The following is a 72,089-nucleotide window of genomic DNA, read 5'->3' as shown; positions in this document are numbered from 1 at the left end:
AGCTTAACCGCTTGATTATAGTAGTTTGATTGTTTGGCTATTGAACAAGCAATACAAATACCTTGGTTTAAATATATCAAGAAATATTTTGATTTCAAAGAAAATCTGAGATCTTTCTCATGTCAGGAAATGGTAATCTTTGTGTAAATGATATGCCCAAATTTTTTTTGCGGAAATGCACAGAAACAAAAATTAATGTGGATGTGAAGAAGCCCTTGGTGCACTCTTATGTGCCATTCTCTATTATAGATTCCTCCTCACGAGAATTATAGGGGATTTTGTACATATCCTGGTCTCCGCAGAAAGGTATGGGGAAAAAAACTTACCTCTTTGTCCCTGAAACAACTATTCTACACAATGTACTCTGCACTTTATTTTATTTGATACATTTTACAATGAACCGAGAATGTGGTTTTTATTACTATTAGTGTCTTTACAAAATTAAAAATTGCACAAATTGTATTATTTACGGGAATTGTCTACACTTGTTGTTTGAATGTTTGTGGCTATGCTTTTCCAACAATATATCGTAATAAGAGATGGTATGGAATTATTTTCATAAACACAAGGAGATGATGGACCAAGCGCTAAAACTTTTCAAACAATTACCCCCAGTCAGAGATCTGGGTTGAATCCATCATCGTTCTTTAGCTAACTTCACCACCCCAGTTCAGAGACAGCTATCTGTAAATCAGTCTTGACCCTGTGCCTCATGGAAACAGTCCAGCCTGAACTACAAAGCCATGCCTTCCCTGGACCGGAAACAAGCATCTAAGGACCTGTTTTGGGCTAACAGCCCTCATCAGCCAGGCTAGCTTGAATCCAGTGGCAAAGTGAGCAAGGGACCTACTTCTGGGCATAGCCTGCCAACTTAGTGCGAACAAAGCAAACACAAGGAGATGATGGACGGCGTACTTAAACTTTTCAGACACTCACCCCCAGTCACAGGTCTGGGTTGAAGCCATCATCGTTCTGTAGATCACTTTGCCACCCCAGTTCAGACACAGCTATGTGCAAACCTGTCTTGACTGTGTGCCTCATGGGAACAGTCCATCCCAAACTGCCAAGCCATGTCTTCCCTGGACCGGAAATAAGCATCCTGGGACCGGTTTTGGGCTAACAGCCCTCATCAGCCAGGCTAGCTTGAATCCATTGGCTAAATCAGCAAGGGACCCACATCTAGGCATACCTTTCCAACTCAGGGCGAACAAAGCAAACACAAGGGGATGATGGACAGAGCACCTAAACTTTTTAGACACTCAGCTCTAGTCACAGATCTGGGTTAAATCAATCATCGTTTTTTAGCTCACTTCACCATTCCAGTTCAGACACAGCTACATGCAAATCAGACTTGACCCTGTGCCTCCTGGGAACAGTTCAGCCCAACTGCCAAGCCATGTCTTCCCTGGACCGTAAATAAGCATCCTGGGTCCGGATTCGGGCGTACAGCCCTCATCAGCCAGGCTAGTTTGAATCCAGTGGCAAATTGAGCAAGGGAACCACGTTGTGGCATACACTGCCAAATGAGGACGAACAAAGCAAACACAAGGAGATGATGGACGTAGTGCTTAAACTTTTCAGACACTCACCCCATCACAGATCTGAGTTGAATCCATCATCGTTCTTAGCTTACTTCGCCATTTCAGTTCAGACACAGCTATATGCATATCAGTCTTGATCCTGTGCCTCCTGGGAACAGGCCAGCCTAACTGCTAAGCCATGTCTTCCCTGGACCGGAAACAAGCATCCTGGGACCAGTTTTGGGATACCAGCCCTTAACAGCCAGGCTAGCTTGAATCCAGTAGCAAAGTGAGCAAGGGACGCACATCTGGGCATACCCTGCCAACTTAGGCCAAATAAAATAAACACAAGGAGATACTCAACGGAGTGCTTAAACTTTTCAGACACTCACCCCCAGTCACAGAACTGGGTTGAATCCAGCATAGTTCTTTAGCTCACTCGCCACCCCAGTTCATTGATAGCTATGTGTAAATCAGTCTTGACCCTGTGCCTCATGGAAACAGTTCAGACTGAACTGTCAAGCCATGTCTTCCCTGGACCAGGAACAAGCATCCAGTGAACGGTTTTGAGCTAACATCCATCATCAGCCAGGCTAGCTTGAATCAAGTGCCAAAGTGAGCAAGGGACTCACATCTGAGCACAGCCTGCCAACTTAGGGAGAAGAAAGCAAATACAAGGAGATGATAGATGGAGAGCTCAGATTTTTCAGGCACTCACCCCGAGTCAGAGAACTGGGTTGAATCCATCATCGTTCATTAGCTCACTTCGCCACCCCAGCTCAGACAAAGCTATTTGCAAACCTGTCTTGACTGTGTACCTCATGGGAACAGTCCATCCCAAACTGCCAAGCCATGTCTTCCCTTGTCCGGAAATAAGCATCCTGGGACTGGATTCGGGCTAACAGCCCTGATCAGCCAGGCTAGATAGAATCTATTGTCTAATTCAGCAAGGGACCCACATCTAGGCATAACCTGCCAACTCAGGGCGAACAAAGCAAAAACAAGGAGATGATGGACAGAGCGCTTAAACTTTTTAGACACTCAGCCCTAGTCACAGATCTGGGTTGAATCAAACATCGTTCTTTAGCTCACTTCACCATCCCAGGTCAGACACAGCTATATGCAAATCAGTCTTGACCCTGTGCCTCCTGAGAACAGTTCAGCCCAACTGCCAAGCCATGTCTTCCCTGGACCGAAACAAGCATCCTGTGAACGGTTTTGGGCTAACAGCCCTCATCAGCAAGGCTAGCATGTCCAGCAAGTACACACGTCTGGGCATAACCTGCCAACTTAGGGTGAAAAAGCAAACACAAGGAGATGATGGACAGAGCGCTTAAACTTATCAGACACTCACCCCTAGTCACAGAATTGGGTTGAGTCCATCATTGATCTTTAGCTCACTTCGCCACTCCATTTCAGAACCAGCTATATGCAAATTAGTCTTGACCCTGTCTCTCAAGGGAACAGTCCAGCCTGAAATCCCAAGACATGTCTTCCCTCGGCCATAAATAAGCATTCTGGGCTCATCAACAAGGCTAGCTTGAATCCAGTGGCAAAGTGATCAAGGGAGTAATGCCTGGGCATACCCTGCTAACTTAGGGCAAACAAAGCATACACAAGAAGATGATGGAATGAGCGTTGACATTTTTTATAGACTAACCCCGAGTCAGAGATCTGGGTTTAATCCATCATCGTTCTTTAGCTCACATAGTCACCCCAATACAGACACAGCTATTTGAAAATCAGTCCTGACCCAGTGCCTCATGGGAACAGTCCAGCCCTAACTGCCAAGCCATGTCTTCCCTGGACTGGAAACAAGTATCCTGGGACCGGTTATGGGCTAACATCCCTTATCAGCCAGGTTAGCTTGAATCCAGTGGCAAAGGAAGCGAGGGATTCATATCTGGGCATACCCTGCCAACTTAGGCCAAATAAAATAAACACAAGGAGATGATCAACAGAGAGTTTAAACTTTTCAGACAGTCACCCACAGTCACAGTACTGAGTTGAATCCATCATAGTTCTTTAGCTCACTCGCCATCCAAGTTCAGAGACAGCTATGTGTAAATCGGTTTTGACCCTGTGCCTCATGGAAAGAGTCCAGCCTGAACTGTCAAGCCATGTCTTCCCTGGACTGGAAACAAGCATCCAAGAACCGGTTTTGAGCTAACAACCTTCATCAGCCAGGATAGCTTGAATCAAGTGACAAAGTGAGCAAGGGACTCACATCTGAGCACAGGCTGCCAACTTAGGGAGAAGAACGCAAATACAAGGAGATGATAAATGGAGAGCTCAGATTTTTCAGACACTCACCCCCAGTCAGAGAACTGGGTTGAATCCATCATCGTTCTTTAGCTCACTTCGCCACCCCAGTTCAAACAAAGCTATTTGCAAACCGGTCTTGACTGTGTACCTCATGGAAACAGTTCTTCCCAAACTGCCAAGCCATGTCTACCCTTGACCGGAAATAAGCATCCTGAGAAAGGATTCGGGCTAACAGCCCTGATCAGCCAAACCAGATTGAATCCATTGGCTAAGTGAGCAAGGGGCCCACGTCTAGGCATAAACATCCAACTTATGGCAAACAAAGCAAACGCAAGGAGATGATGGACAGAGCGCTTAAACTTTTCGGACACTCAGCCCTAGTCACAGATCACAATGTAATCAATTGTCATTCTTTAGCTCTCTTACCACCCCAGTTCAGACACAGCTATATGCAAATAAGTCTTTACCCTGTGCCTCCTGGGAACAGATCAGCCCAACAGCCAAACCAAGTTTTCCCTGGACGGCAAACAAGAATCCTGGGACCGGTTTTGGGCTAAAAGCCTTCATCAGCCAGGTTAGCTTGAATCCAGTGGCAAAGTGAGCAAGGGACCTACATCTAGGCATACCCTGCCAACTTAGAGCGAACAAAGCAAACACAAGGAGATGATGGATGGAGCACTTAATCTTTTCAGACATTCAACCCCACTCACAGATCTGTATTGAATCATCATCGTTCTTTAGCTTACTTTTCTACACCAGTTCAGAGACAGGTATATGCAAATCAGTCATGACCCTTGCCTCCTGGGAACAGTCCAGCCCGAACTGCCATGCTATGTTTTCTTGGACCAGAAACAGGCATCCTGAGACCTGTTTGGGCTAACAGCCCTCATCAGCAAGGCTAGATTGAATCCAGTGGCAAAGTGAGCAAGGGACCCATGTCTGGGCATAACCTGCCAACTTACGGCGAACAAAGCAAAAACAAGAAGATGATAGATGGAGCGCTTAAACTTTTCAGACATTCAACCCCAGACACAGAACTGAATTGAATCCATCATCGTTCTTTAGCTCACTTCGCCACTCCAGTTCAGAGACAGCTATATGCAAATCAGTTTTTACCCTGTGCCTCATGGTAAGAGTCCAGCCTGAACTGTCAAGCCATGCCTTCCCTGGACCGGAAACAAGCATCCAAGGACTGGTTTTGAGCTAACAACTTTCATCAGCCAGGCTAGCTTGAATCAAGTGGCAAAGTGAGCAAGGGACTCACATCTGAGCACAAGCTGCCAACTTAGGGAGAAGAAAGTAAATACAAGGAGATGATGAATGGAGAGCTCAGATTTTTCAGACAGTCACCCCCAGTCAGAGAACTGGGTTGAATCCATCATCGTTCTTTAGCTCACTTCGCCACCCCAGTTCAAACAAAGCTATTTGCGAACTGGTCTTGAGTGTGTACCTCATGGAAACAGTCCTTCCCATACTGCCAAGCCATGTCTTCCCTTGACCGGAAATAAGCATCCTGGGAAAGGATTCGGGCTAACAGTCCTGATCAGCCAGGCCAGATTGAATCCATTGGCTAAGTGAGCAAGGGGCCCATGTCTAGGCATAAACATCCAACTTATGGCAAACAAAGCAAACACAAGGAGATGATGGACAGAGCGCTTAAACTTTTCGGACACTCAGCCCTAGTCACAGATCACAATTTAATCAATTGTCTTTCTTTAGCTCTCTTACCACCCCAGTTCAGACACAGCTATATGCAAATAAGTCTTTACCCTGTGCCTCCTGGGAACAGTTCAGCCCAACAGCCAAACCAAGTTTTCCCTGGACGGCAAACAAGCATCCTGGGACCGGTTTTGGGCTAAAAGCCCTCATCAGCCAGGTTAGCTTGAAACCAGTGGCAAAGTGAGCAAGGGACCCACATCTAGGCATACCCTGCCAACTTAGAGCGAACAAAGCAAACACAAGGAGTTGATGGATGGAGCACTTAATCTTTTCAGGCATTCAACCCCACTCACAGATCTGTATTGAATCATCATCGTTCTTTAGCTTACTTTTCTACACCAGTTCAGAGACAGGTATATGCAAATCAGTCATGACACTTGCCTCCTGGGAACAGCCCAGCCCGAACTGCCATGCTATGTTTTCTTGGACCAGAAACAGGCATCCTGAGACCTGTTTGGGCTAACAGCCCTCATCAGCAAGGCTAAATTGAATCCTGTGGCAAAGTGAGCAAGGGACCCACGTCTGGGCATAACCTGCCAACTTACGGCGAAAAAAGCAAACACAAGAAGATGATAGATGGAGCGCTTAAACTTTTCAGACATTCAACCCCAGACACAGAACTGAATTGAATCCATCATCGTTCTTTAGCTCACTTCACCACTCCAGTTCAGAGACAGCTATATGCAAATCAGTTTTGACCCTGTGCCTCATGGAAAGAGTCCAGCCTGAACTGTCAACCCATGCCTTCCCTGGACCGGAAACAAGCATCCAAGGACCGGTTTTGAGCTAACAACCTTCATCAGCCAGGCTAGCTTGAATCAAGTGGCAAAGTGAGCAAGGGACTCACATCTGAGCACAGGCTGCCAACTTAGGGAGAAAAAAGTAAATACAAGGAGATGATGAATGGAGAGCTCAGATTTTTCAGACACTCACCCCCAGTCCGAGAACTGGGTTGAATCCATCATCGTTCTTTAGCTCACTTCGCCACCCCAGTTCAAACAAAGCTATTTGCAAACCGGTCTTGACTGTGTACCTCATGGAAACAGTCCTTCCCAAACTGCCAGCCCATGTCTTCCCTTGACCAGAAATAAGCATCCTGAGAAAGGATTCGGGCTAACAGCCCTGATCAGCCAGGCCAGATTGAATCCATTGGCTAAGTGACCAAGGGGCCCACGTCTAGGCATAAACATCCAACTTATGGCAAACAAAGCAAACACAAGGAGATGATGGACAGAGCGCTTAAACTTTTCAGACACTCTGCCCTAGTCACAGATCACAATTTAATCAATTATCTTTCTTTAGCTCTCTTACCACCCCAGTCCAGACACAGCTATATGCAAATAAGGCTTTACCCTGTGCCTCCTGGGAACAGTTCGGCCCAACAGCCAAACCAAGTTTTCCCTGGACGGCAAACAAGCATCCTAGGACCGGTTTTGGGCTAAAAGCCCTCATCAGCCAGGTTAGCTTGAATCCAGTGGCAAAGTGAGCAAGGGACCCACATCTAGGCATACCCTGCCAACTTAGAGCGAACAAAGCAAACACAAGGAGATGATGGATGGAGCACTTAATCTTTTCAGACATTCAACCCCAGTCACAGATCTGTATTGAATCATCATCGTTCTTTAGCTTACTTTGCTACACCAGTTCAGAGACAGGTATATGCAAATCAGTTATGACCCTTGCCTCCTGGGAACAGTCCTGCCCAAACTGCCATGCTATGTTTTCTTGGACCAGAAACAGGCATCCTGAGACCTGTTTGGGCTAACAGCCCTCATCAGCAAGGCTAGATTGAATCCAGTGGCAAAGTGAGCAAGGGACCCACGTCTGGGCATAACCTGCCAACTTACGGCGAACAAAGCAAACACAAGAAGATGATAGATGGAGCGCTTAAACTTTTCAGACATTCAACCCCAGACACAGAACTGAATTGAATCCATCATCGTTCTTTAGCTCACTTCGCCACTCCAGTTCAGAGACAGCTATATGCAAATCAGTCTTGACCCTGTGCCTCAAGGGAACAGTCCAGCCCGAACTGCCAGCCATGGCTTCCCTGGACCATAAGTAAGCATCCTGGGACCAGATTCGGGCTAACAGCCCTCATCAGCCAGGCTAGCTTGAATCCATTGGCTAATTCAGCAAGGGACCCACATCTAGGCATACCCTGCCAACTCAGGACGAACAAAGCAAACTCAAGGAGATGATAGACAGAGCGCTTAAACTTTTTAGACACTCATCCCTAGTCACAGATCGGGTTGAATCAATCATCGTTCTGTAGCTCACCTCACTATCCCAGTTCCGACACAGCTATATGCAAATCAGTCTTGACCCTGTGCCTCCTGGGAACAGTTCAGCTCAACTGCCAAGTCATGTTTTCCCTGGACCGCAAACAAGCATCCTGGGACCAGTTTTGGGCTAACAGCTCTCATCAGCCAGGCTAGCTTTAATTCAGGCAAAGTGACAAAGGGACCCACGCCTGGGTTTCACCTGCCAACTTAGGGAAAACAAAGCAAACACAAGGAGATCATGGACGGAGCGCTTCAACCCAGTCACAGATCTTTGATGAATCCATCATTGTTCATTAGTTTACTTTCCCACCCCAGTTCAGAGACAGGTATATGCAAATCTGTCAAGACTATGTGCCTCCTGGGAACAGTCCAGCCCAAACTGCCAAGCTATGTTTCTCTTGGACTGGAAACAGGCATCCTGGGACCGGTTTTGGGCTAACAGCCCTCATCAGCAAGGCTAGCATGTCCAGTGAGAAAGTCAGCAAGTACCCACGTCTGGGCATAACCTGCCAACTTAGGGTGAACAAAGCAAACACAAGGAGATGATAGACAGAGCACTTAAACCTATCAGACACTCACCCCCAGTCACAGAATAGGGTTGAGTCCATCATTGTTCTTTAGTTTACTTCGCCACTCCATTTCAGAACCAGCTATATGCAAATTAGTCTTGACCCTGTCCCTCAAGGGAACAGTCCAGAGTGAAATGCCAAGACATGTCTTCCCTGGGCCAGAAACAAACATTCTGGGCTCATAATTAAGGTTAGCTTGAATCCAGTGGCAAAGTGAGCAAGGGAGTCACGTCTGGGCATACCCTGCCAACTTAGGGCGAACAAACAAAACACCAGGAGATGATGAACTGAGTGTTGACATTTTTCATAGACTAACCCTGAGTCAGAGATCTGGGTTTAATCCATCATCGTTCTTTAGCTCACATAGTCACCCCAATATAGACACAGCTATATGAAAATCAGTGCTAACCCTGTGCTTGATTGGAACAGTCCAGCTCAAACTGCTAAGCCATGTATTCCCTGGACCAGAAACAAGCATCCCGGGACCGGTTTCGGGCTAAGATCCCTAATCAGCGAGGCTAGCTTGAATCCAGTGGCAAAGTGAGCAAATTAACCACGTTGTGGCATACCCTGCCAAATGAGGGCGAACAAAGCAAACACAAGGAGATGATGGATGTAGCGCTTAAACTTTTCAGACACTCACCTCCAGTCACAGATCTGGGTTCAATCCATCATCATTCTTTAGCTTACTTCGCCACCCCAGTTCAGACACAGCTATATGCAAATCTGTCTTGACCCTGTGCTTCAAGGGAACAGTCCAGTCTTAACTGAAAAGCCATTTCTTCCCTGGACTGGAAAGAAGCATCCTGGGACCGATTTTGGGCTGCCAGCCATCATCAGCCAGGCTAGGTAAAATCCAGTGGCAAAGTGAGCAAGGGACCCGCATCAGGGCATACCCTGCCTACATACGGCAAACAAAGCAAACACCAATGGTACACAGTCAAAATATTGAGTTTTAAATTTCGACCTACCAAAATATCGTGTTTGAAATTTCAAAGGTGCAGAATATCGATGTCAAGAATATCGTTGGACAGAATATCGACCCTAAGGTAAGTAATATCGAAATTCTTTATATCGATGTATGTAATATTGAAGTTAGTAATACCGATAGCATATATATCGATTTAACTAATTTCGATGACACTAATATCGATATTTGTATTATTTTTTGTGTTTTTTATTATGCATGTGTTATATGTTTTAGTTAAGTATTTAAAATAATTTATATTATATGTGTATTAATTTTATATATTAATACATTTATTTATAAGTAAATTTTATGTTTTAGTACCGGAGCGGGTTGTGGGTTTATAGGGGAATAGGGTGGGAAGTAATTTAATTGTAAATAATAAAATATTTTTTTAGGTATCATTTATTTTGTAATAAATTATTAATTGGCAATTAATTATTTATTTGATAAATTAATTATATAATTGGTAATTAATGTTAATTTTATTTAAATGTTATGTTTTAGTACCGGAGCGGGTTGTGGGTTTATAGGGGAATAGGGTGGGAAGTAATTTAATTGTAATTAATAAAAGAAAATATGTATAATTTATTTTGTAATTGATTGTTAATTGGCAAATAATTATTTTAATTGATAAATTAAATATTTAATAGGTAATTAATGTTAATTTTAATTAAATGTTATGTTTTAGTACCTGAGCGTGTTGTGGGTTTATAGGGGTATTGGGTGGAAAGTAATTTTATAGTAAATATTAAATTATTTTTACATTTTTAGTTATGGATAATGAATGTATTAAATAATTTTTAATTGGTAATTAAATATTTTAATAGATAATTATTTTTCAAATTGTCAATTAATATTTGTACTTTGTAAAAAAAAAATTAATAACTAGAATTTTTTTTCATTAATTGTTAAACTTTTTTAAAAAAAATAATAATTTTTCTATTGTATTTCAATTTTTAATATTGATTTAAATGTAAATAATATGTTATTGTTATGATAAATAATGTATTCTTTAATATTTATTATTTGGTGAGTAATATTTAATAATTATTATTTATTGGTGTCTGTTGTTAATTCATTGTCAAATATTTATTCAAATGTAATTGGTTTTATTAATTATTAATTGTTTTTTATTGATGTTGATGTATTTGAAAAATTAATTATACATTATTTCAAATATAAACATTATTTAGAAGTATGTTAAAATAAAAATCTATGTTATTAAACGCTTTCCCTATTGTTGCACCTTTTGGAGTTGGAATAGTAATTTTCCCTCCTACGCTATCCAAAGCTTTCCCTACTGTTGCACCCTTTGGAGTTGGAAGAGTAATTTTTTCCCCTACGCTATCCAAAGCTCTCCCTACTGTTGCACTCTCTGGAGTGGGAATAGTAATTTTACCCCGTACACTATCCAACGCATTGCCTACTGTTGCACTCATTGGAGTTGGAATAGTAATTTTTCCCCCTACGCTATCCATAGCTTTCCCTACTGTTGCACTCTCCGGAGTGGGAATAGTAATTTTACCCCCTACACTATCCAACGCATTCCCTACTGTTGCACTCATTGGAGTAGGAATAGTAATTTTTACCCACCCGCCATCCAACGCTTTCCCTACTGTTGCACTCTCTGGAGTGGGAATAGTAATTTTACCCCCTACACTATCCAACACTTTTCCTACAGTTGCACCCACTGGAGTGGGAATAGTAAGTTTTACCAGTATGCTATCCAACGCTTTCCCTACTGTTGCACTCACTGGAGTGGGAATAGTAATTTTTACCCACCCTCTATCCAACGCTTTCCCTACTGTTGCACTCTCTGGAGTAGGAATAGTAATTTTACTCCCTACACTATCCAACGCTTTCCCTACTGTTGCATCCTTGGAGTTGAAATAGTAATTTTTATCCTTACGCTAGCTTACTTCGCCACCCCAGTTAAGACACAGCTATATGCAAATCAGTCCTGACCCTGTGCCTCATGGCAACAGTCCAGCCCTAACTATCAAGCCATAACTTCCCTGGACCGGAAACAAGTATCCTGGGACCAGTTATGGGCTGAAATCCCTTATCAGCCAGGCTAGCTTGAATCCAGTGGCAAAGTGAGCAAGGGATTCATGTCTGGGCATACCCTGCCAACTTAGGCCGAATAGAATAAACACAAGGAGACACTCACCCACAGTCACAGATCTGGGTTAAATCCATATAAGTTTTTTAGCTCACTCGCTACCCCAGTTCAGAGCCAGCAATGTGTAAATTAGTCTTGACCCTGTGCCTCATGGAAACAGTCCAGCCCGTACTGTCAAGCCATATCTTCCCTGGACGGCAAACAAGAAGCCCGGGACCGGTTTTGGGCTCTCAGCCCTCATCAGCCAGGCTACCTTGAATCCAGTGACAACCTGAGCAAGGGTCCCCCAGACACAGATCTGGGTTGAAACCATCATCATTCTTTAGCTCACTTTCCCACTCAAGTTCAGAACAGCTATATGCAAGTCAGTCTTGACCCTGTGCCTCATGGGAAACGTCCAGCCCTAACTCCAAAGCTATGCCTTCCCTGTACAATTGAAACAAGCGTCCTGGGACATGGTTTGAGCTAACAGCCCTTACCAGACAGGTTACCTTGAATCCAATTGCAAAGGAAGCAAGGGATTCATGTCTGGGCATACCCTGCCAACTTAGGCAGAATACAATAAACACAAGGAGATGATCAACAGAGTGTTTAAAGTTTTCAGACAGTCCCCCACAGTCACAGAACTAGGTTGAATCTATCATAGTTCTTTAGCTCACTCGCCACCGAAGTTCAGAAACAGATATGTGTAAATCAGTTTTGACCCCATGCGTCATGGAAATGGTCCAGCCAGAACTGTCAAGCCATGTCTTCCCTGGACCAGAAACAAGCATCCAAGGACCGGTTTTGGGCTAACATCCCTCATCAGCCAGGCTAGCTTGAATCCATTGGCTAAGTGAGCAAGGGACCCACGTCAGGGCATAACCAGCCAACTTAGGGCAAAAAAACAAACACAAGGAGATGATGGACAGGGTGCTTAAACTTTCCGGACACTCAGCCCTAGTCACAGATCTCAATTGAATCAATCATCGTTCTTTAGCTCACTCACCACCCCAGTTCAGAAACAGCAATATGCAAATCAGTCTTTACCATGAGCCTCCTGGGAATAGTTCAGCCCAACAGCCAAGCCAAGTTTTTCCTGGACGGCAAACAATCATCCTGGGACCGGTTTTTGGCTAAAAGCCCTCATCATCCAGGTTAGCTTGAATCTAGTTTCAAAGTGAGCAAGGGACCCACATCTAGGCATACCCTGCCAACTTAGGGCGAACAAAGCAAACACCGACAACACTGCAGGAACTTTACTGCCCCATAGCCAAGCATTCCTACAAAGACGTCCTGACAATATACAAAAAGGCTATCATTGCCCGAAAAAGTGCATTTTTCTCGGCTCAAATCGAGAATGCCAGGAACTCTGCTAGAGAATTGTTTTCAGTGGTCACCACTCTGTCCACCCCCTCTACGGGACCTGGGGTTGAACCCTCTTAGTCTCTTTGTAATGCTCTGTCCAGCTGTTTCACTATTAAGGTCGAAGATATATACTCATCCTTTGCAGGGAATGTAGGGACAAGATCCAGAGTCTGCAGTGGTGAAGAATCAGCCACTGACCATGATCCCTTCTCTTCCTTTGCTCCCATTACGCAAGATCAAATCAGCAGACTTATCTCTACTACCAAGTCTGGCTCCCCCTTAGACCCCTGTCCTCCCTCAGTGATGGCTAACCTCAGCGAGGTGATCTCTCGTCCACTTATGGAAATTTGTAACACTGCATTCTTAACTGGTCGCTATCCAGATCCCTGGAAGAAGGCCGTGATCAAACCTCTTCTGAAGAAACCCTCCCTGGACCCCACAGCTCTGGCCAGCTATAGACCAATAGCGTGTCGCTCCTTTCCTGCCAAAATATGCGAATCTCTGATGAACAAACAACTCTCAGAGTTCGTCGATACTTACCAACTTCTTGACGAAACGCAGTTTGGCTTTAGGAAAGGGCATGGAACCTAGACCGCTTTAATAAAGGCCTCAGATGAGATCAGAGCTACTATGGACCAGGGAGGTGTGGCTGTCCTGATCCTTCTGGACTTGTCCGCAGCCTTTGACACGGTCGACCATGCTATTCTGGTCGACCGTGTCACAGCCCTGGGGATAAACGGTACGGCTAGAGATCTTATTTCATCTTTTCTGGCCAACCGTACCCAGACAGTGAAGTTGGGTAACTTCTATTCTCCTGTCTCTGCACTCCCCTGTGGAGTTCCCCAAGGTTCCTCGCTAAGTACAACGCTATTTAATATCTATGTAGCAGACTTAGCGAGGGTAATAAAGGCCCATGGGTTGCGACTTACATCCTACGCAGACGACACCCAACTGGTTCTGGCGATCCACAAGGACGGACCAGCGGTGACAGCTAATTTTCAAAGGGCCATGCTTGCTGTCAGTACCTGGATGTCCTCCAATTGTCTGAGGCTTAACTCAGACAAAACCTTGGTCATGACCTTTGGTAAACTCTACCCGGACTGGTCTTCCACTTGGTGGCCTAACCAGCTGGGCTCTCCACCTGTCCCAGTTGAAAAGGCTATAAACCTGGGAGTCATTTTTGACAGCAAGTTGTCATTTAACCTTCATGTCAACAAGGTTATGTCATCTGCGTTCTTTATTCTAAAGAAAATTAGGAAAATACTGCCTTACCTCCCCACCTCAGCTGGGAAGACCCTGGTCTCCACGCAAGTGTTTTCCAAAATTGACTATGGGAATGCCCTCTTCCTTAATACTCAGAAACTCGTTCTATCTAAGTTGCAGTCCATACAGAATGCGGCTGCAAGAATTCTTCTTGACATCCCCCGCCGTCAGCCAACCACCTAAGCCATTCGTCACCTGCATTGGCTAAGAGTAGAGGGCCGTATTAAATTCAAGGCCCTCTGCATCACCTACAAGGCAGTGCATGGCGTCGGTCCAAAGTTTCTGATTGAAGCGTTCCAGTTGTATAGCCCCAAGAGACAGCTGAGATCCGCCAACACCTGCCTGCTTTCGGTACCTCGCACGAGAACGGCAACCTGGGGAGACAGGCGCTTCTTGGTTGCCACACCCAAACTTTGGAACCTTCTGCCACTAACCATAAAAACTGCCCCCAATATGATGAGCTTTCGTAGGCTCTTAAAGACATGGATGTTCAACCAGTAAGCCTGCTGCTCGGTCTCTCTATCCGCCACATGCACCGAGACAACTTCGGGTATTTGTTTGCGCAATAAAAATCTCGAAAATAAACAAATAAATAAATAAATAAATAGGGAGATGATGGATGGCGCTTATACTTTTCAGACACTCACCCCACTTTAGAGAACTTGGTTGAATCCATCATCGTTCTTTAGCTCACTTCGCCACCCCATTTCAGAGACATCTGTATGCAAATCTATCTTGACTGTCTGCCTTATGGGAACAGTCCAGCCCGAACTGCCATGCCATGTCTACCCTGGATTGGAAACAAGCATCCTGGGACCGATTTCGAGCTGAAAGTCCTCATCAGTCAGCCACCTTGAATTCAGTAGCAAAGTGAGCAAGGGACCCAAGTCTGGGCACACCATGCCAACTTAGGGCAAACAAAGCAAACAAAAGGAGATGATGGACAGAGCGCTGAAACTTCTCAGACGCTCACCTCCAGTCACAGATTTTGGTTGAATCCATCATCATTCTTCAGCTCACTTCGCCAACCCTGTTCAGATACAGCTATTTGCAAATCAGTCATGAGCCTGTGCCTCATGGGACATTACAGCCCAAACTGCTAAGCCATGTCTTCTCTGGACTGGAAACAAGCATCCTGGGACCAGTGTTTTAGGCTAACAGCCCTCATCATCCAGGATAGCTTTAATTCAGGCAAAGTGACCAAGGGACACACGCCAGGGCTTCAACTGCCAACTTAGAGCAAAAAAAGCAAACACAAGGAGAGGATAAACGGAGCGCTGAAACTTTTCAGACACTCACCACCAGTCACAGATCTGGGCTGAATCCATCATTGTTCTTTAGCTTACTATGCCACCCCAGTTCAGACACAGCTATATGCTAATCAGTCTTGACCCTGTGCCTCTTGGGAACAGTCTCACCCAATCTGCCAACCCATGTCTTCCCTGGACTGGAAACAAGCATCCTGGGACCAGTTTTGGCCTAATATCACTCATCAGCCAGGCTAGCTTTAATCCGGGCAAAGTGAGCAAGGGACCCACATCTGGGCATACCCTGCGAACTTTGGGCGAACAAAGCAAGCACAAGGAGATGATGGACCTACCGCTGACATTTTTCAGGCGCTCATCCCCAGTCACCGATGTTGGTTAAATCCATCATCGTTCTTTAGCTCACTTAAGCACCCCTGTTCAGACACAGCTATATGCAAATCTGTTTTGACCAAGTGCCTCATGGAAACATGGCTGAGTTCAAACTGGAATGCCATGGTGAGCAAAAAAATGACGGATTTGGGACCAGATCTCTGTACTGGGGTGAATGTATGACATTGTTTTGTTCATCAATTTTCCATTATTGAACTATTTTGAGCCAGTGAACCTTTCAATTGGGATGATGTCATAATGAATTCAAAGTATTATATTATGTTCGTTAAGAATATATTTATGTTTCAGGAATAGGATATTAAGAGTCTGTTGAATAATAAATTCTAGACTGACTGACTACTCCTTGTCATGAGGGAATGGTCTACCCATTACCTACCATTTTAATCTTGCGCTGCTTACAATCGGACCATTGGAAGTTAACTAAAACTACACCTTTCAGAATGATGGTAACCTTATACCCTAAGCAAGGGACACTAAAACATAGACTGATTAAACAATTTTGGTAATAACAACTGCAAAGCAAAACAATTCAAGCATATTAAAAAGCAGGTTCATTTGAGAATATTATGGTTACCATCATGGGGTCATGGCCAAGCCACAATTAGAAATGTCTGCACCTTAGCAAGCTCTGGCTACTTCTCGCCATTCAACTGTGATCCTGTCATTACCTAGGCCCATCCTACTCTCACTAAGCAGTGCCTCACCACAAAAATTTGCTTGCGGCTTAGAGGATGAATTTTGCAGTGTGATGGGCCAGACCAAGATTAGAGAGGTGACGGATAGCCCAAACTGGTAACCGGCCCAAGATGGTGACAACATCACTGCAGGGGAGCCTGGGACTGTTGTAGCAGTGCATCACACATGAACCTAACTGCTGGCCTGCCTCTGTTGAGATGGCGCAGACTGCTAGGTCCCTGCAATCCTGGAGACCCAGACGAATGTCAACACGGTGGAGGAGAGATGAGAAGGAGAGGCGGTGGGGCTTGCTGTTCCCTCTGAGCCTGTAAGCAGCGCTATTTCAGAGCTACTGATGGATATGGCAGGCTACACACGCTGCCTTCTCTATTAAGCCGTGGCTCAGAGAGGCCATGAACTTTAGGCCCCCATGGAGGCCTGTCGGATCAGGAAGACAAACATAAGGTGTGAACAGGGCAAGAAGGAAGACCCTTGAAAGTCTCACTAGCCTGCAGTGCTCAGTGCTCCGACCACTGGTAACAGAGACCCTGGGGATTGAGGCCTATTGCAAACAGGACGGCTACGGCCCATGGCTGGGGTATAGGCCCCAGGAGTCACCACTGAGGGAGTCAGCAAAGGCGTCCCTGCCTCTTCTTTAACCAATGACCCAGAACCCCCATTAGAAGGCACCAGTGGCCCAACATCCCCCTCCTTCAGGCAGCCCACACTGACATAAAACCCTGCTTGAACCTACAGAGGCTCCTCTGAAGCAGACTCCCACTGACCCAGTACCCTGCCACACAAGGAGGATCGCCAAGGAGATGGAGAGCACCGAGAGGATGCTGCAGATTGCACCTGGGGATCGTGATAGATTGGCTTTACCAGATCAACAAGGGAACCTGGGGGATGCCCCCATTTGAGTCAGGAATGAACCCCACCATATGTGGACAAGATACAATTTAATGAGTAGGGACCAAGCAGACGGATTCCTGCCCCAGACAAACTGCATTGTATCCTGAACACCATTACTTCCAACAGGAAGACCCTGAAAGCAAAAATAGACCATTTGGTGATAGATATGAGCATTCTCCGTGATGACCATTTCAAACTAGAGGACAAAGGGAAAATTATGAAAATGCCTTACATACTGTGAACCCTATCAAAGATGGTTTGAAGAGACAGGTTGAGTCACTCATCAAAACAGTAGCCCAGCTAGATAAAAGGGCAACAGACACAGAGGGGCACAGTAGACACAACAATGTGGGATTTGTAGGCCTTCAAGAAGGGGTAGAAGACAATGACAAGGTGGAATACCTGACAACACAGATCTACACCACTGTGGCCCCATAGAGACTATCCCTATTCTTTGTACTGGAAGGGGTGCACAGATTGAAAGCCAAACCCCCAATGCTGGGGGCAGAATCATGCCCATTGTTAGCCAGACTACTCAATTATAGAGCTAGAGAATCTCTGCTATGAGCTGCAAAGGTATCAGGCGCTCCGCCTGCCGCTGCTTGTGCCCCCCACCTGCCGCTGCTCTCAGCCTCGCTGAGCCTTCCCTCCTTCTGGCCACGACCCCCGCCGTCGCTCGTTGTTGTCCCGCATTTCTGCGACTCGGTTGCTTAGTGTAAAAATTGTACTGTATTTTGTATTTAATTCCTTTGTTTTCCTTCTGCTTGCATTGTTGCCCCCCCTGTGCTGTTTCCCCCTGTGCCCACCCGCCCCGCTACCCGCTTCCCACTTCCCGCCACCGGGAGTGTGGACACGCCCCCTTCCTTCAGTGCCCTCCCCGCTCCCGCCTCCCAGCTGCTCCTCCCTCCCTGCACTTCGCCATAAATGGCGACCGTGCGCACGTGCAGCGTTGACGCGCAGTGGGCGCGCCGACTGAGCGCCAAAGGTAAGCCCGTCTGCGCCCATCTGCGCCTGGACCGCGCCCAGTGCCAGGACCCCTGGCTCCTGCCGACACCAGCCCACCCGCCGGACCTACGACACCACCGAACTTTACGCACTCAACGTCGTCGAATCCCGGGCAGCTATCGAGCCACCCCGAGACGCATCCACGGACCCTTCTGCTGCCACTCCTGCAAGTTCACCTGAATTCGGACCTGCACCACACCAGCACCGACCAAGCGGAGCACCAGCAGCAACCACCTCAAGTGCATCCTGCTCAACACCCGCTCCATCCACAGACACGCCGTCGAGCTCTGGAACCTGCTCGACACCACAGCCCCAGACTTCGCCTTCCTCACGGAAACCTGGATGAACGCCTCCTCAGCGCCCGACATCCCCATCGCCATCCCGGACGGCTACAAGATCATCCGGAGGGACCGCGTCAACCAGACAGGAGAAGGCATTGCCATCATCCACAGGAACACCATCCGCATCACGACCAACACTGACGACACTCTCGCACCTGCCGAACACCTGCACTTCCAGATCCACATCAACCCCAAGACCACCCTCAGAGGCACCCTCATCTACAGACCCCCGGGACCACGCACACAATTCAGCGAAGACATCGCCAACTTCATCAGCCCGCACGCCCTCCTCTCCACTGACTACATCCTCCTTGGGGACCTTAACTTCCACCTGGAGAACAACAACGACCGCAACACCACCACCCTGCTGGACAACCTCACCAACCTCGGTCTCAAGCAGCTGGTGTCCACCCCCACCCACTACGCCAGACACACACTCGACCCCGTGTTCTCATCCAGCAAGGACATCACCTTCAGCCACGCCACTGGACTCCACTGGATGGACCACAGCTGCGTCCACTTCAGCTTCAGAAGGACCACAATCCACCACCACCAGCAACAAGTTGCACGGAGAAACTGGAACAAGATCACAGTCAACCAGCTCGTGACTTCCCTGAGCATGAACCCTCCCACCAGCGCAACAAACCCAAGCCAGGCGGCCACCAACCTTGTGAAGTGGATCAGCAATTGCGCAGATGACCTCGCCCCTCTGAAGACCCCGCCTAGCAGACCCAGCAGCAAGAAAGCCCCATGGTTCACCGACAAACTCAAGAGCTCCAAGAAGAACTGCCGAGCACACGAGAAAGCCTGGCGCAGAGACCCAACACCGAACAACATGACTGCCCTCAAGCTCGCCACCTGAAAACACCACCAACTGATCTACGCCACCAAGAAAACTGCATTCAAGGAACGACTGGACAACAACGCACACAACAGCAAGGATCTCTTCAACATCGTTAAAGAGCTCTCCAACCCCAACGTCAGAAACAACAACATCACCCCTTCGCAAGACCTCTGCAACTCCCTCGCCTCCTACTTCCACAACAAGATTGCGGATATACACAACAGCTTCAGCACTCAACCGACGCACGCCACGACTGAACCACCGCCCCCCACCACCACCCTCCGCGCCTGGACCCCGATCAGCACCGAAGACACCATCCGCACGATGAACTCCATCCACTCCGGATCTCCGACCGACCCCTGCCCTCACCACGTCTTCAACAAGGCCGACGCTGTCATCGCACCCCACCTGCAGGACATCATCAACACCTCCTTCGATACCGCTACCTTCTCGGAGAGCTGGAAGCACGACGAACTCAGCGCTCCACTAAAGAAGCCATCAGCCGGCCCCACCAACCTCAAGAACTACTGCCCCATCTCGCTGCTCCCGTTTCCTGCAAAAGTCATCGAGAAGACCGTCAACAAGCAGCTGGCCGCCTTCCTCGAGACAAAAGGATCCCTCGACCTCTCGCAGTCTGGCTTCCGGGCCAACCACAGCACCAAGACCGCCCTGATCGCAGCCACCGACGACATCCGAGCCCTGCTCGACAACGGAGAAACAGCGGCCCTCATCCTCCTAGACCTCTCCGCGGCCTTCGACACTGTCTGCCACCGTACCATAGTGCAGCGCCTCAGCAATCCAGGAGAAGGCACTGGAATGGATCATCTCGTTCCTCGCCGGAAGGACGCAGAGGGTCTGCCTCACCCCGTTCAGATCAGAAGCCACCGAAGTCATCTGCGGCATTCCTCAAGGCTCCTCGCTCAGCCCAACCCTCTTCAACGTCTACATGCGACCCCTCGCAGCCATCGCACACCAACACAACCTCAACATCATCTCCTATGCCGACGACACCCAGCTGATCCTCTCCCTCACCAATGACCCCGCCACCACCAGAGCCAACCTACACGAAGGGATGACAGACGTAGCCAAGTGGATGATGAACAGCCGCCTGAAACTGAACTCGGACAAGACGGAAGTCCTCATACTGGGATCTTCACCCTCCACCTGGGACAACTCCTGGTGGCCCCCCGCCCTGGGCAGCGCACCCAAACCAACAGTCCACGCACGCAACCTGGGCTTCATCCTGGACTCCTCCCTCTCCATGACCAGACAAGTCAACGCCGTCTCCTCGTCATGCTTCAACATTCTGCGCATGATACGTAAGATCTTCCGGTGGATCCCCACCGAGACCAGGAAGACGGTCACCCAGGCCCTCGTCACCAGCCGTCTGGACTACAGCAACTCCCTCTATGCCGGAACCACCGCCAAACTCCAGAAGAGACTCCAGCGGATTCAGAACGCCTCAGCACGACTCATCCTGGACATCCCCCGTCGCAGCCACATCTCCAGACACCTGAGAGATCTGCACTGGCTCCCGGTCAACAACAGAATCACCTTCCGTCTCCTCACCCACCCAAACAAAGCCCTACACATCCAAGGCCCAGGATACCTCAACAGCCGCCTCAACTTCTACGCTCCCACACGCCAGCTTCGATTGACCGGCCACGCCCTCGCCGCAGTCCCCCGCATCCGAAGAGCCACCACAGGAAGAAGGTCCTTCTCCTACTCGGCCGCCAAGACCTGGAACTCCCTCCGACCCACCTCCGCCTGACCCAGGACCACCTTGCCTTCAGGAAGCAGCTCAAGACCTGGCTGTTCGAGCAGTAGCAGACCCCCCCTCCCCTAGCGCCTTGAGACCCTCCAGGTGAGTAGTGCGCTATATAAATGCTTTGATTGATTGATTGATTGATTCTAAAGGTCGACAATAGCACTCTCACCATCTTCCTGGACTATATGCTAGCCATTCAATGCACAGAGCCTCATTAGTGGAAGAGAAACAGGCACTCAGAGAGTTGGGCCTTCAATAAATGTTACTGTTCCCGTCATGACTCAAGCTAATTGTGGATGACGGCAAACTTTTTTTTGATAACCCAGTGGATGTATGGAACTGGATCAATAAACATCAAATGGGCTAGATGGCACTTCCACTTGTTCCTCACCCTGACTGAAGAGGTGATTTAGGTCACGCTCCGCAGGAAGTTGCCCGACTAGGAGATCTTGACAGGGTGGCAGCTCTGGAGGCTCAGAGCCACATAAGTAGCTCACCCTGCATGACATTGGGGTCCATCTGTGGGACGCATCCCATGCTGGCACTGACTCTGACCTGTCTTCAGAGGACCCCGCCCAGGGCAAGGGCTGGATCCTGCGCTCAGCCAACAATCTTTGAAAAAGTTCCTTCTGAGTCCATCTACCATCACATCTGGAGGACCTGAGTATCAAAGTGAAAATATATTGCCCTCTAAGATGGTGAATGGCTGGTGGCCTGTTCCAGTTTATGCAATGGACCCCTCTACTGGAGTTCCTTGATGGATTTTGCAGCTGGGTCACTGTTGCACATGTTAATGGTTTGCATAGTTTTGGGAACCTAGCCATTGTTTTAGCACCCTGAGAGTTGGGGACTGTTTATTTCAGTTCCACAGGGACATAATGTTCAGGGTGTCATGGCACACAAGTGATCCACTTGAATGGTACAGCTCCAGATGCCAAAATGTGAGCCTGCAGGTCATGTACTTGGGGGACAGGGTCATAGCAAGTGTCCTGGCTTCAGTATGACTTCCTTGTCCCATAGTTATACCATCCTTACATGGAATATCAGCGCCGTACTTTCAGCCTGCAAATGATATCAGGTATATTGTATCTGAAGAGGAGGGGTGTTGATTTGGCCATACTCCAGGAAACTCACTTAGCTGGACCCGAAATCTCCAGATTGTAATGGAGATGGAGGGGATGGATTTATGCTATCAGTTGTTCCTCTTTTGCTAGGGGAACATTTATATGAATCAGGACAGGGGTACCAATCCACTGCTCTTTACAAAGGCTAGAAAAAGAGGGCAGATACACAATCATTCACCAGGCTCTAGACGTGGCAACAATAGAAAATGGCAGCATTTATGTCCTTAATATTAACCAGATTCCATTCTTGGAGTCCTTAGAGCTGATATTGGGCCATACTACACACATGGAAAGAATACTAGGTGGAGAATATAACTACATGATAGACATCTCAACTGAATCGGTCCACCTCCCTGCCCTTTGACTCCCCTACTCGGAGGGTGAGTGGCCAGTGGTTTATGGGAATGGGTGGAGAACTGAAATCTACTAGATCTTTGGAGACATAGGCATATAAAAACAAGGAGGTATACATTTTATTCCCCAGTGTATCACTTACCTGTCAGACTGGATACCCTATTGGTTTCACCAGCCATGGCGGGAATATCCTCCCGGACAGAATACCTGGCTCACACCTTCTCAGACCACACCCCCTCCTGATATGCTTAAGCTGGGAAAGGAGTGTAGCTGATTCCTACAAGGTGGCTTCATCCTGAGTTGCTGCAAGACCCAGCATTCAGAGATTCTTTAGCAAACACTATACAGGAGTACATCCAACACAGTAAGGACTCTGCATTCTCATTTACAGTTTGGGAGACAATTAAAGCAGAGGTCAGAGGACATGGTATGGGTAAACAGATTGGCAGCAGCAAGTCACTACAGTTGGAGCTCACATGGCTTGAGGATACACTGAGTGACATGGAGTTCAGAGTGTTCTTAGATTTCGTCTGGTGACCGGACCATCTGGCTTGAAGAAATGCCATGCCGAAGTGGTGCAGAGGCTTTCCCCTTTTTCTCACAAAGAATACATGGAAAGATAGAACAAAGATCGGGCACAGTGGGGTAACTTCTAGCACAACTAGTAACTCCAGAGTGCTGTGCACACACAGTACGAGCACTCTGAAACAAAGATGACACACTGAAACAAAGAACACAGAATTTACACAACATATTTGTGCAATACTATAACATATATAGCAGGTTTAGTCTGGCTGAGGGAAAAGGTATAGAACAATTCCTGGACAAAGCCACCCTGACCACGTAACCTGAAAAACAATTTGTGGATGCTTGGCTTAGCCGGCTGCAAGATGGCTGCACCTTGAGTGGGCTTTGTCGGCCAGTGCTACAAGGGGATCGATTCATCAGCGGTTTCTCATACAGCTGTGAAGGGAATGATTGCCTGGGATGCTGCTAGGACCTGTGAGAGTGGGCGGAGCTGATCGTGTGGAGGATACAGCGGCAGTGAGATGGCGCTGCAACAGGGCACTTTGACCAGGCGTATGCCCTGTGAGAAGTTGGCCTGGTATATGATGCTCACTAGTTCTAGTGATCACCTTGTACCATGCCAAGCAACCCTTATGATGATTGGTTGTAAGTCAAATTTATAGACCAGCTATCCTAGAGGTAGCGTGGACAAAGCAGTCTTAGGCTAAACTCTGTAAAGGCATGTGAAGCAAGCTGTTTTACCATAAACAATCCCCTTGAATACAAATGAAAGGACACCACACAGATATATATTGAAAAATATATATATATTTATTTACTACAAATCCTCTATACTCTTTATGAGCACAGAAGCAAATGCGTTAAAACAAAACACAGTTTAAATACACAAAAGTTGTCACAATATGGATGAGCCCTAGGGGCCACCTAAACCATATACTAAAATAGTGGTATAAGAACCACCTAGCTGAAAGGAAGTAGGCCTAGGGCCTTGGGAATCGCTGGAGCTGTTCGGGACTAACAGTGAAGAAGTCAGGAAAGGCCCGCGGGACTCGGGTGCAGCGCTTAAAGTGCATGCATACACCAATGCAATGTCAAAGGTGCGTAAAAGATAGAAAGTTAGTGTTTAAGGAACCTTTGAGTGACCTATAAGGATGAAACTTAAGACCTAAACACTAGAGGTGTATACCAGTGTAGGAACACTGGCATTGCTGAGTTACCTCACCGACAGGAAGCGGGTGTACGGGTGCAAAGTAGTGTCGGGTTTCGTCATGCAGGTCGATGGTGCTTGGAGCTGAAGATGCTGCAGGCATTGAGAAGAGAAGAGTTCCGGTGGATCCAAGGGTAGATCTGGAGTGGTGAAGACCTGAAAGCAGAGGGGACAATGTTCAAGGTCACTAGCCAGTGACTACCGTGGAACCAGGACGGAACCAGGCGATGTTGGGTGCAAACAGGCGATGAGGTGAAGATTGTCTCTGCAGCCACGTGGACACGAAGAGGTCAAGGATGTCCAGGCATTGGTCACTAACTGTCGTTCAAAGGTTCTAGCTGTTGGCGGTGTCGGCTTCTTGATCAGAGCAAACAGGCCTTGGCTAATGCAAGTCACGCAGGAAATGATGCAAGCTTCTCACTCGGACCAGCAAGGTCAAAGCGGGTGCTCCTTTTTACAGGAGCGAGGGAAAGTCTAGATCAACCAGAAACTCAGTGTTGATTTCGGATTTCGTCACCAAGATGGCCGCTAGCCACGTGGCAAGTGGCCGGGATGGCGCTTTGAGTGACAAGATGCAAAAGGACCCCACACAGATCGTGGGGATGCTGGGGGGCTGATCTTCGGTGCAAATGATGCTCGTTGGTTGGGCTACTCAAACCCCGGAGCACAGCTTCGAGGGTGCCTCAGGTGCTGCGCAGTCAGCTTCTCGGGGGTCTTTCGAGAATTCCAGCCCCACATCTCTCGGTGCCTCCACGGGTCTCTTCTTTTCAGGGACTGTGGATCGGGCTCTGAGATGTCTGGGAGTCTGAGTCTCGTCAGGCTCTGGGCTCGGGCTCCGGCAGGAGGCAGCAGCAAAGCAGACATTGAGTTGCTGGATGGTGCCTGTGTTCACACGGTGGCCACTCCTAGGCCACAAGGGAGATGCACTTCAGTCTTCTGTGCAGCAGAATGTCGAAGTCCAGTCGTCTTCTTAGTTTCAAGTTGATTTCAGGATGATCTGAGGTGCTATGGCACTGCTCCCACTCTTATTCCCAGTCTGAGGGTCGGATCACCTGCTAGCACCTGGAAGGGGGGCGGCTACACCCCCTTTCCTTTGTCCAGCTGCGCGCCAGGACTGGGGCTGGAAAGCACAAGGACTGGTTTGGACTGGCTTATGCACGACGACACCTTGTGTGCCCCGGGCATGTCTGATTCTATTCAGCCATGTCCTACCCAATACACAAAATTCTGTCTGGGGTGGTGCTCACACCTCCCAAGGCAGGAAACCCTTTGTCCAAGGCTCCCTCGCTGGAAGGACTCCCAGCAGCAGGAGGTCAGACTTGTGTCTGTGGTGGCAGCATCCATTTTGTGACGCTGAGGCTCGAGTTTAACTTTAACTAGGGTTCAGGTTATGTACATGTCGTGTCCCTCTAGAAGGGTGGAATGCTATCCCAGTCAACAGGACTGTTGAGGGGGTAGTATTCCAAATCGTATGACACCTTACTCGACATGTTTTGATAAAGCCAAACCAAAGATAGCATATAACCGCGAGGATTATAATGCACTTAAGAGTATATGGTATGGCAATATCTCAGAACAGCTAAGGGAGTTGTTCCAGACAGCTGCAGACAGGCTCAGCTCATGCTAGAGCACAATCTCACATGAAACCACGCACTCTGCCTGCAGGATTGTTAAGGCCTGCCATAGGAGTGACTTATAGGTTAGCATGTGTCCAGTTAGGTTTAGATATAGGTATACTATATCTAAGTAAGGGGTGATTACACCAACTTACCCCAGCTGAGTGATCAGCCAGTTGTGTGAAATATGGAGGCCAGGCCAAGGGTGGCACAATACATGCTGCAGCCCCTGGTAGGCCTTGGATACACCTATGCCCTGGGTACCTGTAGTACACTGTTACAGGGGCCTATAAGGTGAACCAGTTCCAATTGTGTCTGCACCTAAGGTACATGGAGTCCATTTTAAGGAGAGAGCAGTTAGCCTGGGGCCCTGAATAGCAGGATCCCAGGCCAACTAAGTCAAAAACCAGCTAAACACTAGGCAAAAAGTTTGGGGGTAACCATAGTCAGATATCCACCTTCCTACACAACCCCTCCCAAACGAAAGGAGATAAGGCTATCCTTGACCAGGTAAGCCTATATTGCCTAAGTGGCCATAAAAGGAAGTACCAGCTCTGGCTTGGTTACCCCCTGTCTCATGGTCCACTAAGCAATCCCTCACCCTAAGGGTATCTGAGGGTCTCCATTGCCATCCCGGAAGGATACAAGATCATCCGTAAGGACCGCATCGAGCAAACAGGAGGAGGCATCGCTATCGTCCATAAGAACTCCATCCGCATCTCAACCAGTTCTGACGCCAACCTGGCCAGCGCCGAACACCTCCACTTCCAGATCCACACCGACCCCAAGACCACACTCAGAGGCACCCTCCTCTACCGGCCTCCAGGACCTCGTGCACAATTCAGTGACCACATCACTGACTTTATCTCCCCTCACGCCCTCCCCTCCGAGGACTACATTCTATTGGGAGACCTCAATTTTCACCTGGAAAAGAGCAATGACAGCAGCGCCACCACCCTTCTGGACAATCTTGCCAACCTCGGACTCAAACAACTGGTCACTACCCCCACCCACATTGCTGGTCACACACTCGACCCTATCTTCACCTCCAGCAAACATGTCTCCTTCAGTCACACCACAGCTCTTCACTGGACAGACCACAGCTGCGTTCACTTCTCATACAATAAGACCACAATCCACAACCATCCTCAACCCACCATGCGAAGAAACTGGAACAAAATCACCATCAACCAGATCTCCTCATCGCTTCTTCAAAACCCTCCTGTCCACTACTCAAACCCCGACCAAGCAGCCATTAACCTTACCCAATGGATATCCAACAGCGCCAACATCCTAGCACCACTGAAAAGACGTCAAAGCAAACCAGGCAGCAAAAACGCCTCCTGGTTCAACGATGATCCTAAGAAATCGAAGAAACACTGTCGTTCCCTCGAGAAGGCCTGGAAAAAAGACCCAAACACCAGCACCAGGGACGCCTTCAAAAACGCCACCCGCATACACCACCAACTATTCCGATCTGCCAAGAAAGCCGCATTCAAAGACCGTCTAGATAACAACGCCCACAACAGCAAGGAATTATTCAACATTGTTAAAGAATTTACCAACCCTTCAGCCAACTCCAACGACATCACTCCCTCTCAAGCCCTCTGTGACTCCCTAGCTTCCTTCTTCCACAACAAAATTGCAGACATCCACAACAGCTTCGACAACCAACCCGAAGACCAACCCACCCAACCTTCTGCCGCACCCTTGAACATCCTCAATGACTGGAACCCCATCTCCACTGAGGACACCATCCGCCTGATGAACTCCATCCACTCAGGATCCCCAACTGACCCATGCCCTCACCAAGTTCTTCAACAAAGCAGACTCCATCATAGCTCCACACCTCCGAGACGTCATCAACTGCTCCCTTTACTCCGCCACCTTCCCGGAAAGCTGGAAACACGCAGAACTCAGCGCCCTTCTGAAAAAACCCACAGCTGACCCCACCAAACTCAAAAACTACCGCCCCATCTCGCTTTTTCCATTCCCGGCCAAAGTCATCGAGAAAGCTGTCAACAACCAACTCGCCTCCTTCCTCGAAACCAACAAATCCCTCGACCCCTCACAGTCCGGCTTCCGAGCCAAACACAGCACTGAGACCGCACTTATCGCAGCAACAGACGACATTCGAACTCTACTGGACAATGGAGACACAGTCGCCCTCATCCTCCTCGACCTCTCCGCTGCCTTCGACACAGTCTGCCATAGCACCCTTCTACAGCGCCTCAAAAACGTAGGAATCCAAGGAAAAGCACTGGAATGGATCACCTCGTTCCTCACCGGAAGAACACAGAGAGTCCGCCTCCCACCATTCAAGTCAGAAGCCTCTGAAGTCATCTGCGGCGTGCCACAAGGATCGTCACTCAGCCCCACCCTCTTCAACGTATACATGAGCCCCCTCGCGGCCATCGCTCGCCAACACAATCTCAACATCATCTCCTACGCTGATGACACTCAACTGATCCTATCACTCACCAAAGACCCTAACACCGCCAAAACCAACTTACACGAAGGAATGAAAGAAGTAGCCGAGTGGATGAAGCACAGCTGTCTGAAACTGAACTCAGACAAAACAGAAGTCCTCATCCTAGGCACCTCCCCCTCCGTCTGGGATGACTCTTGGTGGCCAGAAGCCCTTGGAAAAGCACCCATCCCGACGGACCACGCACGGAACCTGGGCGTCATCTTGGACTCCTCACTCTCGATGACCAGACAAGTCAACGCCGTTTCATCATCTTGCTTCAACATTCTTCGCATGCTCAAAAAAACATTTCGCTGGATCCCCACCGAAACCAGAAAAACGGTCACCCGCGCACTGGTTACGAGCCGACTGGACTACGGAAACACACTATACGCCGGTACCACCGCAAAACTCCAGAAAAAACTCCAACGCATCCAGAACGCTTCAGCCAGGCTCATACTAGACATTCCGCGTAAAGAACACATCTCTGGTCACCTGAAAATCCTCCACTGGCTCCCCGTAAATAAGAGAATTACCTTCCGCCTCCTAACCCACGCACACAAAGCACTTTACGAACTTGGACCCGAATGCCTCAACACACGACTGTCCTTCTACACCCCCTCCCGTCAGCTACGATCCTCCAACGAAGCCCTTGCCACTGTTCCTCGCATCAACAAAACCACCATGGGAGGTAGATCCTTCTCCTACCTGGCAGCTAAAACCTGGAACTCTCTTCCCACTCACCTTCGCCTTACTCAGAACCACCTAGCATTCAGAAAACAACTTAAAACTTGGATATTCGACAAGTAATTCCCCACCCTTCCTCTAGCGCCTTGAGACCCTATGGGTATGTAGCGCGCTATATAAATCTCTTGACTTGACTTGACTTGACTACCTGTGGTGTGTCTTGGCAAAGTTAAAGGCTGATTTTGAGATGGAGTACTGAAGTGAGATTCCTCTGTAGGACTCATCTTCCTCCAATCACTCTCCACCATGTGTGCCTTTCTTTCTTTGACTGAGTTGCACTGTGCTCTCAGGGTCAACCTCTGGCTACCTAAAGCTTTGGTTGGCTTACTGGAGGGACAGTTCAGGTTTGGGCCCTTTGGGTCCCAGGTTTGGCTGTGCCCAACAATATCCATCTGGGGGAGGTCCCTAACTACTTTTAAGGGGGATCCCTCAGGAGTTTTTAAAGTTTTCACCTGGCTAAGGCTGCTAGCTTTGGTGCCCCTAATCTGCTGATGGGGGAGGTTTATTTGACAGGGGGCCCTTTGGGGCTCACTGTTCTTCTTGTCCTCTGCAGCCCTTGGATGAGTAAGGCAAGGTAGAGAGGGGCAAGTTACCTGCTCCAGACTGGGTCCCACCTGAGAAGGGTCCACTGCCATCAGGGGCTCTGTCAGGCTAGGCCTAACAACCTCTGGGACAGTTCCTTCATCAGGGGTAAGATCAGTTCCCTGAGGAGGCTGATCCTTTCCTAAAGTCTGGTGGGAGGGAGATTTCTCTTCCTCCTCAATGCTCTCTGTTTGGGTGGAGTGATCCATTTTTAGGGCTTAACAACACAGGTATCAGTTTGAGTTTGGGCTGTGGCCATCACAGCCCTGCCAACCTTTTCAGGAAGGGACTCAGTTTGGGTATGGGCTGTTACCATCACAGCCCTGCTAATCTTTCCAGGAGGGAAGTTATCTAAAGATGGGGCTGAGGTTTGCTCAGCCCTACCAACCTTTTCAGGAAGGACATCTTGGATTGGGGCTGTAGCCATCACAGACCCACTAACCTTTCCATGGAAATTTACCATTCTAGAATGGGTTTGCTGTTCAACTTCAGCCCAGGCTGAGATTTCCAAATCATTACCATGGAGGCAATCTACAGGCAAGTTTGCTGACACTGCCACTCTCTTTGGGCCAGTGACACCTCCCCAGCTAAGATTGACTACTGCCATGGGATGTTTGGTTTCTATTCCATCAATGTTTGTCACCTGATATGTGGTATCAGGTAAAAGTTGCCTTGAGGGGACTAGACATTCAGCCACCATGGTGATGCTAGCCCCTGTGTCTCTGAAGGCCTCAACTTTCAAGCCATTGATGAGGGGCTCCTGTCTGTACTTGCTCAAAGTGTTTGGGCAAGCAGTGAAGTTGGCAAACCCTATGCCAGTTTCATAGACAAGGGTATCTGAGGTAGGGGACCTGGTTAGACCAGAATCCACATGAGCTCCAAAGGTAAACCCACCCAAATTCTTGGGGGTGCTCCCACCACCTGGGGGACCACTGCTAACAGTGACAGGAGGTGTTGGAGCATTACCTGGAGGTATATTTTCCTTATTACCATTCTTGGGACAACAGCTGTCTGTTTTCCAATGTCCAACCTGTTTACAGGTATGGCAGTAAGGCGTTATCTCTGTAGAGGAAGTGTTCTGGGGCCCACCCTTTTCATTGGAGGTTTGGGGCCCTGGGGAAGTCTACTCTTTAGTTTTATCCCCACCTTTCTCTTGAGGCTTGGTAGTCTCTTTCTTTTGGTCACCACCCTGGTTCCTAGGCCTGATCCTGGTTCTGACCCATTTGTCTGCCCTCTTACCCAATTCTTGTGGAGAGGTCAGATCAGAGTCCATCAGGTGCTGATGTAGAAGCTGATTTTGACAATTACTTAAGATTTGCTCTCTCATAATTAAATTATACAATCCTGTATAGTCTGTAACCTTACTTCCCAGCAACCAGCCCTCCAGCGCCTTAGTGGCACATTCAACAAATTCAGACCAGTCCTGAGTCTGTGTCTTCTGGGTCTCTCTGAACATTAACCTGTACTGTTCAGTGGTTAAGCCTAACCCATCAATCAGAGCACTCTTCAGTACCGGGTAGTTTCTAGAATCCCCATCACTAACTGTGAGGAGTCTGTCTCGGCCTCTACCTTCAAAGGAGAGCCACACGATTGCTGCCCACTGCTCCTGAGGGATCTGCTGTACTCTGCAGGCTCTCTCAAGTGCAGTTGTCCATTTGTGGATATCATCTACATCTTTGTAGGGGGGCACAATCTTACTCTGGTTTCAACTATCATAGGACCTGTCTTTATCCTTTGGGATAATGCTGCCACCAGTGGGTACTAACCCACTCTCTCTAGGCTGTGTTGCTCTAGCAAGTTTCTCTTGGGCCAGGGCAACCTCTAGTTCCCTCTTCTGGATCCTAGGCTCAGCCTCTCTCATGTTGGCCTCATGTTCCTTTCTCTGAGGGCTAGTCATCCCCCTTCTGGAGTGACCATGAGAGCCTCTAGAAGCTTGGGAGGTATTGGATTCACCTGAGTGATTCCTTCTCCTCCTTTGCTCCTGGGTAGGTCCACTTGGGGGTCTGGGTAAGGTCATCCTTAGCTCAGTCCCAAATACACTTAAGTTAGCCTGGGTAAGCCTGCTGGCTGGCACCTGACTAAGTGTACCATCATCAGAGTCACTGCTCCCTCCTTCTGTCTCCTCTTCTTCCTCCTCCTCATCAGGCTGAGTATCTCCAGTGACTTGGTCATCCTCATCTATCTGGACTACAGGTACAGGGGTGTTAGTATTGTCATCTTCAGTGGGAGAGCCTCCTTGATCATTCCCTGTGGGGTCTGCTTTAGAGGTCTTTAGAGCTTCAGACTGGTCTAAAAGCTCTCTAAGGTGGTCTGTTGTAAGATTTGGACCCGTCTTGAGACCTCTTGAGGCACAAAGCAGCCTCAATTCCTTAAAATTAAGCATAGCAAATTTGGATGGTGCCCTTGGAGGGTCACTCTCAACAGGGACAGGTCCAGTGGACCCCTCTGCTCCAGACATTGCTCTAGCGTGGGTGGATATGTTGCAATCTACCTACACTGGTGTTTACCTACTAAACCTATCTAGTAGTTGTAGTCAGGGTGTGCTACTCCCTATCCTCTACAACAACTAAGTTCAGTAGAACTTAAGTATACTAGTCTTGTTTTATATGTACCTAGCAGGTACCTGTATGATCTTTCAAATGATACTCTCAAAGATTGTAATGGTAAAACAACAGCAAGCTCAACTCCCAACCACTGCTCACCAATGTGAGAAATTGGCCTGGTACATGATGCTCACTAGTTCTAGTGATGGAGCAAGGATTCGCACGTGAAGCGCCTTGCCCAGTGCAAGAACCTCGCCAAATGTATAATACTACTAAAATCATTGTTTGTCGTTTATTGTACGTTTTCCCAAACACGCGGGTGTCCCCGGATGCTTGCTTGTATGTCTTTTTCATATTAACGAAGCTTGCATTAAGGAAAATGGCTGCTTCGCCGAAATTCAGTCTGCGCATGCGTCGGTCATACCCATGTGATGTGACGCACTCGCATTCTGGAGGGAGTTTTGTGCTCATGCGCACTGTTGCAAAAATGGCCGCTTGTCTCTCACCACGCTTTCTGCTTGCTACCGCTGCTTTAGCCTATCTGTCCTTTCGCACTAAACCATAATGCTATAGTCATTATAAAGTAAGGGTTGGTTAATGTTCTATCATGGTATACAGTGTAATCATTTTGGATGTGATTTTAATTTGTTCTCGCTTACTTTTCATGTACCGCGTCTTTGTGGGTTGGGGCATACGTGAGCAACGCCATCTTGAGGCTCCTCTGAACCCTGTCAGCTGACCAGGGAAAGTCCTAACTGCGCAGAAGCTAAAACTAGCCAGCTGGCTCCTGAAGCTCGATGCGCCTGGGAACCCATCCCGAAGATGCAAGATTGTACCTTGAACTGTCATACACTGTTGCTATATACTGTACTCTTGTATTGTATTCTGTATTCCTATGCCTGGGAAAGTGAACCCGGGGGGCGGGTGTGAAAATCTGAATATTAAATATGAGAAAGCTGAATTTAGGAGGTGGTAATGATCGCACCACCTCTCTTGACCAATCATAATATGAGAAGCTGTCACTTGCAACATTAGTGGGTGGTCTGAGGGTCCCCAAAACTGTATAACTACCCTAGTTTAGCTTAGGAAAATTGTCCGACTTGTCCGAGTAGCAGACCTGTCACTGACCCTACGATCTCAATAGGTGCTCAATCTGAAAGTGCTGCGGAGCACTTTGTCCATACTTTCCACAAACTCCTAAGGGGTGGAAAATCCTAAGTGCTGGCGAAGCACTTTGCTGGGAAATTCGAAAATCCAATCGGGGTTTCTGGCGGATTACTTGCAGAAGGGGGTAACGCAGGCGTTGCTGTCCGAAGCTGTGGGTGTTGGTCGTACCCTGGGAGGCCCAGTCCTTTGACCCGAACCTGAGGGGTATCCTGTCCTGGTCTGTCCGGGGGTTGTACCTGTTCGCATCTGGTGTTCCTTTTCCGAGGGTCCCTGTCCCCGTCTTCCCAACTGACCCGTGGCCAGGGTTGGTCTTCAATCTGAATTAGGTAAATATTGATTGTGGGTTTGCGTATCTCTATCTCTCTATCTCTTTCTTTCTCTCCCTCGTATAATCTATTAAAGCATTTTACCTGTGATTTTGCTCTATTGCCGTTGAAACATCAAGTATATGTGTCTGATCTAGTTGGTTCCTTCTCCCCCCCCCTCCTTTAGGAGCTCATTGATTCTATTATAAGTAATAGCTTGTTCCCATTTTGCCCTTTCCTTTAGTGGATTGCAGTGAACTTAGCAAGAATAGTCTAAAGTGATAAGGATAAGTACATGTTTTTAGGTCCATCCATAACTCTTGTCTTAGTATATAATTGCAGTGATTAGTTCTGTTCTAAGAAACCTACCTCTAGTCTTCCCATATATCCTAATGGTCATATTTTTTGTGCAAAGTTACCTATTGGTGTTGATATTGATGTTTGACATATTATTCTGCATATCGCTTATTGTCTTGGCATCTTCTCTTTGAATCTTCATATAAAGTGTTAAACTTCATCAGGTGTCTGTGGTCATTTTATAGAAAGTGAATAAGTATGTACTGCCGTAAAGAAATGTTTTAGGTTCCTGTCTACTATTTTCCCTTTTAGCTCCAGGTCCGTCGAAAGTTTGTGCCTGTGGTAAGTCAGGTGCATGGTAAGCAGAGGTAATCCTGAACCATTTATTACTCATAGAAGCGTGACAGGGTTTCACCCGGTTCACAGGAATCACTAATTGAAATTGAATGCACGCCGGGGCCCAGTGCGTGTAAGAAATTGGTGACCCGGGTGAACTGCGCGCTCTATCAGTAATTTTCTGGTAGCAGTAGTATGGTTTGGACTAGTTAGATTAGGTAGACAGGGAAATTAAGAAACAAACCGTGAACATAAAATGTGCTGCTGATTTTCTACTATATTGTTTGAAATATTTTGAAATGTTTTAAGGATTTATGTGTAAAAGTATATGATTTTTTTGCATTTTTGCTATAGATATTACATGTTGAATTAACCCAGGATTGTTTGTAAGTGTTCAGTGTAGTCCGAATCCCCGGGGAAGTATTTTAGCTAACGGTGAGCAGAATCCGGTTAGCTGTTGAAGTCACTAGGGTCTGAATCATTAGTGCAGGGTTAAAAGAATAACTGGAAGCACTAATTAGGATCTTTGTTATATCTGAATAATTGATAGCTACGAGTCCGGTATAAAACTTTCATTGCGATATCACCTAGTAAGGGTCGCATACGGAAAGGAGTAGTAGGGTCTCCGAGGCTTGACTGGTACGTAAAATAGTTCACTGGTGAAATCCCGGCTCAGTACATATCCCTGACGAAAGTGGATGAGTCGGAAGAATAACGGGTTCTATATTACTCGAGTGTGAGGTTAGGCAAAGAAGTCTACCCAGAGTGAATGAGAAGTAGACAGAAGTGGTTTACTTGCAGTGAAAGGAAGTTTTTCTATCTCTTTAGAACACTCAGACATAGTGGCAGACGTTGTGTGTTAGTAACTAAGTTTTACATTTGCACTTTAGGAAAAGTTAAAAGTTTCCGTTACCTTGTGAAGGAGGGAGTCAGTCGGAGAGCTGCTCTGACGTCACTCCGTGCCGCGCTGGTATTGGTCAAGACAGCGGGTGTGTAGTGAAGCTGAATTTGTGAAGGAGGGGTGAGTGCCGGAGCGTGAGACTTGTTCTCGTGAAAGGCCGCGCACCCATTGGTTAAGAATTTCTGTATTCACAGACCTGATTGGGTATTGTGAAATAAAAATCGCGCTAGCATTGGAAGTACAAAGGTAAACAAAATTAATCAAGCCGAGTTCGAAGAGAGTCCCGAAGATTATATGTGGTATCCAGATTTTATACCTCATCCCAAATACCTAGGATTTTATAAGGATCAGCTTAGACGAGGTAGACCACACATGATGTATGGAATAAAGAGGAAAATGTCATTTACTGACAAGGTAAAGAATTTCTTCAAACCCGACAAGCCCATTAGGACGAGGGAAGGTGTGCTCATTCCCCCGCCGAATACTCCTGCTTCTTTCATGATGTTTGATAAAGGGTATCACACTTGTGTCTGGTTAGAAAATTGGGCAAAATATACTGTAGATGACGGAGTTCTAGCATTCCCTGTTGAAGGTACCTTTAATGGTCGGATCCTGTTTAACTTAAGGACCCGTATGAATGAATTACACCCTAGACCTAGGTTGACCCAGTACGAAGCTCTGGAGGAATGGGAGATTGAGGCTGCAGAGCGAGATAAACCCCGGATGGATAAGGGAGTGAGTAAATGGTATCCTAAGCTTCCAACGCCAACCAAAGAGCAGAAAATGAAACAGTGGAGGCAATCTATGTTAACTGAAGGACTATTCCCTATGATGGGGGTGTTGGAAGAAAGGAAAGGAAAATGCAAAGAAAAGACCCATCACCTAGCACCTATGGGGGACTTAGATGATGAACACTTGGAAGATTTGCTAATGAAAAATCCACCTCCCTATGATGCAGACTCAGAACCTGTGCCCTCTCGAAATCCCTTTACAAATTATCCCAGATGTAGGAGGGACAGTAATACAGATGGAACAGGGACAGACAGTAAAACCAGTGAAAGGGACGGGTTTTGCAGACCTAAATCCACAGTCCCGAATTATCAGCCATTCGGAGAAGATCCACCTCGATTGGTCACTCCGACAGCTCCGAATATTTATCCGTCCTTAGTACCTCAAGTATTGCATGACAAATCTGCCGGAAGGGTATTAGGAGAAAAAGAGAGAGAGGCCCTGTCTAAACAGCGAGATGAGTTAGTTCGAACCATTGCCCAGATGCATCCCCATCCTGATTCCTTGACTATTCCAGTAACTATTGGTCCAGCTATTCCACTGTATAGAAATGACATGACTAGTCCCCATCCTCCTGTTGTCACCTCAATGCTGCCTACTTCTAGCATCCCGACCCCGAGGAAGGAGGTATTCATAGATGAGGATCAAGAGAGTGAGTGTGAATCTGTGGTTCTGATGGATCTGCCCATTAGAGAATCGAGGGCTAGTATAATAGGGACAAAAAGTCAGCCCAGACAAAAGGAAGAGTTGATTGAAAGTGCAACTGGGACTAAGAGTGCCACCTTGGTTTCCCCAGAAGAATTGGACAAATGGACAAAGGAGCTAGAGAAAGAGGTCACTCCCCAACCCAGAGCATTGGAAATATATAAATTGAGAATAGAAATAGAAGAAATGATGGCTGGGAACGTAGGAGTTGAGCGCCTAAGCTCGTATAATGAAGAAGAGTTACTGTTTATCAGTAAAAATCTTACCCGGAGCGCTAGGTTGCTCCATGAAAAGATAATGGATACAGCAGAAGAAATGGGAATTGATGTTAGTCGCTCCAAAATTCTTCAGAAACCTTACAGAGTGGATTTCTCAGACAAAGATTTAGAAAGCCTGAATGTGATGGGAAAACAGATCCAAGTAAAAGAATTGTTGAAACTCCTGCAGAAGTGGGGCGAGGTGGGGAAGTGGAGGACCCGGTGGGCAAAGAAAAAGGAAAGCAGCAGGGCTGGGTCAGTAACTTCAGAATTCGTATTAAAGGAAGTAACACCAACAGAAAAATTGTGCCCCATGAGGGAGGTCCCGGGAGGAAAATATGTCCATGTCCCTTGGTCCCGACAGGATATTGTGTCATTTACAAATGACTTCCCGAAATTACGGGAGAAGCCTGTTGATTGGTACAGGCAGGTAGAACGCTTCATAAAAGTTCAGAAATGTCTGCTGAAAGACCTGGATGGGTTTTTCGACATTGTGGTCCCTGTAGATCTGTGGACCGACTGTAAAATTGAAATTGATTGGCCCAGTGAGGAATTTCCCAGAGATGAGAAAACAGGTGCGCCTGCACCTGAAGTGATGAGGAAGTATGAACAAGTCATACAATATCTCAAGAAAAAGGTTCCCGCAAAGGAAACAGACTGGACCCGAATAGATAGAACCACCCAAGAACGTGATGAAACTGTTCACTCCTATTATGAAAGGCTACTGCAAGTGTTTAAAACATACAGCGGTATCGACAATGTGGACATGAAAGACATGACACATTTCAGTTACAGATTTGTGCTAGGATTAAGGCCCGAAATTTCCCAATGGATTAGAGACAATAAAATCAGTTGGCAGGGAAAACCAATAGATGATGTCTTGAAATATGCAAAATACTGCGAAGATGAAATCGAAAACAAAAGGAAGGCCCTCAAGGAGAAGGTAATGTGGGCACAGGTGAAATTGGCTGAACAACAAGAACAACAGTTAAGTAATTTGAATTCTAATAAGAACTCACAGAATACCACTGGTGGGGGAGGAGGAGGAAAACCCCGAACTAAAATGAGTAGAGAAGAGGCCATGAAGAAATTCCCGTGCCATGGGTGCGGCCAGATAGGGCATTGGAGAGACGAGTGTCCACACCTGCAGGCCGGTAATGCCCCTGTAAATGGTTTAAATCCACAGGTGCAGAAAGAGGGGACAAGGAAGAACCAGCAACAGGTAAAATTACCCCCAGTACCTCGCGCTCCTAGACAGAATTTTAAGAATCAGGGTCAGCAGAATGAAAGGGCGGAAGCATGGGAAGTCGAGAATGAAAGAAACGCAGTCATTCCACAATATTTGTTAAATGATACCTTCTTCTGTGAAGATCAAGATTGACGGGGCCTGAGAGGGGAGGATGAGGAGTGCGTACTTGGCGCCTCCTTGCCGGTAGACCAGACTGGACCATACATTGAAGGAAAGGTTGAAGGAAAAGATGTCACCTTTCTGTTGGACACTGGTGCTACCAGATCTACTGTAAGAACAGTGGATGTTCCTAACCTACCCCTCTCGGGAGAAGCGATCCAAGTAGTGGGCGTCTCAAATCAAATAATAAGTACTCCAGTAACCGAACCAATGGAAATTTCTATAGGAAATTTCAAGGAAATGCACAGATTTGTGGTCTGTGATTCCAGTCCCGTAAACCTGCTAGGACGTGATTTGTTGTGCAAGATGCGTTGTACCATTTACTGCACACCAAATGGCGTCGAAATTCAGACCCCCGATGAAGATGGCCTGTACAAACTGATGTTAGTCAGACAAGATGCTGATATCAAAACGTTAACAGTTGAGGATTTACCTGAAGAGCTCCAGTTAAGAGTAGTACCAGAAGTGTGGGATTTCACGGGAAAAGATGTAGGCCTGATGGCAAATGTGGACCCAGTTAAAATAGCAATAAAAACGAATGCTGTATACCCCAAAACCAGACAGTACAAAATGAGTGCAGAAGTGAAAGCAGGAGTGGCGACTGAAATTACCAGGCTGCTCGAAGCAGAAATAATAGAAGAAGTGATGAGCAGCCCCTGTAATTCGCCTATCATTGGGATCAAAAAGCCTAGTGGGAAGTACCGGGTAGTGCAAGATTTGCGCAAAGTAAACCAAATTGTTGTACCTTGCTGCCCTATTGTACCCAACCCTGCAGTAATACTATATCAGATTCCCTGGAATGCAGAATGGTTCACTGTCATCGATCTATGCCACGCATTCTTTTCCATCCCATTACATCCAGAAAGCAAATTCCTTTTCAGTTTTGAATTCGACAGCCATATCTATGTCTGGAATCGTGTCCCCCAGGGGTACACCGAGAGTCCATCGATTTTCAACCAGATACTGAAAAAGTGCCTTGAATCCCTAGTGCTGCCAAGAGAGTCTGTTTTGGTACAGTACATAGATGACCTATTGGTGGCATCTAAAACCCAGACCGACTGTGTCACCGACACCATTGCCTTGCTGAATCACCTAGGAAAGGGAGGACATAAAGTGTCACCTGACAAGTTACAATTTTGCAAGAACTCAGTGAAGTATCTGGGGCACCAGATAGAAAAAGGAATCAGGAAAGTAACTACTGAAAGAATCAAAATAATTAGAGCAATGGAACTGCCCAAAACTCAGAAAGAAGTGAGAATGTTTCTAGGAGTTGTGGGTTACTGTAGACAATGGATTGTAGGATTTGCTGCACTGGCCAGGCCCCTGATAAAAATGACCAAGAAAGGAGTAGAAGACCCCGTCAGTTGGGACAACGAAAGCATGAACGCTTGGGTAACGTTGAGAAATTGCCTATGTACAGCTCCTGCATTAGGTATGCCGGACTACTCTAAATCTTTTGAACTATTCTGTGACACCAGAGAAAATTGTGCTCTTTCAGTTCTGACCCAGGAGCACGGATTAGTTAGACGCCCAGTGGCCTATTTTTCGGCCACCCTAGATCCGGTGGCTGCTGGATTGCCGGGGTGTCTGAAGGCAGTTGCTGCTGCTTGTGTCAGTCTGGAACAGAGTGAGAACATTGTCATGGGACATCACGTCACTGTATATGTTCCTCACTCTGTTGTAATCCTGCTAACTAGAACTAAGACCCAGTACCTCACACCTAGTCGGCTGACTAAGTATGAAAGAATCCTGATTGGTGCTGAAAACGTCACCATTTCCCGGTGCAATGTCCTAAACCCAGCGACACTGTTACCTGTCCCCCTGGATGTAGAACCAGAAGAGGAGGGGGAGCATAATTGCATTGATCTGACTGAGTTCAGTACTAAGCCCCGTCCGGACATCCGTGAAATAGCATTACTTGATGGGGATGAGACAATGTTTGTGGACGGCTCATGTTTAAGACATGAGAATGGAGGTCTGTGTGCTGCCTACGCTGTGGTCACGTTGACGAAAACCATAGAGGCATCATACTTAAGCGAGGTGAAATCTGCACAGGTGGCAGAGCTCATCGCGTTAATTAGAGCCTGTAAGAGGGGTAAGAACAAAAGAATAACTGTGTACACAGACAGCCAGTATTGTTACGGGGTTGTTCATGACTTCGGCCAGTTGTGGTTGCAAAGAGAATTCATGACTTCCTCAGGCACCCCCATCAGAAATGGAAAAGTGGTGCATAACTTACTGGAAGCTATCCAATTGCCCAAAGAATTGGCTGTGGTCAAGTGTGCGGCTCACAGATCAGGAAACGATGATGTGACCGCCGGTAATAGATACGCTGACCAAATTGCACAGTTTTGTGCCCGACATCAAATGTCCCTCCAAATTGCATTGTGGAGTGGAACCAGCTGCCAACTTATGTTGTTTGAGAATGTGTCAACGTGGGAAGAACTAAAGGATTTGCAACAGGCAACAGACAGGCAAGAAAAAGGCAGGTGGGCCGCAAATGAATGCAAGTTGAGAGAGGATGGTGTGGTGGTAAGCGCGACTGGGGTGCCTGTGCTGCCTGATAGCTTGGTAGACCCCATGATCAGAATGATACATGAACCAACACATATGGGAAGAGACGCAATGTGTCGGGTGTTTGACAAGGTGTTCTGTAACTCAAAATTCAGGAACCAGGCGGAAAGGCTTTGCCAGAGGTGCCTAGTGTGTCAGCAATTTAATGCAGGAAAAAGGACTGTGGTAGAACAGAGTACCATTGGGAAGGCAGTAGGTCCCTTTGTCAGAATGCAGGCAGACTTTGTAACCATGCCAAATTGCAAAGGATATAGATATATCCTAGTCATAGTTTGTCTGTTCTCCAGGTGGGTGGAGGCTTACCCAGCAAAGAAGAATGATGCCCTAACTACAGCTAAGCTATTGCTCAGGGAGTTGATACCTAGGTATGGGATCCCAGAGACTATCGAAACGGACCAAGGTGGGCATTTTGCCAACGATGTTCTATTGGAACTCTGTAAAGCATTCAAAATGAAGCAAAGACTACATTGTGCCTACCATCCAGAGGCTTCTGGAGTAGTGGAACAAATAAACGGCACCCTGAAGTCCAGGTTGGGAAAAATGTGTGATTCCACAAAAATGAACTGGATAGAGGCTTTACCCCTTGTGCTGATGAGTTTGAGAAGTATCCCGAACCGAAAGACTGGCCTGAGTCCCCATGAAGTGTTGATGGGAAGAGTGATGCGGCAGGCATGGGTACCCGGACACAAACTGCTAAGCATTTCTGATGATATGGTGCTAGAATACTGCAAGCAGCTGGGTGACCAAGTGCGTTCTCTCTCTCAGCAGATTGGAGAGACAGAAGACGAGTGGCCAAAGACTCCAGCACATAAACTGCAACCAGGAGATTGGGTGGCGTTAAAGAAACACACCCGGAGCAGTTGCCTGAAACCCAGGTGGGGAAAGCCACGACAAGTGATCCTCGTCACTACCACTGCTGTAAAGTGTGCTGGTGTACCGAAGTGGATCCACGCCAGCCACACCAAGCGGGTAACTGGAGAAGACGCGACTGAAGCTGAAGGCAGCGCAGCTGATGAGGCTTCCGAAGAGGAGAGTCCGGAACTAGCTGACATCGAGCTGCCGAGCACAAGTCAAGACGTTGAATGGTTCCCCGCCGACGACCCGGTTCATGATCCAATACGAACCAGGAAATATTCCTACTTAGACAGTGAGTGGGATAGTCCAGGTGAGCTAGAAATAGACGAAGCAGATCAGGTCCACGAGAATCACATCACACCTGATCAGGAAGTAGGCCAAGTAGGGTCAGATCAAGGCATCGAGACTCCTCCTGGAACTCCGGAGTCCGGAAAGGGACAGATAGTAATTAGAGCTGACGTTCATGCAGAAGAGAACGAAAAGATCGAAGAGCATGAACAGGAACAGATAGAAATAGATCAATGTGCTCAGACACCAGAAATAAAACCAACTAAACAGAAAAAGCAAGTACGATTTGAAACTGAGCAGGTTCAGACTAGGGACCAGGCAGAAGAGATAGATGAAAGACCTGGAACTAGTCAGTCAGGTAGGGAAACAGAAGTGCCACCACAAACAGTAAAAAGAGTGCACGAAGAAGGGCAAGTTTCCTCAACTACTGGGAGGAAAGGAGGCAGAAGTGCACCCCGATACGTCAAGAGACTAAGGCTCAGACTGAAAACAGTCGGAGAAAGACTGAAAGACCGAAAAAGGGCTGAAAGTGAAAGGGAGGCAGCCAAAGGCAAATCGCTGAGAAAGAGCGACAGAATAAAGAAACAGAACCGGCTGTATCGAAGCCCTGAATGGACTTACTTTGTGTTGGAAGAAATTGACGAACCACACCTCAGTGGCAACAGTGACGACGAGTCCATTGCTGATCGGAGTTCGGACGAAGACCCTCCTTGAGAGAGCCCAGAAGTGAGCCTCTGGTACAAAGAAACGAAGAGGGGTAGCAAAAGCCACCTGTAAGCTAAAATGTCTGATCCGAGTGTCTCTGGGAGATCCAGATGTGGGTGTCTCAAAACTTGCTGTAAAATATGCTTATGTAGCGTAGCTATGCTAATAGTAATGTGGATAGGACTAACAATCTTCTTACCGTTTATGATAAGTAAAAATCCTAACTTGTCCCCCACTGAACCCGAAGCAGTAGACGTAGGAGATATACAGACTGCAGAAACACCACGAAGCTTAGAAAGACGTGACAAACAAGTGAGTCTGACACACACACGACCTAACTTAGAAGCATCAGATGAGGATGGACTACATTTTCACAAAATGAAAAACAGGACACATTTAAATGTTTTTGCTAACTTGTTAGTGCATTATGTAGAAGCTATGGAAATAGAAGACTGTTATGTCTGCATGAAGCTACCTACCTCAGTAGCTGAAGGCGTGACATACCATCATCTACCGTTAACCTATGGAATTTCCTGCAGTATTTTAGCTAGCTTGTTCTATAGAAGCACTTTGCAATACTATTATTCAAATGATGACGTAGTATTTTCTGAACTTCCCATTAGAGGACACTTGAACCGTGTACATACTACAAGTGACGTGACCCGTTATATGGGAGAATATTCTGACTATAGGTAACATAGATTTAAATGAAGCTCGAGAATCTAATCTGACCTGTTCTCTGCAAGAGCAGGAAAAGATGTTCATAAAGATGGCAGACAGAAGGAGAGAAAAATTTCAGAAAAAGGCAAATGACGAAAAGGATAGAGTCCCTAGGTGGGCTGAACACATGGATAACACCTCGCAGGGTGAAGCTAATCCTGCCTTGTTGCTGGATTTTGAACGAAAGGGGAAACTTTGTATCCATAGGGAAAAGACAGAGTACTATAACAATGAATTCATCGGTTCCAGCGAGTGTGAACATAATTACAAGGTAATTGGAGGTTGGGGTTTCAAAAATGGGTCAGAACCTGTGTTTCCCGGAATATATTATATATGTGGGAACAAGGCGTATTTCAAATTACCGGATCACTGGTATGGAAGCTGCTATTTTGGCATTGTTTTCCCGAAAATATACCATGTGAATAATGCAGCTGGAAGCGATGACGATACTAATGGCTTAGTGCGTAGTAGACGTGAAAGTGTAGGTGAAATTATAGGTGATATTTTTAGTGCACTGATACCTGGAATGGGGGTAGTTCTGAACACCCATAGAATCTGCAAATTGTCTACAGTGGTGGACCGGTTATCAACGGACACTGCTGCAGGATTCCTGATGGTCAATACCGAAATGGTTGCGATCAGATCAATGGTTTTACAAAACCGTCTTGCCCTTGACACCCTATTAGCAAAAGAGGGCGGAGTCTGTAGAATGTTGAAGGCGCAACATTGTTGCACTTACATTCCTGACAAAAGTATCGAATTAAAACAATATGTGAAGAACATAACTAATTTGGAAAAGGAACTCAAACCATTGGAGGTTGACAGTGCCTGGACGAGACTGACTGGAGGTCTCTCCTCTATAGGTAGTTGGTTTTCTAACCTAGGTAGAAATATTTTATGGAAAATACTGATGCCAATAGTTGTGATAGGTATAATTGTATTGATTATTTTTATCTGCTGCAAATGCCAGAAGTGTAAAAAGAAATACACAGTAAATCAGAGGGGGGTAAAAAGAAATATTGATGAACTGGAATTAGAAGAATTAAAGAACACAATCTACAAAAAGGCGAAAAATCACCACTCTCATAGAGAAGCTGAAAGAAAACTGAACAATAAATTTGTTGAAATTGAAATGAGTGATATGGATGAATGAAAAAAGTTGGCATCTGTTTCCTTTATGTAGTGATGATAGTAAATATCATCAAAGAGGGGATTGATGGAGCAAGGATTCGCACGTGAAGCGCCTTGCCCAGTGCAAGAACCTCCCCAAATGTATAATACTACTAAAATCATTGTTTGTCGTTTATTGTACGTTTTCCCAAACACGCGGGTGTCCCCGGATGCTTGCTTGTATGTCTTTTTCATATTAACGAAGCTTGCATTAAGGAAAATGGCTGCTTCGCCGAAATTCAGTCTGCGCATGCGTCGGTCATACCCATGTGATGTGACGCACTCGCATTCTGGAGGGAGTTTTGTGCTCATGCGCACTGTTGCAAAAATGGCCGCTTGTCTCTCACCACGCTTTCTGCTTGCTACCGCTGCTTTAGCCTATCTGTCCTTTCGCACTAAACCATAATGCTATAGTCATTATAAAGTAAGGGTTGGTTAATGTTCTATCATGGTATACAGTGTAATCATTTTGGATGTGATTTTAATTTGTTCTCGCTTACTTTTCATGTACCGCGTCTTTGTGGGTTGGGGCATACGTGAGCAACGCCATCTTGAGGCTCCTCTGAACCCTGTCAGCTGACCAGGGAAAGTCCTAACTGCGCAGAAGCTAAAACTAGCCAGCTGGCTCCTGAAGCTCGATGCGCCTGGGAACCCATCCCGAAGATGCAAGATTGTACCTTGAACTGTCATACACTGTTGCTATATACTGTACTCTTGTATTGTATTCTGTATTCCTATGCCTGGGAAAGTGAACCCGGGGGGCGGGTGTGAAAATCTGAATATTAAATATGAGAAAGCTGAATTTAGGAGGTGGTAATGATCGCACCACCTCTCTTGACCAATCATAATATGAGAAGCTGTCACTTGCAACATTAGTGGGTGGTCTGAGGGTCCCCAAAACTGTATAACTACCCTAGTTTAGCTTAGGAAAATTGTCCGACTTGTCCGAGTAGCAGACCTGTCACTGACCCTACGATCTCAATAGGTGCTCAATCTGAAAGTGCTGCGGAGCACTTTGTCCATACTTTCCACAAACTCCTAAGGGGTGGAAAATCCTAAGTGCTGGCGAAGCACTTTGCTGGGAAATTCGAAAATCCAATCGGGTTTCTGGCGGATTACTTGCAGAAGGGGGTAACGCAGGCGTTGCTGTCCGAAGCTGTGGGTGTTGGTCGTACCCTGGGAGGCCCAGTCCTTTGACCCGAACCTGAGGGGTATCCTGTCCTGGTCTGTCCGGGGGTTGTACCTGTTCGCATCTGGTGTTCCTTTTCCGAGGGTCCCTGTCCCCGTCTTCCCAACTGACCCGTGGCCAGGGTTGGTCTTCAATCTGAATTAGGTAAATATTGATTGTGGGTTTGCATATCTCTATCTCTCTATCTCTTTCTTTCTCTCCCTCGTATAATCTATTAAAGCATTTTACCTGTGATTTTGCTCTATTGCCGTTGAAACATCAAGTATATGTGTCTGATCTAGTTGGTTCCTTCTCCCCCCCCCTCCTTTAGGAGCTCATTGATTCTATTATAAGTAATAGCTTGTTCCCATTTTGCCCTTTCCTTTAGTGGATTGCAGTGAACTTAGCAAGAATAGTCTAAAGTGATAAGGATAAGTACATGTTTTTAGGTCCATCCATAACTCTTGTCTTAGTATATAATTGCAGTGATTAGTTCTGTTCTAAGAAACCTACCTCTAGTCTTCCCATATATCCTAATGGTCATATTTTTTGTGCAAAGTTACCTATTGGTGTTGATATTGATGTTTGACATATTATTCTGCATATCGCTTATTGTCTTGGCATCTTCTCTTTGAATCTTCATATAAAGTGTTAAACTTCATCAGGTGTCTGTGGTCATTTTATAGAAAGTGAATAAGTATGTACTGCCGTAAAGAAATGTTTTAGGTTCCTGTCTACTATTTTCCCTTTTAGCTCCAGGTCCGTCGAAAGTTTGTGCCTGTGGTAAGTCAGGTGCATGGTAAGCAGAGGTAATCCTGAACCATTTATTACTCATAGAAGCGTGACAGGGTTTCACCCGGTTCACAGGAATCACTAATTGAAATTGAATGCACGCCGGGGCCCAGTGCGTGTAAGAAATTGGTGACCCGGGTGAACTGCGCGCTTTATCACTAGTGATCACCTTGCACCATGCGAAGCAACCCTTATGATGATTGGTTGTAAGTCAACCTTATAGACCAGCTATCCTAGAGGTGGCGTGGACAAAGCAGTCTTAGGCTAAACTCTGTAAAGGCATGTGAAGCAAGCTGTTTTACCATACACAATCCTCTTGAATACCAAATGAAAGGACACCACACAGATATATATTGAAGGGTCATTGGCGGTCTAGTATCCCCATGGCAGCATGGGCTTGTCCCCGGTCGGGGTACAACGGATCATACCTGTAGGGCAATATCTTTGTTTGATGCCCAGGCTGCCGTGGGGGGGGGATGTCGCTATGATCCTGCTCGACGCAGAGAAGGCGTTTGACCGTGTGGACTGGAGCTTTCTCTGGGCTAATTTAGAGGCGAGGGGATTCGGTCCCAATATTATAGGGGCCCTTAAAGCCATGTATGTAGAACCAACAGCTAAGGTAACAGTAAACAGGAGTGGTAACGGCTAACAGGAGCGCACAGCACAGCGTCAAGGTTAATCGTAACAAAACAAAAGATCAAACTGGTGCTCAGGAAGAGGTGGGAGACTGGTTACCACAATCTCCAAGGCAAACCTAGGTCCAAACAATTATTGTAGTCCTCCGAGCACTCAATGTTATCAAAAAAGAGTCTTTATGTACTTTTCATTATTTTAATGTCCACTCTTCATCCAAATCAAAATCCAAATTTCCATCAAACGATTGCTTGCAGCCAACGCGCGTTTCGTCAAGTCCGTGTAGGACAATTTGACTTCTTCAGGGCTGCAACCCAAATATTTACAATCAGTCTCATTCCTCCAAATAAAAACACAGAGCAAAGCAATTCAAACATTGTCTGCATATTACCGTAAATCATACAAAACAAGTACTGGTCTAACCTAAGTTTAGGTCCAGTGTATAAATACTATATTAACATACTAATCTCACAAGAAGGAATGTATTTACCAAAAACTTGATCTCAATATTAATTTAGAACAAAAAACCTATTTCAAACCATCGAATTTCATACGAGTCATGTATACAACGTGATAGGTTTAAGACTGTGGTTCCCGAAAACACCAATAGTTAACAGGTCATATGTAAATAACTCACCTAACTAATGGTAAATATCTACCCTTGGCCCATCCAGGCGTAGTCTCTTAGAAATTGGGTCAATTTCCTTCTCTACAAATTCTTGTCCTATAATAAAAATATATATGTAGTCGTATTGACAATACTAAATCATTATCATTAGATAGGTTTTTTAATGGTTTCCTATTCAGTATATGCACTCACCATATAGTGGCAGAATTATTGTATATATCTCCAGCGTGTATATTTCTGTCCAAAGTCCTCACTTATAATCCAAATATCAACGTTTTATTCCAATCATTACCTAAAGTAAATTAATACCTGTGTTAGTAATAGTCTCTATGAATTATTTAGCCCAGTACATATATTCGCTATGTGTACCTCACCTTATACTCCAGTATCTGTATATAAGCGTTTAATTTTGTATCTTCTAATATCCTCTGTGTTTATAAGGATCGCCGACACGAGTCCGTGTCTAATAAGAAAAAAGTGCAATAGTAAGTCCCGTGTTCACCCCGATTAATAGTTCTGAAGTTATAATAGTATCACTACACTGCGTCTGTTGTGCTCACCGTTAAGTCAATTTCGTAGTGTTCTCAATCCGGCGTTCTGCGCGGGCGCCATCTTTTAGTGGCAATTTATAGTAATGTAAACGGGCGACATCTTGTAGTGTCTAAATACACTCGCAAAACAGCCAATAAGTTAAAAACGGTCATAGACTCGCCATAGCTTAGATATTGCCTCAAGTCATTATTTACTGTTGATACTGTTAGTCTAACATGTATTTTGAAGGTTCCAACTTCGGCGTTCGGTATAAGCGCCTTCTCATAATTACAAACGGATTTATCGGAGTGGGCGCCATCTTGTAATGTCTAGGTATACTTGTAAAAGTAATTTTGGGCTAAACAGATAATAGTCCCTCCATATTCAAGTAGACACCTATGATGATTTTAAGTCCGTGTTACTACTGTGAATCCTAATAGTCTATCCTAATACAATACTAATCATTTAGGTAAATTCCCGCCCTATGTGGCAAGATGCATCTTAATATTATTCCCTTGTCCTGTGAACCACTGGGGTCCTCAGGTTAACCACAATCTTTTCCTTTCTTTGTTTGTCAAAATCATGCATTATCTAACATGTCTGCTTATTCAAGGCATAAGACATAACAGAGGGGCAGTGGGTTCAACAGTATTATTTTCAAAATCACTTATACCTTACTCTTAGTGGAGTACTGGTTTCATGTACTCATTCAAAATTTCAATCCTTTCTTTTTCAATAGAGTGTACAGTGTTTGAGAGAAAATAGTAAATACTAAACATAGAACAGAGGTATAGGCACCAACACTGTCAGCTACAGTTTTCACTCTACTATTCAGAGTCCTCCCTCAATTACCAAGATAGAACTCATACTCATGATCTACATTGAGACCACATTCAACCGCTTTCAGTCTATTTAACCAGAGTACTTCTCGTTTTCTCAGTGCTAGTACTCTGTTGCCTCCTCGTGGGTCGGGTTTTATGTGGTCAATTCCATGGTAGGAGAAAACATGTTGATCCTTAGTTTCAAAATTCTGAATTACATGCGATGCAATCGGATATCGTGTGTCACCATTCTTCAATGCTCTATAGTGTTCAGCAATTCTATCTCTGAGCCTTCTCTTGGTACTCCCTACGTAGATTTTACCACATGTACAAGAAATCACATAAATCACGTATGTTGTGTCACAGTTGATGAACATGCCAATAGTATATTTACCAGAATTATTGTATTCAAAGCATAGTACCTTTTTCATTGCCCATCTACAAGATATACATCTACCACATTTGTAGAAGCCCTTGAAACTGTTCAGCCAGTCAGTTTTATTCTGTTTAGTCGGGTAGCTAGGACTTAGCATGTTCTTTAGAGTTGTTCCTCTCCTAAATGTCACACTAGGTCTGTCATAAATGTATGGTTTCAGATCGTCATCTATACAAAGCAGGTGCCAATGTCTGTTCAGAATAGTAAATAATTTGGAGCTGTCAGTTCCATAGTTAGTTATTACTCTCACTTTCTGGTCAGTTGTTCTACCATCTTTACTGTCTCTTACCAAAGTAGTTTCCCTTCTCACCTTCTTCACTCTTGATACAGCTTTAGTAATCACATTCTGACTCCCTTCCCTCTCAAATCTCAAATCTCGATATCTCAAGATCCTCAATGAGTGTTTGCATTGTGACCGGATCGTCTTCCCTTTCAGTAAGGAGCCTGAGATCATGGAAAGAATGACAATGAATGATGAACCCATTGCATGTGACATAGAAGTGATCAACTTATCTTCTTGTGAATTATCTGAGAATATGGTTACTGTTTTAAAAAAAGGTTTGGGTTTTTGTCCAGCAACAAATTTGGACTGGTGTATGACCAAAATAGATCTCTTTAAATTTGTTAGAAACCTTAAAATTAAGAAACACTTTGCCAATGTACCTGCAAAAGATAAGCAATCTTCTAATAAAGTTCTGAGTGAAATCATGATACAGGAACTAAAGGATACTCAACTTCTTTTATCACTTACTGAAAGGGAAGACGATCCGGTCACAATGCAAACACTCATTGAGGATCTTGAGATATCGAGATTTGAGAGGGAAGGGAGTGGATTGAAAGTGAAATCCAAATGGACCCCACAACTGATTCCAGGGAACACCATTGACACATTCTTTAAGATGGTCTGCACAGATATAGACAAAGTAATGGATGTATCCAGACGTAGGGATACTAGGGTACTCCGTGATAATCTTACACTTGGAGAAAGAGAAGCCTTACGTGAGCTTATGAACAATAAAGCCATAACGATACGGAGTGCAGACAAGGGTGGGAATATAGTTGTATTAAATACTACTGACTATAATGATGAGGTCCACTCTCAACTTAATGACACTTTGTTTTATGAGAAGTTGACTATCAACCCCATTCCGGACATAACTGTTAAAATTAACAGTGAAATTAAACTATGGTATGACCAAACACTATTAGATCATGACGAATACCTTTACCTTATGTTGAGCACACCAAGATCACCGTGTTTATACACTCTCCATAAAGTCCATAAATGCCGGGACAAGCCGCCAGGACGGCCCATTGTCTCCGGCATTGGTGGCCCGACGGAGAGACTATCCGAATTTATTGACTGTTTCTTGAGACAATATGTCTATAACTTACCATCCTTCATAGAAGATACTAAGCATATACTGAATTTACTTGAAGATACTATTTGGGAAGATGGTATGCTATTGGTTACACTGGATGTGGTATCCCTTTATACCATCATTGACCACGATATGGGCATACGTGCTTTGGATCACTTTCTCAGTGTAAGACCAGCTGAAATGTTTGATCACACCCAAATGCTACTACATATGACTAAATTGGTACTGGAAAATAATGTGTTTTTATTTGATGGCCAGTGGTACAGACAACGACTTGGGACGGCGATGGGTTCTAGATTTGCTCCGTCTTTTGCCAACCTGTTTATGGGTTGGTTCGAGGCGGAGCGAATCTGGGGCCCTGAGGGAACTGAATGGACGCCATATATACATTACTGGGGTCGTTTTATTGATGATTGTCTGATGATATGGACGGGAACAGTAGAGAAACTTAAAGGCTTTTTTGACTACTTGAATGACAATACGTATAATTTGAGATTTACGACCTCTTATGATAGGCAGAGGATCACTTTCTTGGACGTGGAGCTACATGTGGAGGGAACAAAGATTCATAGTCGAATGTATCGAAAACCTACAAGCTGTAACTCAATCTTACATGCTGAGAGCTGTCACCCCAACTATTAAAAAAGAGCCATACCATATGGGGAACTAATTAGAGCTCGACGTAACTGCTCAACGGATAGGGAGTTTGAGCACAACATGGCAGACATGACATCTAGATTCCTTAATCGAGGATATAGACAGAATGTGATTACTAAAGCTGTATCAAGAGTGAAGAAGGTGAGAAGGGAAACTACTTTGGTAAGAGACAGTAAAGATGGTAGAACAACTGACAAGAAAGTGAGAGTAATAACTAACTATGGAACTGACAGCTCCAAATTATTTACTATTCTGAACAGACATTGGCACCTGCTTTGTATAGATGACGATCTGAAACCATACATTTATGACAGACCTAGTGTGACATTTAGGAGAGGAACAACTCTAAAGAACATGCTAAGTCCTAGCTACCCGACTAAACAGAATAAAACTGACTGGCTGAACAGTTTCAAGGGCTTCTACAAATGTGGTAGATATATATCTTGTAGATGGGCAATGAAAAAGGTACTATGCTTTGAATACAATAATTCTGGTAAATATACTATTGGCATGTTCATCAACTGTGACACAACATACGTGATTTATGTGATTTCTTGTACATGTGGTAAAATCTACGTAGGGAGTACCAAGAGAAGGCTCAGAGATAGAATTGCTGAACACTATAGAGCATTGAAGAATGGTGACACACGATATCCGATTGCATCGCATGTAATTCAGAATTTTGAAACTAAGGATCAACATGTTTTCTCCTACCATGGAATTGACCACATAAAACCCGACCCACGAGGAGGCAACAGAGTACTAGCACTGAGAAAACGAGAAGTACTCTGGTTAATTAGACTGAAAGCGGTTGAATGTGGTCTCAATGTAGATCATGAGTATGAGTTCTATCTTGGTAATTGAGGGAGGACTCTGAATAGTAGAGTGAAAACTGTAGCTGACAGTGTTGGTGCCTATACCTCTGTTCTATGTTTAGTATTTACTATTTTCTCTAAAACACTGTACACTCTATTGAAAAAGAAAGGATTGAAATTTTGAATGAGTACATGAACCCAGTACTCCACTAAGAGTAAGGTATAAGTGATTTTGAAAATAATACTGTTGAACCCACTGCCCCTCTGTTATGTCTTATGCCTTGAATAAGCAGACATGTTAGATAATGCATGATTTTGACAAACAAAGAAAGGAAAAGATTGTGGTTAACCTGAGGACCCCAGTGGTTCACAGGACAAGGGAATAATATTAAGATGCGTCTTGCCACATAGGGCGGGAATTTACCTAAATGATTAGTATTGTATTAGGATAGACTATTAGGATTCACAGTAGTAACACGGACTTAAAATCATCATAGGTGTCTACTTGAATATGGAGGGACTATTATCTGTTTAGCCCAAAATTACTTTTACAAGTATACCTAGACATTACAAGATGGCGCCCACTCCGATAAATCCGTTTGTAATTATGAGAAGGCGCTTATACCGAACGCCGAAGTTGAAACCTTCAAAATACATGTTAGACTAACAGTATCAACAGTAAATAATGACTTGAGGCAATATCTAAGCTATGGCGAGTCTATGACCGTTTTTAACTTATTGGCTGTTTTGCGAGTGTATTTAGACACTACAAGATGTCGCCCGTTTACATTACTATAAATTGCCACTAAAAGATGGCGCCCGCGCAGAACGCCGGATTGAGAACACTACGAAATTGACTTAACGGTGAGCACAACAGACGCAGTGTAGTGATACTGTTATAACTTCAGAACTATTAATCGGGGTGAACACGGGACTTACTATTGCACTTTTTTCTTATTAGACACGGACTCGTGTCGGCGATCCTTATAAACACAGAGGATATTAGAAGATACAAAATTAAACGCTTATATACAGATACTGGAGTATAAGGTGAGGTACACATAGCGAATATATGTACTGGGCTAAATAATTCATAGAGACTATTACTGACACAGGTATTAATTTACTTTAGGTAATGATTGGAATAAAACGTTGATATTTGGATTATAAGTGAGGACTTTGGACAGAAATATACACGCTGGAGATATATACAATAATTCTGCCACTATATGGTGAGTGCATATACTGAACAGGAAACCATTAAAAAACCTATCTAATGATAATGATTTAGTATTGTCAATACGACTACATATATATTTTTATTATAGGACAAGAATTTGTAGAGAAGGAAATTGACCCAATTTCTAAGAGACTACGCCTGGATGGGCCAAGGGTAGATATTTACCATTAGTTAGGTGAGTTATTTACATATAACCTGTTAACTATTGGTGTTTTCGGGAACCACAGTCTTAAACCTATCACGTTGTATACATGACTCGTATGAAATTCGATGGTTTGAAATAGGTTTTTTGTTCTAAATTAATATTGAGATCAAGTTTTTGGTAAATACATTCCTTCTTGTGAGATTAGTATGTTAATATAGTATTTATACACTGGACCTAAACTTAGGTTAGACCAGTACTTGTTTTGTATGATTTACGGTAATATGCAGACAATGTTTGAATTGCTTTGCTCTGTGTTTTTATTTGGAGGAATGAGACTGATTGTAAATCTTTGGGTTGCAGCCCTGAAGAAGTCAAATTGTCCTACACAGACTTGACGAAACGCGCGTTGGCTGCAAGCAATCGTTTGATGGAAATTTGGATTTTGATTTGGATGAAGAGTGGACATTAAAATAATGAAAACTACATAAAGACTCTTTTTTGATAACATTGAGTGCTCGGAGGACTACAATAATAGCTAAGGTAACAGCAATGGACGAGAAATCAGGGGTTATACATATAAAAAGAGAGTCAGTGCTAAAACTACCTTGAGGGGTCCCAGCAAGGTTGACCAGCGGACCCTTCTGCAAGCAGACCACCGCTTCATGGTTGCCTGTCACCGCCACGCTCCACAGCGTTTCCCGAGCACGGCAGCTGAGCGGAGAGCGGGCGAGGGGACTCCAACCCCCAGAAGCCCCAGCGCCACGCACGCACGACCGGAAAGGACGGCGCCAGGAGGCGCATAACTGCAGCGTGAGACCCGCATCGCGGGACGCGAGCGGGACGCCGAGCGAAGCCCGGGCAAAGGGCGAGCAGTCTGTGGCAGTCAGGGGCTGTCAAAGGCTGGGCTGGGCCACCCCCCTGTGATCTGCTACCCGGATTGGACCTGTGATTTCTCTACCCGTAGCGTGAGTATATGCCCTACCCCTGCCTCCTGGATCCATGACAACCCGTTCAGGAAAGAACTTAAGGGGAGTAAGTGGAGGGTGCTCAATTGGAGCAATAGGCACCATGGACAAACTCATAACCCGGGTTGCTGCCGTCATTGAGAAGGAGATAGTCATGACGGAGCGGCGGCTTTCAATGGACTTAAATCCGTCGAAGAGATCATCCCTGGGCTCCATAGCTCGAGCCGAATCCCCCATGAGCTCCTCGGCCCAACTGTCAACCCCACCTTGCATGCATGAGAAACCTCGACTTGTTTCACTAAGGGCTAGTATAGACAGGCTGGAAAACTTGGCTGCTCTGTCTATTCCCCACCCCGAGGTTGCTGATTCCGAGGTAATGCTTCCAACACAAACAAGTGCAGTCGCTCTTTCAGCATCAGCAATACACCTTGGGCCCCCAGACAATCCAATTCCGGACCCTAAGACTCTGACCTCAGGGGAAACAAAAAGGAAAAGGACTGCCAGCCCGTCCAAAACGAACCTCATGAAACGTTACAGGACTCTGCGGAAAAGGGGTCCAAAGCGCTCATCCTCAAAGCATCAATCCAATGCCCCTTTTGTTTTTAAGGGGGCTGGCTCCAATGCTGATAATGCTAGTGCTATTCCCTTCATAGCCCCCCAGTCTGTGCCTCCCTGTGTCCCTGTTACTTTTGTCCAGATGGAGGGGCTACTGAAATCTCTTTTGTCCCCGATTGTCGATAAAGTGGCAGGGATGGGAGAAAGGCTTGACAGGCTCAAACAATCGACCCTCGACAGCTTTTTTTCGCTGAAAGCATTGATCAAACTACACTTTAAAATAGGGGAGGAGGTGAAGGGAGGGACCCCCTCTAACGGTTCCACCCAGGTGCCACAGCATGCTCCTCTCGACATGACATCCACGCCCAATATAATATCTTCGGACCCGCTCAATATTGTATTAGTGGAGCCAGGGAGGGCTTCTTCCTCTGCGGGTAGTACTGGTCAAGCAGCGAAAGCTGCTCCAAGTACTTCCAAGCACTCAAAACCATCGGGTGGGGCAGAACCCCCGGGGAGGAAAAATCAAGCATCAACTAAGGGAACAAGCAAAAACATCCCGAACGCCCAGTCTGTGACTACCTCACATACTAGCAATGTCCCAAACCGACCGCAAATTCCAACCCCTAAGGCTAATCATAAGGCCACTCGGTCCAAATTTGCGCCGAAACCTCCCCCAGTCAATTTGCCGCCAGATTGCCACCCTTATGTTGCCGTCCTGATTAATGTACCCACACTAAAGGCCGACACCAACGAAACCCCCCAGGCACTGATTAATAAAACTATGTACTGGCTCAATTCCAACAAACCCTTAGCAAGGGGCCTAGATGGCCACATCATAGGAGCAAGAAGGGTGAACTGGGTGGGCTATGGGCACAAGAAAGTGGAAGGTGAATGTGTGGTGGTAAACTTTAGAGACAGTAGAGTAGCACAATCCATCTGCGACCTTGATGGGCAGGGAATCAGCATAGTGGATCTAACATTCTTCTATCCAAGAACAACCCCACTTAAGAATGGTCGAGATTTTGCTTTTGGGTGGAATACCAACATAAACTACTTTGACTACCCTACCAAACCTCTGTCCTATCCTCAGGCAGCCTGGCAATCAACCGGGCGGAACCCTTTGGGATATTGAACCGAACCAAATTCTGAGAAGTTCGTGGTAGATGACACTGTTGCGGGAGACCTCGATCTGAGCAGTCTGGTGACTATCTCTGACACTCCCTTTATGTGCAGTAAAACCTCCACACCCACGCATGAGAGAAGCCAGGGCCAAGCTGAGCAAGATGGGGTTAGTACCCTAGTGATACAGGAACCTGTGGCGGGTGAGAATGACCCTATTCCCGGCGCCACTCCAGCTGTGACGGATCCAGTTCTTAGGATTTTCAGCTGGAACATCGCGGGAATTGATAGGAAGATGAAGTTGCCAGAATGGAGTGCCCTCGTGGAGGGCTACTCCATCTGTATATTCCAAGAGACATGGGCCAGGGAGCCCCGTCACAAGGTGGGATATTCATCACATTTTATCCCTGCAGTCAAGCCCCTGACAGGGAGGGGACGCCTTTCAGGGAGTCTCCTCATCTGGGTTGCAGTTTCCCTGGACAGCAAGGTGGAGGAGCACTCTACAAACTCCCCTGATATACTCAACATCATGCTTAAGGATTCCCGGGGTCGTATCCAGCTAGACATTTACAACGTCTATGCCAGAGGCACCAGGGGGGGAGTACAATCGGCCACCATAGCACTTCTGGAGGACCTCCTAAGAAAACGGCCTAGACACTCGAACACCATGGTGACAGGTGATTTTAATTGCACGTTCGAGCCCCTTGGTCTTGATGATGTGCTGGGCGTGGAGGAGGAGGATGCGAAAAGAGGGATCCCGGCCCTGGCCCTGCCCCCCATCAAGAAATGGACCCAAGTGGCACTCCAGAACAATGCACTAAATTTGGAATTTGACCTAAGGGCGGTAAATGGGAGGTCAAAATCGGATGTGCAGGGTGCACACACATACAATAGGCCCAATCATACATCGAGAATAGATTATATTCTTCTCGATGTATGCCTGTGGAGTACCCTGCGCGACATGAGGATCATTGAAAGTATCGACAGTGACCACAATCTGCTGTCACTTGATCTAACCACAGGGTGGCTTGGGGACATGGACAGGCTCAAACGTTCACTGCCGGCACCAAATATCCAGACATTCACGGTATCTAACTGTGAGAGACGGTTAAAATGGTCCAAAATCGCCCTGTCCACCGAGAAACTCTCTACTATAGGGGTACTGTTGGACGAGGCCCAGAGCAAGCTGAGCCTATTGCGTAGTGCACCGGAGGAGGCCACGCAGGTTTTTTGTGCCCTAACTGGCGCGCTGGGCAAACTCTTTGTTTTACCCAGTGGTGCCCGGACCACGTCCAACAGGAAAGACTCCGGGAACAAACAGGGCTGGTATACAGCAAAATGCAGGAACAAGAAAAGGGCCCTGATAGAGGCAGTTAAAGCTAAGTCCCCAACTGCTGTTAGATCAGCCAGGAAAGAATATTCCCTAACCATAAAGGCGGCCAAAAATGAATGGGAGGAAAAGTTTTGGGATGATCTTCTGATCGCAAGCAGTGGTAAGGACGCAAGGAGCTTCTGGAGTATGATTAAGAACAAGAATAGGCCAGATGGGTTGCTTATAACTTGTAACATCCCCGCCCAGCTCTGGTATACTCACTTTGAGGCTCTTTATTCCCAACCTTTAGGGGCTCTTAGCGATTCCTTTTCCCAGGCGAATGACCTAGCGGTTAGCAATACGGATGACTTCACTGAGAGCGAGGTAGAAGCAGTAATCAAGTCCGTAGTCCCACTAAAAGCTGCGGGGCCTGATGGGTTACCCGGTGATTTGCTCCGTGCCAATCCCAAGGTATGGGGCAAATTGGTTGCCACTTTACTAAATGCAATTATGAGGGGGTGCATCAGTGCCCGATTCCTGGAAGGGGGCGGAGGTTGTCCCGATTTACAAGAAGGGATGTCGGGACAGCCCGCCAACTACAGGCCAATCAGCCTGATTGACTCTTCTCAAAAGGTGGCAGGGAAGGCTATCCTGGGGAGGATCCTACAATGGGCTGAGGAACACAAGATATTGTCAGACTTCCAGGCGGGCTTTCGTACAGGCACGGGTACGATAGAACAAGCTTTTAGGCTGACCCTCCTGTACTGGAAGGCGGTGGTGCTGGGCAAGGGCAGTCTTTACTTGGCCTTTATAGACCTGAAGACTGCCTTTGACCTAGTACCAAGAGAGGAGCTTTGGAGAGTCCTGCAGGGGCTGGGATTACCCGCCTACATCCTGTCGCTTCTTGTCAAACTCCACTCAGATAACTATGCACAGGTGCGGTGGGGTAAGGATGGAGAGAAAAACAACAGAATCCCAGTGCAAAGGGGTGTCCGCCAGGGCTGTGTGCTGGCCCCCACACTATTCTCATTATATGTCAATGGTGTGGTTGAACATCTGCTTAAGGAGCCAGCAGACGCCCCGTCCCTGGCGGGCACCCGGATACCAACTTTGCTCTTTGCAGATGACACCTTGCTCATCGCCAAAACACCGCAGGGTCTCCAAAAGCTCCTCACTCGTTTCCAGGAGTTCTGCTCCCTCAGAGGCCTTATAATTAATGTGGATAAGACCAAATTTCTATCTATGAATCCCCCAAAAAACCCTGGTCCTCCACCGGTCCTAAATTCTGTTGCACTTGAAAGGGTCCTCGAGTTTGATTACTTGGGGATTCGCCTTAGCAACACTATGAGCTGGACCCCACACATCAATAAGATGTTACTTAATCACAAAAGGGTGGCGGGTGCTATACTCAGAGAACACCGTTCTTTCCCCAAACATTGCATCTCCCCAGCAATAGACATTTACAAAGCCAGAGGGGTCCCAGCGGCTTTGTATGAGGCGGAGCTGTGGGGCTCTAATAATTTAGAAGCACTGGGGAAAGCAGAAAACTAATTTTTAAAAGACCTTTTGCTACTCCCAACCAGCACACCTACTATCCCAGTGCTCCTCGACACGGGCTGCAATTCAATCATGGACCGGGCACGATTGCGGTCACTGCTCCTCTGGGGCAGTTTATGGAGGGTACCGGAACTAGCCTCCTATGCAGCTGGTCTGACCGAAGTACTTGCAATGGACGGATGGCATCACATAAAATGGTTAAGAGACATCAAGAGCCTCCTGGTGGAGTTGGGTTTGGAAAATTGTTGGGTTACCCGTTCTGCCCCACCAAAAGTCACCCTGAAGAAGATATATTGGGACTGGGTAACCAACAAACGCATTTGCTACCCCCGCCACTGCAACTCAACCTCTGCATTTTTACAAGTTAAAGACGCTGTAGCATTCGAGCCCTACCTGGATTTAATCTCCATCTCCATGGATAGGGCCCTCTATTTTAAATTCCGAGTGGGCACTTTACCCCTGGCCGACCTGGTGTCCAGGTGGAGATCAACAACGGCTCAGCCCTCTGCTTTTTATGCGGCATGTCCTACAAGGGTCGAGTCAGTGGCACACTTTTTGTTCGAATGCCCCGAGTACCGTGCCCCAAGGAAACGATGGCTGGCACCTCTATGCAGGCTCCTTGGCACCAGACAACATTTGGTGGCCCTCCGCATTTTACTAACTGACACTTCCCCTTCTACAGTTTGTGCTGTCTCCAAATTCCTAAAATGGGCTTGGATAATTAGAACAAAAAGGCTTTCCATTTCAATTTAATACTATTTTTAATTACTATTTGTAATTATTTATTGCATTTTTTATCTGACTGGTTTATGAAATTATAACTGTAAGTCCCTTTTCTTAATGCTTGAAATTGCATGTTTGTAATGTATTGCTTTTAAGATATTTACGTATCGAAATAAAGCCTTTTCACAATATAAAAAGAGGGACTCGGCAAGGCTGTCCCTGTTCCCCTATTCTATTTGTGCTGTATATTGACCCCCTTATACAGTGTATTCTTGACTGCCCAGAGATAGCTCCAGTGATATGCAATGGTTATTCAAGTAAAATACTGGCCTACGCTGATGATCTTGCAGTGTTAACAAATAATCCTCAACAAACTCTTCCTATTCTGATTGAGATGGCTAAACTGTTTGGGGAAGAGTCAGGCTATCTTCTAAATGAAACAAAAACGCAGGTTATTTGTTCTAAAAATATAGCCAAAACTGACTACAGATTTGTCGATTCTGCCATATATTTAGGGGTAAAAATGAATGCCAATGTTGAGAAAATTGTATGCGAGAATCATCTGCCACTTATTAAGGATATTGAGAAGGAATTAAAAAGAATAGATGTGCTACACCTCTCATTAATAGGAAGGGTAAATGCAGTTAAAATGTCTATGGGCCAGATGTAGGTAATCTCGATTTACCTACTCTTAAATACCAAATCATACCGATTCGGTATTTAGAAGTAGGTAAATGGGATATAGGTAATTTCTCTTTTGAAATTACCGAATCAGTAAGAATCGGTAATTACCGAATCGGTATTTACCGATTCGGTAATTGCCATTAATTCCTATGGGCCTGGAGGCCCATAGGATTGAATATCAATTACCGAATCGGTAAATACCGATTCGGTAATCGGGGAAACATTGAAGGGTGGCAGGGTGTCACTTTGACACCCTGTTGCACCCATCAATCCTGTATGGGTGCACATGTTCCAGACATACATGCCCTAAGGGCATGTATGTCTGCAACATGACAACGTTTGAAAAGCAAAAAAAATGCTTTTTCAAGGCTTTTCAAACTTCTAGTTGGTGGTAAATAACGAATTCTTAAAGCCCTGTAGCACTGATTACAGTGCTACCTACATCTAAAAATACAGATTTGGTAATTTTACCGTTTCGGTAATTTTACAGAATCAGTAAAATTACTGATTCGGTAAAATTACCGAATCTGTATTTTAGGTGGCCCTACATCTCAGTATCCAAATACCGGTCGGAAACGGCCAAAAATCGGTATTTTCGGCCGTTACCGACCGGTATTTGGATACCTACATATGGCCTATGTTCCCTAGAGTTCTCTACTTATTTTGGGCCATCCCTTTAGCAATAGAGGACAGGATCATGAAACAACTTGAATCTATGTTTATCAGATTTGTATGGCAATATGGCAGGGTAAGGCGATATACAAACTTATTGGCACTGCCCAGAGAAAGGGGTGGGATGGGATTGCCGAATCTAAAGTTATATCATTGGGCCTGCTTGCTAACCCAAATGACTACTCTATTTCAATCTACATCTGTACCTGATATAACACCGGGGTTTGTAGATCAACAATGTCCGTCCCAGATATATAGGATGCTATTGGGTGAAAAGGCTATAAATGTATTTCAGTGTGAATTGGAATGAAGCTTTTATAAAAAAACAAGATTGAAGACACTGATTGGCGCATGGCAGGTTTGGAAAGCAATCATGAAAATGTATAACATCCCGAAAGTCAATTCCTATTTGCTACTGTATAACTCATCTCTTTTTCCTCAACTAAAAAATGATAATAATTTGCTGATGTGGAAAAGGTTGGGGCTTAGATCCTTGGGAGCTGAAATGGAAGAAGGTGAAATTTTGGGGTTCGAAATGTTGCAGGAAAGATTTGGTATTCCAGACAGTCAATGGCTGGTTTATGGTCAAATTACCAGGGCAATTAAGGCAGTCAGGACACGGATTTCACATCCAGCAGACTTTCCAATGATTGAGTTATTAAATAGAGGTTGTAGGAAGATTAAGATTTTATATAATTGCTTATTGGATCAAATCCCGGATGATATTGAGAAGGTTGAGTCTAACTGGGCGACAAATTTAGGAGATTCTGATGTCGATCTGGATCTCGCTCTCGTATTGAATAAAAAAATATTGCGGGCATCAAATCTTCGCGCGCAACACTACAAGACTATTTTTAATCTTTACCATACACCTGCGAAGATATTTGCCTGGGGTCTAAGCGAAAATGATAATTGTCCCAGATGTAATGAAAGTCGGGCTGACAGTATACATATGTTTTCTTCCTGCAAACAGTTGGAAAATGTTAAAAAAAAAAAATGACATTTATGGAGGGGCTGCTAGGTCAGTCCATCGACCTATCCCCTACCTTAATTTTACTGGGTACAGACTCTAAATTGGGTTTAGGTGAGGCTGAAAGAGATCTAATGTTTTTATCTGTTGCTGTACTTAGAATTTCAATTTCTGCGGAATGGAAAGATAAGAACCCTCCATCCTTTCAGATGTGGCTCTCGAGATTTCTAGGAATTCATAACATAGAATCCTGCCTCTATGAATATAAAGGCATGAGGCAGCGTAGGAAGGGTATACGCCTATGTGCTCCTGTAACTAATCGGAGAACAGATAGAAATGGATAAAAATTCTGTTCGTCTCCAATTAATTGAAACTGATTTCTAACCCTATTTATTTATTTATTTTCCTCGTTCCCGCTAACAAGATGCACTTAAAAATGTATGTAAAAATATCAAATATCAAATATTTATCAAATTCTTATCATGTATGTAATAATTGTTGAAATTTGTCCATTTATGTACCATCTTTTTCAATAAAAAAAAGATATATATTGAAAAATATATATATATATATATATATATATATATATATATATATATATGTATTTACTACAAATCCCCTATACTCTTTATGAGCACAGAAGCAAATGCGTTAAAACAAAACACAGTTTAAATACACAAAAATTGCACAATATGGATGAGCCCTAGACCATATACTAAAATAGTGGTATAAGAACCACCTAGCTGAAAGGAAGTAGGCCTAGGGCCTTGGTAATCGCTGGAGCTGTTCGGGACTAACAGTGAAGAAGTCGGGAAAGGCCTGCGGGTCTCGGGTGCAGCGCTTAAAGTGCACGCATACACCAATGCAATGTCAATGGTGCGTAAAAGTTACAAAGTTAGTGTTTAAGGAACCTTCCGAGTGACCTATATGGATGAAACTTAAGACCTAGACACTAGAGGTGTATACCAGTGTAGGAACACCTCCTCAGCCCCAGACATCACCATTGCCATCCCGGAAGGCTACAAGATCATCCGTAAGGACCGCACCATTCAAACAGGAGGAGGCATCGCTATCGTCCATAAGAATTCCATCCGCATCTCAACCAGCTCAGACGTCAACCTCCCTAGTGCCGAACACCTTCACTTCCAGATCCACAGCAACCCCAAGACCACACTCAGAGGCACCCTCCTCTACAGGCCACCAGGACGCCGTGCACAATTCAGTGAAGACATCACTGACTTTATCACCCCACACGCCCTCCCCTCCAAAGACTACATTCTATTGGGAGACCTCAACTTTCACCTGGAAAAGAGCAACAACAGCAACACCACCACCCTCCTGGACAATCTCGCCAACCTCGGACTCAAACAACTTGTTAATACCCCCACTCACTACGCAGGTCACACACTCGACCCTATCTTCACCTCCAGCAAACATATCTCCTTCAGTCACACCACAGTTCTTCATTGGACGGACCACAGCTGCATTCACTTTGTCTACAAAAAGACCACAACCCACAACCATCCCCAACCTACTCTGCAAAGAAACAGGAACAAAATCACCATCAACCAGATCTCCTCATCGCTTCTTCAAAACCCCCCTGCCCACTCTTCGAACCCCAACCAAGCAGCCATTAACCTCACTCAATGGTTAACCAACAGCGCCGACAACATAGCACCTCTGAAAAAATGTCAAATCAAACTAGGCAGCAAAAACGCCCCCTGGTTCAACGATGATCTTAAGAAATCCAAGAAACTCTGTCGCTTCCTCGAGAAGGCCTGGAAAAAAGACCCAAACACCAGCACCAGGGACGCCTTCAAAAACGCCACCCGCATACACCACCAACTGATCCGGACTGCCAAGAAAGCCGCATTCAAAGACCGACTAGACAACAACGCCCACAACAGCAAGGAATTATTCAACATCATCAAAGAGTTTACCAACCCTACCGCCAACTCCAACGACATCACTCCCTCTCAAACCCTTTGCGACTCCCTAGCTTCGTTCTTCCACGACAAAATCGCAGACATCCACAACAGCTTCGACAACCAACCCGGAGACCAACCCACCCAATCTTCTGCCGTACCCTCACCCCCCTTGAACATCCTTAATGACTGGAACCCAATCTCCACTGAGGACACCATCCGCCTGATGAACTCCATCCACCCAGGATCCCCAACAGACCCATCCCCTCACCACATCTTCAACAAAGCAGACTCCATCATAGCACCACACCTCCGAGACGTCATCAACTGCTCCCTCAACTCAGCCACCTTCCCGGAAACCTGGAAACACGCCGAACTCAGCGCCCTTCTGAAAAAACCCACAGCTGACCCCACCGAACTCAAAAACTACCGCCCCATCTCACTCCTTCCATTCCCGGCCAAAGTCATCGAGAAAGCTGTCAACAACCAGCTCGCCGCCTTCCTCGAAACCAACAAATCCCTCGACTCCTCACAGTCCGGCTTTCGAGCCAAACACAGCACTGAGACCGCACTCATCGCAGCAACAGACAACATTCGAACTTTACTGGACAACGGAGACACAGTCGCCCTCATCCTCCTCGACCTCTCCACAGCCTTCGACACAGTCTGTCATAGTACCCTGTTACAACACCACAGAAACATCGGAATCCAAGGAAAAGCACTGGAATGGATCACCTCGTTCCTTGCCGGTAGAACTCAGAGAGTCCACCTCCCACCATTCAAGTCAGAGGCCACTGAAGTCCTTTGCGGCGTGCCACAGGAATCTTCACTCAGCCCCACCCTCTTCAACGTATACATGAGCCCCCTCGCGGCCATCGCACGCCAACACAACCTCAACATCATCTCCTACGCTGATGACACTCAACTGATCCTATCACTCACCAAAGACCCTAACACCGCCAAAACCAACCTACATGCAGGAATGAAAGAAGTAGCCGAGTGGATGAAGCACAGCCGTCTGAAACTGAATTCAGACAAAACAGAAGTCCTTATCTTAGGTACCTCCTCCTCCGCCTGGGACGACTCTTGGTGGCCAGAGGCCCTTGGAAAAGCACCCATCCCGACGGACCACGCAGGGAACCTTGGCGTCATCCTGGACTCCTCACTCTCGATGACCAGACAAGTCAACGCCGTTTCTTCCTCTTGCTTCAATATTCTTTGCATGCTCAATAAAACATTTTGCTGGATCCCCACCAAAACTAGGAAAACAGTCACCCACGCACTGGTTACAAGCCGCCTGGACTATGGAAACACCCTAAACGCCGGTACCTCCGCAAAACTTCAGAAAAAACTCCAACGCATCCAGAACGCATCAGCCAGACTCATACTAGACATCCTGCGTAAAGACCAAATTTCCGGTCACCTGAAAAATCTCCACTGGCTCCCCGTCAATAAGAGGATAACATTCCGCCTCCTAACCCACGCACACAAAGCACTCTACGAACTTGGACCCGAATGCCTCAACACACGACTTTCCTTCTACACACCCTCCCGCCAGCTACGCTCTTCCAACCAGGCCCTTGCTGCTGTACCTCGCATCAACAAAACCACCATGGGAGGAAGATCCTTCTCCTACCTGGCGGCTAAAACCTGGAACTCACTTCCCATTCACCTTCGCCTCACTCAGAACCATCTAGTATTCAGAAAGCAACTTAAAACCTGGATTTTCGACATGTAATTCCCCACCCTTCTTCAAGCGCCTTGAGACCCTCTGGGTATGTAGCGCGCTATATAAATCAATTGAATTGAATTGAATTGAATTGAACACCGGCGTTGCTGAGTTACCTCACCCACAGGAAGCGTGTGCACGGGTGCAAAGTAGTGTCGGGTTTCGTCACGCAGGTCGATGGTGCTTGGAGCTGAAGATGCTGCAGGCGTCGAGACGAGAAGAGTTCCGGTGGATCCAAGGGTGTATCTGAAGTGGTGAGGACCTGAAAGCAGAGGGGACAATGTTCAAAGTCACTAGCCAGTGACTAACATGGAACCAGGACGGAACCAGGCGATGTCAGGTGCAAACAGGCGATGAGGTGAAGATTGTCTCTGCTGCCACGTGGACACGGAGAGGTCAAGGATATCCAGGCATTGGTCACGAGCTGTCCCACAAAGGCTCTCGCTATTGGCAGTGTCGGCTTCTTGATCAGAACAAACAGGCCTTGGCTAATGCAAACCATGCAGGAAACAATGCAAGCTTCTCACTCGGACCAGCAAGGTCAGAGCGGGTGCTCCTTTTTACAGGAGCGAGGGCAAGTCTGGAGCAACCAGACCCGCAGTGTTTATTTTCGATTTCGTTGCCAAGATGGCCACTAGCCATGTGGCAAGTGGCCGGGATGGCGCGTCGAGTGGCAAGATGCAAAAGGGCCCCACACAGATTGTGGAGATGCTGGGGGGCTGATCTTCAGTGTAAATGCTGCTCTGTGGTAGGGCTTATCAAACCCCGGAACACAGTGTCGAGGGTGCCTCGGGGGCTGCGCAGTCAGGTTCTTGGAGGTCTTTCGAGATGTCCGGTCCCACGTCTCTCGGTGCCTCAACGGGTCTCTTCTTTTCAGGGACTGTGGATCGGGCTCTGAGATGTCTGGGAGTCTAGGTCTTTTCCGGCTCTGGGCTCGGGCTCTGACAGGAGGCGGTGGCAAAGCAGACATCGACTTGCTGGATGGTGCCTGTGTTCACAGGGTGGCCACTCCTAGGCCACAAGGGAGATGCTCTTCAGTCTTCTGTGCAGCAGAATGTCGAAGTCCAGTCGTATTCTTAGTTTCAAGTTGATTTCAGGATGATCTGAGGTGCTATGGCACTGCTCCCCCTCTGAGGGGTGGATCACATGCTATGTCCCTCCTCTGGGTGGGACCAGGGAGGGGGGCGGTTACACCCCCTTTCCTTGTCCAGCTTTGTGCCAGGACTGGGGCTGTAAAGCCCCAGCTCCGGTTTGGACTGGCTTATGCACGAGGACACCTTGTGTGCTCCGGGCATGTCTGATTCCATTCAGGCCTGTCGTACCCAATACACAAAATCCTGTTTGGGGTGGTGCTCGCACCTCCCAAGGCAGGAAACCCTTTGTCCAAGCCTCCCTCGCTGGAAGGACTCCCAGCAGCAGGAGGTCAGACTTGTGTCTGTGGTGGCAGCATCCATTTTGTGATGCTGAGGCTCGAGTTTAACTTTAACCAGGGTTCAGGTTATGTACATGTCGTGTCCCTCTAGAAGGGTGGAATGCTATCCCCGTCGACAGGACTGTCGAGGGGATAGTATTCTAAATCGTATGACACCTTACTCGACATGTTTTGATAAAGCCAAACCAAAGTTAGCATATAACCGCGAGCATTATAATGCACTTAAGAGTATATGGTATGGCAATATCCCGGAACAGCTAAGGGAGTTGTTCCCGACAGCTGCAGACAGGCTCAGCTCATGCTAGAGCACCATCTCACATGAAACCACACACTCTTCCTCCAGGATTGTTAAGGACTTCCATAGGAGTGACTTATAGGTTAACATGTGTCCAGTTAGGGTTAGATATAGGTATACTATATCTAAGTAAGGGGTGATTACACCAACTTACCCCAGGTGAGTGATCAGCCAGTTGTGTCAAATATGGAGGCCAGGCCAGGGGTGGCACAATACATGCTGCAGCCCCTGGTATCCCTTGGATACACCTATGCCCTGGGTACCTGTAGTACACTGTTACAGGGGCCTATAAGGTGAACCAGTTCCAATTGTGTATGCACCTAAGGTACATGGAGTCCATTTTAAGGAGAGAGCAATTAGCCTGGGGCACTGAATAGCAGGATCCCAGGCCAACTAAGTCAAAAACCAGCTAAACACTAGGCAAAATGTTTGGGGGGAACCATAGTCAGATATCCACCTTCCTACATGCCCCTTCTCCTGTGTCCGGCACCGACAACGTGGTCCGATCTTTGGTGGCCCTCATGGACGACAGGTTAGTGCGGCACATACTGCGGTGGTTGTCTGTGGCGGATCAGGGGCACAAGCGCTATACTGCGGAGCCCGGAGGCCACGCGTTGTTGCAGGGGCCTTGCCTCTCCCTGGTGGTCTGGGGTCTCCCTCTGCATGCTCTGAGCTCTGCGACAGGGGCGCCACGTACCCCTTGTCTCTTTTCTGCGGCCAGCCTCCCAGGTTTGGCCCACTCCTTAGGCGCTCTGGAGGTGGCCTAGTGACCTTGAAAACAAGGAAAGGGGCTCATAAAGTCCAAAAGAGACAGAGCACCAATAACAATGAAGTAAAAAATGTTTTTCCCTTTGGACTAGAACACTTTCTTATACACCAAATATTCTGGCACACAGTCCACACTCACACACGTGGAACAACTCCAGTAGGGATACAGTTATTCATATTACAAAACTCTTCTTTATTAAAAAAATCAGAATATATTAAAAAATCACAATATCAAATCATCACATATGAATACAAAATAAGGGTTCTGAAGTTCCCACCACATTTAAAAGACACAATTAAAATGCATAATGCCTACACAACATATCATCATTATTACAGAGACAGACTAACACCACCTGGAAGGAACAACACTAAGGCAACAAAATTATGCCTTTTCAGGGTTAATTTGAAAAGACTATGAACAAGACAAGGGACAATAAAATTTGGCCTCTATGCTTCTTGTCCCGATTCAAATTCAACAGAGTTTATTGCGTCAACGCGTTTCGGTGGAACTTAATGAATACATCCACCTTCTTCAGGACTAAAATGGATAATCCTTCCACTTTTGTTTCCACTCAATGTATCTTTATTCAACTGGTCTAGTTTTACATCTTCATTCCTACTAATTTCCAATAGATGAATATCTGCCTAGTGGCTCAAACCTTAATAGATATATAAAAAACAACTTGAATAGGGTCATATCACTACAACCTCAGTTGCAGTCAGTCATCTGTGGTCTCCAGATATGCGGGGAAATTGGCTGGTCCGTCTTACAGATTGTGGCGCTGACTTCTACTTAAAAGAATAGAGAACAAGTCCTTGGCATTTATAAAAGACAAATGTTCTTGTGACGTATCAACTCTGCTCCTGAACCAAGAATACTGGAGTTGTTTGCAGCGTCTCAACTCACTGCCAAGCAAGTGAGTCGAGACGCTGCACACACTGCACAGACTCCTCCTCTGAGTCAGCACGAGTCATGATATACGAGCGCAACAGCAGGTAACAAGCTCCCTGGCTGCCCAATGAAGGCCATATAGTAGGACTTAAGTGACCATTTGACCACGTAAGAATCAGGTTAACATACCTAGATTCATAGAGACCTTGACAAAAAACACGGTCTTCACCACCTTTTCTTCTTTCTAGGTCCTGAAGAAAGCCCACTTGACCCGCATGGGCAACCACAAGGGCTGAAACATGTTGACCTTTTTATGAACACCCTGACCCTTAATTAGTCTTCTCACACACAAAACAGATTTTTAAAGCATCCCGAACCCAGACTGATTAAATTAACAAATCTGGTTATACGAGTTTTTAACATCACCTCTTGAGATTCACTGCACTAGAACACTCACATTTTTCTTTGATCACTACTACAATAACCAGTGGTTCACCTCCACTATTCCTGTGGCATTTATATCCTCTTCCAAAAGGGTCTCCCATGGCACAACTTCCACTCCATCAATGACCCGGAGGGCAGATACGTAATCCTTGCAGGTACACTTTATAATCAGCCCCTAATACTAGCAGCATTATATGGCCCCAATTCAGATGCCATCGACTTTTTCACATTCGTCTGGCAGCTCATTCAACATAGCTCCCGCGCATTCTTTGGACTGCTCTTGGGATCATACTCAGCACCCACTGGCAGCTTCTCTTCTTCATTCCATCATGTCTGACAATTCTTTACTGGATGTATGGCGACATGTACATCACGATGGGCATGAGGGGACTTGTGTTTCCGGTTCTCCTATCGACCTATGGCTCACCACCCGAGATGTCATCTCCTGGACCATGTCAGTGGATCATATGGCCCTTACCCTCTCTGACCATACCCCTGTCCGCCTTCTGTTGCGCCTCCCGCTCACGCTGCATTGGATTTTTGCTTGGGGCTTGCCTCCAAATGCTCTATGCGATGGGGCTTTCCACGAGGAGATTTGCACTGCCATAATCGCCTACTTTGGAAACAATGTTGGCTCGGTTGATTCTCCCTCAACCCTCTGGATGCCTTAAAGGTTGTAATATGTATCGCCAAGCAGTCTAGGGTGCTGAGATCCAGTTGCACACCCTTGAGTGTCTTGAGAACGAGATAAAAATGCTTGAACTATTTGCAGTCCCAAGATCCCAGCCCAGCCACCTTCTCACTGATCAGAACCAAAATCACGGACTTCCAAAAGGAGGGAGATAGGGAGCTTGCTTTCCTGGGCAGTGAGGCACATGCTTCTTCCTATATTACAGTCCTGCAAGACCAGAACTTTAGGAGGATGACGTCCCCTTCTGAGGTCATTGCCAAAATCTCCATCTTGTATTAGCAGTTGCTCATCGCTGGTGAGGTTCCCCCACATGAGGTCCTGGACAAATATTTAAAATCCATTGAGCTCCTTTGGCTGAGTAACAATCATTGGGCCAATCTTGATAAGCCATCCACTCAGGAGGAGATATCTGCGGTTATTGCTTGACTCCCGGGTGATAACGCCCCCTGGTCGGATGGCCTCACCCCAGCTTTCTATAAACAATATGCTCCTCTCCTCATCCCGCACTTGGCCGCCATGTACAATGATTTGCTTGAGCGTGGTTGCTTCCCCTTGTCTCTGTGTAGACCCTGCTCACCCTTCTGTTGAAACTGGACAAATCCCCAGAGAGCTGTGATTCATACTGTCCTCGCTCCCTTACTAATACGAGCAATAAAATCTATGCCATGCTGCTGGCTACCCGCCTTCTCCCACTCATGTCACACATCGCTTTTTCCGGATCACTACAGTTTTATCCCTTGGTGCGCCACCTCCCACAATCTTCGCACCATTTTTGCCATCATCCACCAAATAAACCCCTCTCTCCCTGCTGTGGCCGTATTGTTTGATGCTACTAAGGCTTTCGACACTCTTGAGTGGCCCTTCCTCTTTGATCTCCTTCACCATTTGTGCTCAGTCCAGATTTTGTTCACAAGATTCACCTGCTCTACACGCTCCCTACTGCACACATTTGAATAAATGGGCATGCCACTGATCCCCTCCCCATTTCAAGAGGAACCAGGCAGGGGTGTCCTCTTTCCCCCATGCTTTTTGCCATCGCCTTAGAGACTTTGGCGGCTCATCTCTGTCAATACCACACCCAGCATGCCATAGGCTTCTCGGCTCAGGCCCTTGTCACTTCTACGTATGCAGACGATGTGATGATCTACATCCAGAATCCCCAGGTAAATCTTGCACCCATGCTGCAGGAGGTGGTGT

The sequence above is a fragment of the Lissotriton vulgaris genome, chromosome 3_1 (genome assembly GCF_964263255.1).
Source record: "Lissotriton vulgaris chromosome 3_1, aLisVul1.2, whole genome shotgun sequence".
Lineage (NCBI taxonomy): Eukaryota > Metazoa > Chordata > Amphibia > Caudata > Salamandridae > Lissotriton > Lissotriton vulgaris.
The sequence above is the reverse complement of the archived record's forward strand: the minus strand, read 5'-3'. Positions refer to the sequence as shown.